At 37.6% G+C, this 72,089-nt stretch overlaps 2 protein-coding genes and 5 long non-coding RNA genes across 8 annotated transcripts; 6 read left to right on the forward strand and 1 right to left on the reverse strand.

Moving 5' to 3' along the window:
* The first annotated feature begins 3,178 nt into the window (after window positions 1-3,178).
* On the forward strand, window positions 3,179-4,774 carry LOC105938916 (ataxin-8). The gene is made up of 3 exons (XM_021307709.2): window positions 3,179-3,285; window positions 4,112-4,219; window positions 4,433-4,774. Exons 2-3 carry the CDS (start codon window positions 4,113-4,115, stop codon window positions 4,677-4,679), a joined length of 354 nt encoding a protein of 117 aa, XP_021163384.2. The 5' UTR covers window positions 3,179-3,285; window position 4,112; the 3' UTR covers window positions 4,680-4,774.
* Window positions 4,775-16,932: 12,158 nt separating this feature from the next.
* Window positions 16,933-18,535, forward strand: LOC105938915 (ataxin-8). The gene is made up of 3 exons (XM_012880857.3): window positions 16,933-17,139; window positions 17,440-17,550; window positions 18,086-18,535. The coding sequence occupies exons 2-3, from the start codon at window positions 17,441-17,443 to the stop codon at window positions 18,396-18,398; spliced, it is 423 nt and encodes a 140-aa protein (XP_012736311.2). The 5' UTR covers window positions 16,933-17,139; window position 17,440; the 3' UTR covers window positions 18,399-18,535.
* An 8,333-nt stretch (window positions 18,536-26,868) lies between these two features.
* On the forward strand, window positions 26,869-28,488 carry LOC118566115. Its single transcript, XR_004932810.1, has 4 exons — window positions 26,869-26,990; window positions 27,075-27,205; window positions 27,642-27,663; window positions 28,226-28,488. It is a non-coding gene; the product is annotated as an uncharacterized LOC118566115 (long non-coding RNA).
* Window positions 28,489-30,213: 1,725 nt separating this feature from the next.
* On the forward strand, window positions 30,214-31,787 carry LOC118566116. The gene is made up of 4 exons (XR_004932811.1): window positions 30,214-30,256; window positions 30,370-30,500; window positions 30,680-30,716; window positions 31,462-31,787. It is a non-coding gene; the product is annotated as an uncharacterized LOC118566116 (long non-coding RNA).
* A 15,382-nt stretch (window positions 31,788-47,169) lies between these two features.
* On the forward strand, window positions 47,170-48,194 carry LOC110366483. 2 transcript variants are annotated; one of them, XR_002426719.2, is made up of 4 exons: window positions 47,170-47,204; window positions 47,320-47,450; window positions 47,770-47,803; window positions 47,939-48,194. It is a non-coding gene; the product is annotated as an uncharacterized LOC110366483 (long non-coding RNA). The 2 variants fall into 2 exon arrangements; XR_002426718.2 differs by having other exon boundaries at window positions 47,173-47,212.
* A 5,666-nt stretch (window positions 48,195-53,860) lies between these two features.
* Window positions 53,861-54,713, reverse strand: LOC118566106. The gene is made up of 2 exons (XR_004932802.1): window positions 54,604-54,713; window positions 53,861-54,222 (listed from the first exon to the last, which is right to left on the reverse strand). It is a non-coding gene; the product is annotated as an uncharacterized LOC118566106 (long non-coding RNA).
* A 2,315-nt stretch (window positions 54,714-57,028) lies between these two features.
* On the forward strand, window positions 57,029-65,764 carry LOC110366484. Its single transcript, XR_002426720.2, has 3 exons — window positions 57,029-57,110; window positions 64,957-65,060; window positions 65,701-65,764. It is a non-coding gene; the product is annotated as an uncharacterized LOC110366484 (long non-coding RNA).
* Window positions 65,765-72,089: the final 6,325 nt, after the last annotated feature.

Consider the following 72,089-nt stretch of genomic DNA (forward strand, 5'->3'; position numbering starts at 1 on the left):
AGGCAGTTCAGGTATAAATAGCAGGTGTTATTTCTTTTACATGATATACAGCATAACAACACTAGATGGCACCTACAACTGCTATTTTTTTCTTTATATTTTTGCTTAGTTATAATAGCATAATTGGGGTTCCACATAATAATAGTGTTATTTATTTGACTGTTTCTACTTCTAGAATTTGGATAAAGACAAATAAAACAGAGGAACACTATTTAAATTGGTTTTATTGTACATAGATTTCCACACTGTCCATTAGTAAATTAGTACAAACCAGCCCACAAAATATTTCATCACTAGGAGGGTAATTTGGCACACCAAAGAAGTAAGAAATTATTCAATCTGGTGGTCGCAAAATGAATTTAATATAAGTTTAATCTGCTGTTCTTTAATAGTCATACTAGTATATACCATAAGTATATTAATATGTTCTCATTTGAATGATGAAATGGACAACCACTCAGGTTACAATTCAGTCTTGGTGTCTCCCATCTTACTCAAAGTACGGTATTGGGTCCGCCATGCCGCTTATGTATTAAGATTTATTGCACATTCAAACATTATAAACAACTCAATATTGTTAGGGAAATTATTAGTTAGAAGCTGTTATCTACACTTCAGATGTTGTAATAAATGTTTTTGGAATGTTAAGATAAATTACATGAAATGGGCTACAGAGTAACTACAGCCCAGTTGTACATTTGTTGAAATGAAGTTAATATTTTAAATGCTGTCAGTGTCAGTTACACTTGTAGTTCCAGTGCAGATGTAGAGACAACACATTTATTTGCAATCGCTTGAATGTATTATTTTTGCTGTGTTTTAGGATACAGAGACAGTGTTAGATAAAACAATAAGGGTGGGGTATACCTCTGCACATTTTTATATCTTGAAAAGAAAATACAGGATAAATATACAGACAACAATATTTTGTCGTCTGTATATTTTCACTATATTTGGTTAAATAGGCATGTATTTTCTTTCTGTCTCTGCTGCTGGTAAGTTCAAATGCAAACCTTTTCAAAGTGGAAAAAAGTCCCAATTTGTGTGTAGTGCTTATAAAATATGTATAAATGTAGCAAGAAATGCTGCTTTTCTCCTTAGACAGACGAAGCGCGCCCTGATGCTCAAGTCAATCATCAAAAAAATAGGAGCATGCAAATTGCGTAGGACCAATGACGTCAGACCAATGACACCTATGACCAATAGTGTCCCTACCAAAGTTGAAATCAAACCTACCATATTGGGAGGTATCCTGTACTAGAAAGGTTAGGGTCTTATACTGTATTTCCACCAAATTAATTTATGAAACTAGGCAGATATGTAATCTAACAGGCCCGAAAAAGGTCCAATGTGCCTTTGAATAGAAATCCGACATTAAATGTATATATTAAAAGTAACTCAACTAGTTTTAATATGTTGCCAGCTGAAATATAGATGTGGAACAACAACATATAAAACAATCAAGTACTTAGAGCCTCTCCAAAACAGGCAAATCAGTCATTCCAGCCTAAACACAAGAAACTCTGTACCACACTAGCATTAAATGTTCTTTATCAGAACATCAAAGATCCACCTTGACATTTCAGTACTACTTGTGAAACAACCAAAACTTTTTGTAAGTAGTTATAGAAGTTTACATTTTTCACATAAAAATATTTGCTTAAAGATTCTTAGCGTGGACTTTGAGCATATCTTATAATGTAAAACCCCAAACCTCAATGTACACCTCCTTATATATTCAACTATGAGGTTACAGTCGTCTTCTTTTGACCTCAGCATCACCTGAGGTGTTTGTGGAGCTCCACAGGGCATGGTGCTCGATGGTACTTTTCACATATATACAGTCAAACCCTATACTATTCATGCCCCAGTAGATTCGGGATTGAAATAATTACTTATTTTTCCAACATATTTCTTCTAAATTGAAGTGACATTGAGGTATTTGATTTTCCCAGCTGAAATTCCAACTTGAATCTGTGGAAGAAGCAAAGGATAGTTGCAAGGATGCCTTCCAACAACAAATATTTAGAGGTCATAACCTAAATTTAACTGTCAAAAATATGAGTGGAAGCATTCAAAAAACAGATGAGCATTGATACGAAAAGGTTTAAATGCAGAACTGCCAATAAAGATTTTCCCACTTATTATTAAGAGGGGTATAAACAATGTTCCACTTTATATTATAAATAAAATGTAAATAAACACATATGTTCTTTCCAAATAGCTCTCCTTTGACATCGTCGTATCATTTCTGAGATGTATTTTGAGAGAAATTTAAAAAAGGTAAAGAATTTATGTTAAACTCTTTTATAACATAACAATTACTGTCCACTTAAATTGTACGCTAAGTTACATTAAGTTTAAGTCCTAGTCCTACTTTTATATTACTTCAGCAAGCAGTTCATTGATCTTTGACTTGAGTCCTGAACTGGAAACACATAGATAGACTAGACTGAAACATATTGAGGAAATTATGAGGGAATAGTCTAAACATTAACAATAATGTAGCATTTTTTCTTGCAATATCATCGCCACACAAAATCAGTCGATCTCTGCAAAATGCTCACAGCACACAATCCGACTAAGTGAAGTCTGAGAGATGAATTAATTTTTTTTTGGTGTCATGCTATTTTTTGTTTAACGAAGTTGCAATAATTATTCTCATCTAAATTGAATATTCCCACAGCAACTACAGTGATCATTTCTTTGTCTTACGTTTTTTTTATAATCTGGAAGAAAAACAACTGAAGGTATTAGGTGCATTTCCTTTGTCTTCGGAAAATGTATTTTAATGCTTGGGTTTTTCAGCCTCTCGAAAACAAAAACCAAGAAATCATGCCTTGAACAATTATTGACTAAGCCTGATGTTAATCAGGACCATATTCATAAAAGTTCTTTAAATTGGACATTTCTGGACAATCTGAAGCATGGCAAAAGAAAAATCCTTTGATTCATGAGATCAAAACGGTCTCACCTTAAACAATTAAAAAACGACTCCTTGCTCCTTGTGGTGTTTCAATTGAGCTACCTAAACTAAACGGAAGCACAAGAAAATAAATCTCTGATTGGACAAAGCTATTTGCATGGATGAAATAGAAAAAAAATCTGGTCGACATGTAAAACCTGATCTCTGGTCTTTTTGCAAGCTGTTACACAATATTAGAATCAAGTTACTTCTGCAAATATATAAAGAGCTACCGGAACACTTCTCGTCACCCATTTCTGTAACTTGTGGTGCTAGCTCTATTCTGATCAACGGCCATCGGTCCCAGAAGCAGTGGAAAGGTAAGAACCAAATATTTTAAAACACTTGTGTGCAAATGAAAGAAGGATAATCTGTATATCTCTGAAATGTAAGTTTACATCTTACATTAGGAGCATCAATATATAATGAGGATTTTGAATGCTAGGAAGTTTTGAGGCATGTATTGTAAATAGGCCAGAATTAGGCTGGAATTTCTTCTTTTACATGCCATCAAAAGTTTTCAGACCATTTAGCATAAGAAGTTTGATTCTTTTTTTTCTTTTTTTCTGAATAAGCTGCAAAAACTAACAAATGTACAGACCAGCAGTCAATCCTTATGGAAGTAGCTCGCATGACGTTAGCCATTACCGGAGAATCCTTAAAAACTACGATGCATCTTTTGAAATTTAAGCCTAAATGCACAAAATTGTGACAAGAAATGTGTGCAGATCAATAATTCTGCATCAGTTCTTTCCTGTAGTGTTTAACTGGAATAAGATCATGTAAATTAAACAAATGACAAACAAAGAATGAATGAAACGTTTGAAGATGACATTTTATTTGTGTCGCCTGTCACTAAAGACTTGTTTGGGAGGACTGATTGCTGCAGTGATTCAAAGCAAGTCAGTGATTTGATGTAACTGCCTTGGTGTTCAATGACAAAAAACCTTTTTACAAATTTAAATAATGTGTTAAATATGCTTTTCATTGTTTAATTAGAATGTATATGATTTATTTTTATTTATTTTTGCCTTAAGTGCTTTGAGACGTTCGCTGCTGATTGGCACTAAAAATAAAACTGAATTATAAGTGATCGTAACTTGTAGAGATCTGTGTACATTAAAAACAACAATTTGATTTCCACAGGATGAGGTGTGTTGGGATTTTTCTGGTGTGTTCAATGGTGATCATGATGGCTCAACCTGGAGAGGGCTTTATTCACCATATCGTGTCTGGCATTAAAGCAATTCACAGGTAAGGAGAAGAGCAACACTTGCAATTCTTGCACAATTTAGACTAATTAAATGCAATTGTTGCGCAATTCAAAAATGTTTATCCGTGATTTAGCGGCAAAACATTTAAATAAATTGTTGGATCACTTCAGCTCTTTCACAACCAGTGATGCAAATGTTCATTATTTGCAGAAAGTGTTCTCGGTTTGTGCTGAATAAGCTGCTTCTCTTCCAGCCTCTTCAGTGGAGACGGCAAACGTGCAAAGCTTCAAGCGTATGAGCGGCAACTGGATCAGCAAAAGGACCAAAGGGACCAGCAGGAAGACCAGCAGCAACTGGATGAAAAGGAAGACCAGCAGGACGACCAACAAGATGACCAGCAGGACGACCAACAAGATGACCAGCAGGAAGACCAACAAGATGACCAGCAGGAAGACCAACAACAACTGGACCAGCAGGAGAATGACCAGCTGCTAGAATAACGTCTTTACTTCGCAGTGTAAAAATGCTATGTTGAAACTCAACAGGATACTTCTTTTCTTAAATTTAAAGCATAAACATGACCAAATCTGCATGGAAAAATAATTAATTTTTATATATATATATATATATATATAGAGAGAGAGAGAGAGAGAGAGAGAGAGAGAGAGAGTGAGTTTTTGGTCATTAATTTTGGTAGAATAAAGATCAATAAAGGAGCTTCATAGCACACGACTGTCTGGATTAATTTATTCCTTGAATGAATTCAGAGTTTAGGAGAAAATATCCTTGTTTTGACATCAACAGAAGGATACTGATAATGTCAGTGTTAAAGATATGCATAGAGATCATTAATAACGTAATATCTCTGGTTATAATTCAGACTAATTAAATGTATACAATTTGAGCCATTGCGTCCAAATAGTCAAGAATTTACTTAGCTGATCAAATCTACGTCATGCAGTGACAGCAAAAAAAAAAAAGGCCAGCCTTTAACAGACTTTTTGGCATATATTTTCAATTTACTGGCCTGAAGAAAAAAAAAACCCTGAAAATCTGCAACTCCAATTAATGAATCTCAGAAATGAGCAAGTACCTGCTGCTCAAATGTCACTCGCTGGCATATTATTTTTCAAAAGGCAGTTATCTGGCTTGAAGTTGCGCACAAACAATTCATGCAAGGCCTTGAATATGAAAGCCATGTGTAGCTGGTTGGATCACTGAATGTATTGTAACCAGAAAAAAAGAAAAAACATCCTGTTGTCTCGTCTTGGTGAGTGGCAGAATTTGTCTGAAGAGCGTAAAGGGTTGTAACATATGCTTGAAAGCAGAGATCATGAGTTCTATCCCATCTATCCAGCCATCCATCTACATATCTATAGATACTTCATTGTGAAAAGAAACTATAGCCCTTTAGGCATTTTTGATGGTACAAATTATCTAACTCTCATTTGTAAAGCTTGCATACGCATAAAACGGGGCCTAAATCTCGCACATGTCACTTTCCACATCAAAACTTGGTGATACAGATGGTAAAGTGGTGAACTGCAGCCACACTGCATCACGATTCCTCTCAGATGTTAAATCAGACTAAATTGACTTTGTCACAAGCATTCAAAACTGCAGTGTTATTCATGCTAGGGCTGGTGAGCCATAACCATACATAAAGGACCTTTCCAACTGATAAAAAAAAAAAAAAAGCCCGTAAGTCAAGTTGAATCAAGTCCGCACGACATCTCATCTGAGTTTTCTACCATCAGATTCCTGTCCCTGATGATCGCTAGGGTGATGCCTGCCATAGATTAACACATACTTTGTGACAAGGCGTGAGGGAATCACACTGATTGCTGTAAACATTTAAATGCTATGGGGAGGCACATAGATGTGCGATGGATGCAATGCTGCTGGAAGACCTTGCAAATAGGGGTAATTAGGAGGGAACGTAGTTTCAGGGGGATCAAAGATTTCCTGGCCCATGATGATGACCGGCTAAAATGCCGATTTAGACACTCCAGAGCATTCTGCTATAACTTATAGGGCACAGTGACTACTCCCCATGTTCTGGGTTCTAACGTCTCTCCAAACACCAGAGTGCAGAGGAGGCGAGATTTAATGCTGTGGAGCGTGCCATCGGCTAGCTAAAATGCTGGTTGTGGTTGTGATCATCTAATTCGCTTATAATGACCTTGTATTTATGAAGGGAGATTGCTAGCTGGTGTGTGTGTGCATGGTTTTATAAATTAGGATTTTATTTTGCTGTATGCCATTTTATTAGCCATACATAAACTTTTAGTATAGATCTGGATACTGTTTTATGATTAAGAACCCAGGTATTTACCAGGATACAAATATATTAAATGTAACCTTTATTGTGCAAAGCAACCATACGTAGATTTCACTATCTTACTAGTATTTTTTTTTAAATAAACAAGCTGACAGAAGAAAAGGCTTGTATATAAACTTGCCTTTTGGTCATAAATCAAACCATAATTTTGATAAACTCGCAAAAATAACTGTGTGACCTTTTCACATTTACATGCTTACTCGCTGTTGTCCTACTGCAACAACTGACAGAAGGGCCTCAGAAACCATTAGAACCCATGCAAAAATACTAATATTTGTCCTTTGCGCTGCTCTTTTTTATTGATCTACTATCCATCTGGTAGCTTTTGGGTTCGTGTTAGGACTGTTAACAGATCTAATTAGCACGTATTTTGGGGAACTAATGAAACGGCAGATAAGCTGTTAACCTCAATGAGGCCTGTTTTTGCACTTCCATTACAGTCTATATCCAATAAGCAACATAAGGACCACAACCTATTGCACACAGTCCAACAAAACCAAAACGTACATGGAAACATGGATAAAATGTACATGCTCTCTAAAACCTTTGTTAAATGGTTGAGATAAAAAAATTATCTGATGATCTGTGAGATTTTATAGATGACCAGCTTTGCAAAATCTGCAAATGTTGTGCAAGCATGATTTTCATCTATGTTGGCCGACATATAAAGAGGTAAATGACCACTGAAACTCAGATCTCTTCATACCCCCTGATCCTATTTAACCTCTGTTAAATAACCATTATGTTTAGGTTCACCTGGTGCCTCACCTGGTGCCACCTCAGACACACAAAAGACTAAAAACCAAGGAGGACTGAGTTCTGGGAAAAGCCGGCCTCCACAGCTGTGTTTAGTTGATTCTGCAATGCAATTAAAACTTTCTAGTAAAAATGGGCTTTTTACTATTCTCATTGTGTGTTTTTTGTGTTATTTGATCTTCCTTTTGTTGGAACTTAATTTTAATAGTTTTAAAATTTTATTGTTTTTTCTATATAGTGTTGTGTGGTGGTTTTGTCTGTGAATGGCTCTTAATAAATAAACCTAATTTATTTACCATCCAGGAGCTAAGTGATGCCGTGGGGCAAACAAACTGAGGTGCTGTAATGACATTCTAGCAAATTTCTCTTGCCTGCTGCATCAGTTTTTCAATTTCATCTCCTCGATGACCACAGATTAAGCTCCCTGTGGGAGGGTTGAAAATCTTCCTGTTCATCAACTGATGCAGCATCCCCTCGTTCCTAACATATTTCACACTCCATATCAGTTTGGACAACCAGCATATTTTTTTTTCTAAATGAGAACTGATGTGTTTTAAAAGTGTTCTTTTAATTTTCTGAGCAGAATGTTTGAACCAATCAGAGGTGGAAATCTGGTTGTATGCATTGTTATTTGGAGAACACTGCAGTCAGTTTCAGATTTGGTTTTTATTTGAAAGTTCCCAGGTCAAGTTCTGAGACTATGGCCACTATCTAATGTGTCTGATAAAATATATAATCTCTAAGTCAAATGCCTCCCTCTCATCAGTATTTTACCAGAGGGTTCAAACATTGAACCTAAGGAAGCGGAGACACTATCTAACGTGTCTTTGGCTCCCCACAACCACCATTGACCATTTTTTTATGGATGAACCTTACAAATACAAGTGCAATCCAGGTGCTTACAGATTCACTTCTATACAGAAAAACCCTATCATTACCCATCACTTTATACATCTTGTATCAAACAATACTACATATTTTTTAGTGATGTTATCAAAGCATTGGTTATTTGTACCTGTAATACTTAATCGGTTAGTTTTGTTGTTCTTTTTATATATATCTCTGCAGACTCCGAGGATGTTACATTGTTCTCTCTTGTTCCTCTACTCTTTTTTTGTCACCTTTTTTGTTCCTTTCTTTCTCTTTTACCTTTGCGTTGTTGTGCCCATTGAATGGGAAATAGTCCCAAAATAATATCTCATAAAGCCTTTTGCATATATAAATCAAGCGGAGCACTATGACAAAAGCAGTAAGGCTCCACTTGTGAAAGTAAATTTGTTGGGTTCTCTTTGGCATTAAGACAGTAATTCTTAACGCTACGCTGTCAGAAAGGACACGGAAAAAAAAGATCACTCTAAAGTTAAAACTCTTTGGAATTAATTTTTAGGCTAAGATAGGAGCTCTCTCTGAGAATCTTTGTGAATGCGGGTTTGGATCTTTTACAGCCATTTGTGCCATCTCGATCTCTTACGTCAGCTGACTTTCTGCTCTCATCAGTACTGAGAACCAGGGGTAAGCTCAGAAGGAACCGGGCCTTCTCTGTTGCCAATCTTAAACCCCTTCCTTCATGATGCTTTTATTTTGTTAGAGGAAAGAAAACTACCCATCTAAGAGCTTTTGGGTGAGTCTTCGGACTAATAATAGATCTAATTAGCACATATTTTGGGGAACTAATAAAACAGCAATAAGCTGTTAACCTCAATGAGATATGCTTTTGCACTTCCATTACACACTTTATGTCCGATACACAAGATAAGGCATACAACCCTGTGCACACAGTCCAACATAAAGCCAAAAAAGTCATAGAAAAACAGTTAAATCTAGTTCTTTTTCAGTCCTGAAACTGTTTTGATTATCCTTCAATGAAAAGTTGTTGCACAACACAAAATCATTCTTACTGTTATAATTGCAGCATGCTACAAAACCTGTGGTTTTTACATAAATACAGGTGAAAATGTATCTTCTTAGGAATTTTAATGCATTTTAACAAATCTGCAACATCAAATACACAGGAAGTAAAACTAATTTTGGGGGAAAAAAATTGAAATGGTTGAGATGATACATTTATTGATGTGCCTGTAGGCTCTTATTGCCCAGGTTTGCAACATTGCCAAGTACTGCGCAATGACGATGTTCCTCTCTTTTGGCCAGTATATAAAGAAGTGAACACCCTCTGGTACTCAGATCTCTCCATACCCTCTGGTCATTTAACCGCTGGTATACAACCACCATTCTACTTTGATACACTTTAAAGGTAAGAACTAAATAGTTTAGTTACAATTTTATTCAAATATTAATTGTAAATACCAAATGGGATGGTGTGACTAGATCACAGTAAGCCAATGTGTTGTATTAAAAGGCACCAGGGCTCCATTTTGTTGGCTTTTTGGGATGTTTTATTTCTCATCTAAGCAAGAAAACTAGAGAAAGCTTTTTAGATGAGAGGTCTGCTGCTTTAATGATCAAACATCCATAATCTGTGAATGAGCAATTGAGTTTAATCAGACAACAAGTGGTAAAATGGATGAATAAGTTTATATTAGATTTAACCCTTATTAACAATATAACATGAGTAAAGTTTACACCATTTTATGGGCCTCGACCTGCAATCAGAACGTTGTCCATTGTTGTCTTTTCTCTCCTAGGATGAAGTGCACGGGGGTCTTTCTTGTGTTGTCCATGGTTGTCCTGATGGCTCAACCCGGAGAGGGAATTTTCGGATTACTTTTCCATGGAATTACTCAAGCAGTTCATGGTATAACCAAGTAAGTATTGACATTTCTACTCTTGGTGTAGTTAAGAACATCTTGAAAAACGGAAATGTTCTCAAACTTTTATCAGCTTTTATTAAATTGGGCCTCCATCCTTGTTTTTCAAATTCATATATTGATAGTAACACCCTAAACCTTCTTTGTCTTGGTTAGGCTCGTACGTGGAAAAGAGAACCTTGCAGAGGAGAAAGTGGACCAGCAGCAGCTTGACAAGCACTTGTTTCAACACAAATTTGCACGGCAACGTGTCGATTAGAGGCAAATCTGAGGATGCTTTGATTCTTGTTTTGAAGCATATAAAAACATTTGCTTGATCAACCACATCTTAAAAGATTTTACTTCAACCCTTTGGTGATCTAACAATTTGTATGTATTGTTTCAGGTCACATGAGAGTCACTCAATAAATTCTAAATTCAACCAAAGTGTTTATCTTTTTTAAAAATATAATTAATAACAAAGATATGGATATCAGATGTATATGGCTCAACACATCGAGTGATGGTCCCTGTTTTCTTTTTCTTTCTTTTGCTCCAGTGTTACCTTTTTTTAACTACAAAAAACCCTGACATTTTCACCATCTCTCACACACAGAAGGATGACTATCTGTTAAAACTACTATGAAGCCCCTCCAGAGCAGTGTTTGCTAAGTACAAAGTGTGTAAAGCACCATATAATTGTTCAGGTAGCATTATATCTAAGAGGCTAGATCGGCTCTCTTACTGAATTAAAAATGTAAATACTTTATGTGTCATGGTTATTTTTTCTTGCACATATTTTTTTAAATGCTGCAAAGCAATCAAAATATAGCATTCCTATTACGCTTCATGTTATTTTTTTGTTTCTTCCAAAGACTTTGTGCTAATTCGGGCATTGAATGCTTCACAACTTTCAGCTCATTCTGGAAATGCCAGAACTTTTTACTTTTTTCTGTCTTGCGATTTTTCTTTTTTACGTGAAATTTATCCAAGCTGTGTTTTTTTTTAAACCTGACATCATACTCGGGTTTTCAGCCAGAATCCAGTGTCAGAGAGGTTTGACCAGAGTCGTTAAGAGGGACCAACTCAACTCCACCCGCTGCCTGTCTGTAGATTTCAGAGTCCATTTTAAAATGCTCTTATTTGTTTTTAAAAGTTGACATCGTCTTGTCTCGTCTTGCCTCTCTGAGCTGTTCCATCATTTTCTCCTGCTTGATGCCTCAGGTCAGCTGATCAGCTGCTCCATGAGGTTTAAAAGGACGCTCAGAAGGGACATAGCTTTGCTGCTCCTATATAATGTAATGCTCTTCTTTTAGTTATAAGACATGCCCCTTTACTGCCTACCTTTAAAACAATTTTGTACTCTTTTTTTATTTATTTTTTTCATTATTCTTTGGTTGTTTTGAAGTGCTTTACAAATAAAGTAGGCAAGTATCTTTTTGTAATGTTGAAAAATTATACAAATTAACTTTCACGCTCTGCAGGTAAGAACACACAACCATTGCTTTGCCAATTCCACAGTTTGTACCCCCATTTCATATCTGTTTCCCAGACCTTTATTTGTCAGGGCAAACACTTAGTGTTTGTGGTGAAACAAAGTATTTTGGGCCACATTATCACAAACAGGCTTTGTGGTGATGATGATATCAATCGGCAGAGTCGCAGTCTGTATGCACATGGCAACACTGGCGAGGAAATTTCACAGTTGCACAGACAGAGTACAAATCAAACTGTTCCAGACATGATGTACATCGCTTGATACTATGTGAACTCATTCCCTGCGCTGATGCGAAGTTTGACACACAGGTTTGTGTGTCGTCTAACTGACGGTAAGAACACCCTAATCGAGTCTCTGTGAGCCCCTGTGTCAGTACTGTGTGTTACCTGTCAGCTCTATGGAAGCATTGATACAATTGTCTTTTATAGTTTTTATTATTGTTGTGTGTTGTGGAATGTTTTTTGTTTACTTTTCTTTTATGGAGTATGAGTCCGACAAATCAGTCGATACCTACACATTGCCTGTCATAGTTTGGGTTTTGTTTAGGTTTAGTTTTGGACTTTTCTTTATTTAGCCTGTCACTCCTCTGTCACCAGCCACTAACCAATCAGTTCAGTCCACTTCCAGCCACCACCCTCCTCTAGATCAGCTCCACATGTTGCAGTTAATTAGTTTTCATCTCCGGTCACCTGTTCATCCCCTTATTTATGTCCGTCTCAGCCTGCTCTTCCTTGCCAGATCATTACAAACCTCCGGTGAGTCTTATCTTGCGTTTTCTGTCTGCCTGCCTGCCCATGATCCGATCCGTTTCTGTCTCCTGATTTTCTGAGCTTGCTTTGTCCCTGTCGAATCCGATGGCCTGCCGGTTAAACGGACCTGTTTCTGCAACCTGACTCTGCTCCCGGATTCTGCTTGACTTTGGATTGTTTTTTGACTACAGACTCTGATTATTCCTTTTGCCATTCTACCTGTCATTCCGGTTCCCACCCATTGCATGTCTTGGTAATAAACTGCCTTTAAACGTCATATACTCGTCTGACAGAATTCTGTGTCCTCCATTTCTGCTTCATGACATTACCATCTCTTTTCTATTTACCTGTAAACAACCCATTTAGTACGTTAAGCATGATAGAAGTTCTCTTTATCGTAGTGCTATAATTTTTAGGAAATACTGAGACAAATGGTTATATAAATGCTTGTTTCCATATTTTTCACAAATGTTTGGCAGCACTGCTTTTTGAGTATATGACTTGGGTCAAACCTGGAAAACTTCTCACTGTATTGTGCTGTAGTATGGGCCTGTTCCTCTTGACTGCAGTGTTGGTTGGTAGTGCCCTGAGGGTCAGTGTTCTTTGGGAAGATCAGCTTGTGCCCAAGGCTTAACTTCCTAGCTGCTGTTTTGAGATGTTGCCTTAATATTATCCATAATGCGGAAAGACTAAAACCAATGATCTGTGAATATTTTACTGTGGTTGAATCCCAAAAATGAATTAAACATTTCTTATTCGGGAATAAACACTGAACTTTAAAATCAAAACCTGTAGGATGTGTTTTGGAGGCGCATTATTTCACATACAGTTGCATGTCTGTCTTCCAAACTCAAAAGTGGTTCTTGATGGTTATTGACAGACCTCCATGGGTATCTAGTTTTATATGAAAGTACACAGAACTAAATAAAATAAAAAAAATTAGCACATTTTAATTGGAGTATAATATCAAGTTAGATTAACTTCTGGAATATTGACCTAACAGTAGCAGAAGTGGTTGTAAAAATCAGTGTCGGCTGTTTTAGTGTCAATAAAATTAACAATAGGTGCAGAAAAAACAGAAATGGTTTTGCACGTAAAGACCACACACATTTTTCCCCCTCCTCATTTTCGTTTGACTGCTTTTAGTAGTTTTGCATTTGACTGGGGTCAGTGTCATTACTGATAGCATGATGTGATGCCTGGACACTATAGTGGCTGCACAGCCAGTCCAACTCCACCAGAATCAATACGTATCAAAAGTGCAATGGGTCAGGGGTAGGCATCTGGCTGTATTTGTTGTCTGGACTTGCATGTTAGTTGCATGTTAGAAAATGTGACAAATTCACATGTAATGCCATATAGTTAACCCTTTTAGCAATGTTTCACAATATTATCAGCTCTGTTAAAGACACGCACAACTTTATGGGTGCAAACTATTGCAAGCGGTTGTATTTTGGCCGATTTCTATGCAAACTGAAAATGTGATATCTGTCATATTTATTACACTGTACCTATTTAGACATTATTTTTCCTTTTTGTTTTCCTCCTTCTATTTTATTTAGCCATTCATTTACTTAGTGTTTTTTAAGTAACTTGCAGCAAAGCTACAACTTTTCTGAAGCAGAATCCCAAGATTTTAAGCTTTACACTTGTGTTTTTCCTTGCAATAAAATGTTTTAATATTTCTGACCAACATCAGTGGTCAAGAATCACTGACTTTTTGTAGCTTCATGAATGTCCCATAATTAAACTATGAATAAAATGATGAAGAACCATCCATCCATTTTCTTACTCACTTATCCCTCATGGGGTTACAAGGGGTGCTGGTGCTTATTTCCAGGAGTTCAATAGGCGAGAGGCGGGGTACACCCTGGACAGGTCGCCAGTCTGTCGCAGAGCAACACAAATCTTAGGCACCAAACTTCAAACATACTTTTTTTTCATGGGGAAACCAATAACTGCTATTTCCATGTGTTTCTGAAGTCCTCTGCAAGTACTCCTTGGTCCTATGGGCAATTTTTTTGAATCTTCATTTGACTCCTCTGTCTGAGGGGAGGGGGAGGGGGCAGATATATGGATTATGGTCAAATTTTCTACTACTTCTGGATTATGGGTCCAAAAGGCTCACTAAAACCTTCACAAGTTCAGAAACACAGCTGTACAAATCATTAATACCCTCTGCAAAACTTTGTTGATGAGAAAGAGGAAGAACTTAATTATCATTAATTGTCCACGAAATGTCCCTTTAAAACTACTTGATTTTGTTTGCCTATTCTAAAATAAAATTTCTGGAAAATGCAAGAATTATTACTAATGTTTTAGCAATTTTATCTGGCAGTCAAACCTTCATTTATTTTAATAAAATGTACCTAATGTAAATATCTATGTTTCACACAAGTATTCCTCTTTGAGCTATGCTAATGAATATTAATCTAGTGAAATCAAACACTCATCATGACAGTTAAAATTCTGATTAAGCATACACACTAGATGTGTGTCATTCACAGGGACCTTGAATTATTAACTGCAATATATCTGTGATGATACGCGGCAGAAAGAGCAAAGCTAAAAGGATAAAAAAACAATAAACAATCCTACTTAGAAGTAAAAAAAAAAATGCCAGATACAGTCAGTCAGATCAACCACTAAGTCCTATAAACTGGCTTTATTAAACATTAGATCTTTGTTAGGAAAATGAATCAAGGACTTCTTTACCGACCATAACCTTGATGTTATGTTTTTAACATAAACATGCTTACATGAATTTAATGAAGCGCATATTCTGATAGATTTGATGCCTCCTAACTACAATTGTCTTTGTGAGAGCAGACAGTAAAGGAAAGGTGGAGTGGCAACTTTGTTTAATTATTCACTAAAGTGGAAAAAGGTGTTTCTGAATGTTTACAGGCCTCCTAAGTCCAAATGAAACCTTATTAATGATCTTAATGACCTCCTATCTGTGATATGTGTTGATTATGACAACCTTGAAGGGGGATGTGCAAAAGAAACGTGACACTCTTTGGTTTAACTCAACATGTTAAACAGCCAACACACAAAAACAGTGACATATTTTAGACCTGATCATCACTCAAAGTCTATACATTTCCAAAGTCAATTTTTGTGTCAGTAGGTACCTTTACATCAGAGACGACAAAAATCAGATGTGGGGTTCCCCAAGGGTCCATCCTGGGTCCCCTCCTCTTCAATATCTACATGCACCCTCTAGCTCAAATCATGAAAAACATCAGCTACCATAACTATGCAGATGACAAACAGCTCTACATCACCATGTCACCAGCTGACTATGAACCCATCCAAGAGCTGAGTAAATGTTTAGAAGAAATCAGTGCATGGATGTGCCAAAATTATGTATAATTTAATAAAAATAAAACTGAAGTAATAATTGTTGGATAAATAGAGGAGTGATCACAAGTTAACTCACAGCTTCAGCTGCTTCAACTAGTAACCACCGATCTGAAATCTGGGTGTAGTGATGGACTCAGACCTGAACCTCCAAAAGCATCTAAAGACAATTACAAGGTCGGCTTTCTATCACCTGAAAAACATTTCCAGGATTAAAGGACTAATGTCTCAGCAGGATCTAGAAAAAGTAATACATGTATTTATCTTTTGTAGAATTGATTACTGCAGGGTTTTTTTTACAGGTCTGCCTAAAAAAGTGGATCAGACAGCTGCAGCTGATCCAGAACGCTGCTGCCCGCGTCCTCACTAAGACTAAGAAAGTAGAGCACATAACCCCAGTTCTAAAGTCCTTCCCCAGGCCCCCTGTATCTCAGAGAATAGACTTTAGAATACTATTTTTAGTCTATAAATCCCTGAATGGCTTAGCACCTAAATACACCACAGACTTGTTATCAGTGCATCAACCTGCCAGACCACTCAGGTCTTGTGGCTCAATTCTACTCTGTATATCGAGAAACAGAACCAACCACAGAGATGCAACATTTAGTTTTTATGCTCCACTAATAAGGAAACAAACTCCCAGAGGACTGTAAAAATGCTGAAGACCTGAGTTGCTTTAAATCAAGATCAAAACCCAGTTTGTTTAGAGTTGCCTTTATCTGTTAATGTTGAAGTTTGTCTTTCAACTTCTCTTTCACTTTATCAGACCTGCTGCTGTTTCAATGCAATGTGCTTGCCTCTGCAATGTTTTCCCGTCTCTGCACTGCTTCCTTTCCTCTGTTTGCTTTTTGTTTTGTTCATGTACAGCACTTCCAACTGTCTTATTACTGAAAAGTGCTTTATAAATAAACTTGGCTTGCCTTGCCTGTTATTATGAGAGTCAAGTTTTTTATGGTTTTGGCCCACCTTGATTGTCAGTGACAAACGATGTTTACTTCTTAGAGTGTCTTATGCATTGAAGCCAACAAAGATCACGTCATTCTTGTCCATGTTTAACAACAGGAACTTTTATGCAACTCAGGATTTAGATCCTGAATCCTGGTGATTTGGGACAATTAAAAGATGTAAAGATGGGTGGCATCTGCAAAATAATATAAAAAGCCATGCTGTGCCTGCAAATGACATGCAGAAGTAACATGTAAAAATATCAAGGGTCAAAGAACGGACCAACAGGTCATCGTAATTCAAGATTTCTGTGATTTATCAATGGCCACACTAAAATACCTACCCTGTTGGTAAAAGTGAAACTGAGATGAAATACTCCGTGGACCAGATGCCAGTCATCATGGTTACCCGTTTTTGCAAAATCACAATGTGTTTCTCAATATTATAATTATCTTAGTGATGCAGATATATACAGGTTGCTGCATTCTACCAGGATGCAGATAACTATCATTTGAGAGTCTTCCAGCACAGTAAACAGCATTTTGATCTCTCAGCGAAAAGGTAAGAACTAAATATTATTTTTTTAGCCACATTCACCTGTGAACCTCAAGGAAATGTACCATTTAGAAAAAATGTGATGAACAAAAATGTTTGTTATCCATTTAATTCAGATTTCTCAAAGCCATAAGTAACTTTTACAAAATATATTCTGTCAAACATACACACACAAGCCAGAAAAATTGTTCATGGTATACCAGGCAGAGAGTGTAAGCTTAAACCTTATGTACAGAACACCAAAAAGTATATTTCATAGCCATGTTGTATAAATGATTAATGTCTGTTTTGTGTCTTTTATCACAGAATGAAGTCCACTGCAGTTTTCCTTGTCTTGTCCATGGTTGTCCTGCTGGCTCAACCTGGAGAATGCTTTTTTGGACACATTATAAAATCAATTGGTGGTTTTTTTCACGGGTAAAAACTTAAACTGACCTTGTCTCAGTTATTTGCAAATTTGCTGGCATAATGAGTCAATGTGTGAAAACATTTCGTTAATCATGAAGTCACAGAGTCGTTAATCACAAATACATCACAGACTTGTTATCAGTGTATCAACCCTCCAGACCACTAAGGTCTTCTGGCTCCAGTCTGCTCTTCATACCTAGAACACGAACCAAACACGGAGAAGTAGCATTTAGTTCCTATGCTCCACTGATCTGAAACAAACTTCCAGAAAACTGTAAAAGTGCGGAAAGCCTGAGTTCTTGTAAATCAAGATTAAAAACACATTTGTTTAAAACTGCCTTTGAATGCTCTAGTTAAACTGTTTTACTGTTTTAATGTTCTTGTTTGTTTCTACATTCTATCCCTACTTGCTTTTATTCCTATATTTTAATCATGTAAAGCACTTTGCATTGTCTCTGTACTGAATTGTGCTATATAAATAAATTTGCCCTGCCTTGCCTTACCTTGTTACATTGTGCTGTAAAAATGTTTTTTCTCCTGCCAGCCTCATTCATGGAGGAAAGAAACGTGCAGAAGAACAAGCAGACCAACAGCAGCTGAATGAGCAGCAATTGGACCAAAAACAACTGGACCAGCAACAACTGGATGAGCAGCAACTGGACGAGCAGCAACTGGACGAGCAGCAACTGGACGAGCAGCAACAGGACGAGCAGCAACAGGACGAGCAGCAACTGGACGAGCAGCAACAGGACGAGCAGCAACTGGACGAGCAGCAACAGGACCAGGAACAGCAAGACAAGCAGCAGATTGATAAACGTTCATTCAAATACCAGTCTGCACATCGTCGTTTTGATTAGACTCAAGAAGCCATTCTGGAGAAGCTTTTAATTCCTGCTTCTAAACGTATTTCAAGCATCAATCTTCTTGCCTGTGTTATTCTGTCAGTTCTGTATACATTGCCTGCTTCACAATAAAGCACACATCTTCAAAGCTGTGGGCATGTTCCATAAATGAAAATGCATTGTTGGAAAGGTTGCAGCATTTAATTTAAAATAGTGAGGCAACAACACAGGCTCATCCTGAAGCTCATAATTTGTAGAGGTCGCCAACTTTCTGCAGAGTGAATTGCTGCAGACCTTCAAATTTCATGGGACCTTCTGATTAGCTCAAGAGCGGAGCATAGAGGCCCTTGTGGGTTGGGTTTCCATTGCTGAGCAGATGTTTCTGGAAGAATGGTAAAAAAGTTACACATTTTAACCACACAGTGACAAAATTAAACCTGATAGTAGATTAATTCACCAAATATATGAATATATATGGTGAAGCGTACTTTACAATTCTCTGTGTTTCCCATGGTTGTCCTCTTTCAGAAAGTATTTGAGGATGTCACAGATGTAGACTTTGTTTTTTTTTCTCAGCTGTATTCTTCTAAAAGAAATGTACCATTGCAGACGTAATTTTTTGCTGAAGAAGCGCAGTGATGCTACCATCAATCAAAGATTAGGTTTCATTTGTTAAAGGGGCAAGTTTGTAAAATCTTATAATGTAGGATTTCAATTTCCAAGATGCAAAAAAAAAAAAAAGATTGAGTACTCTATTCTTTGTCAATTATTCTAAAGTTTATGTATATTTTGAATAAAGGATGAGCAAATGCAATTAAATGCTCTAGTCCACATGTGTCAAACTCAAGGCCCGCGGGCCAAATCCGGCCCGTTAAGGTAAATTATCTGGCCCTCGAGAGCCAGAAAAAAAGGCATATATATATTTTTAAAGTGTATAAAGTGGCTAAAACTGTGCCTCCTGTAAGTGTAACTCACCCCAATACCAACTTTAATTTGGATAGATAAACTGTATAAACTGGGCCTAAGGGTGCTACTTTTATGTTACTGTGCATTTTGTATACTACTATGTGAACTGGAATGAAATTATGAAATGAAAAGTATCGTCTATACACGTGCAACCGGCCCTTTTAATGACTTCATGATGCCAAAGTGGCCCCATATAGAAATTACCCCCGTATGTTCCTAGCAGAGCACTTCGCTCTCAGACTGCAGGTCTGCTGGTGGTTCCTAGAGTCTCTAAAAGTAGAATGGGAGGCAGATCCTTTAGCTATCAGGTTCCTCTCCTGTGGAACCAACTCCCAGTTTTGGTCCGTGAGGCAGACACCCTGTCTACTTTTAAGACTAATCTTAAAACTTTCCTTTTTGACAAAGCTTATAGTTAGAGTGGCTCATGTTACCCTGAGCTATCTCTATAGTTTTGCTGCTATAGGCTTAGGCTGCTGGAGGACATCAGGGCCTATTTCTCTCACTCTGCTCCGTTCTACTGTTGTCCAATTTGCATTGCTTGTCGTCATTTCATCGTTTAACTTTTTGTCCTCTCTCTTTTTTTCTTCATAGAAGGTACACCTGGTCTGGCGTTCTGTTAGCTGTGACATCATCCAGGGAAGACAGATCAATCCGCTATTACCATAAAACATAGAAAGTACTCCTTGATCAATGTGTGTATCTGTGTCTCTGCTCTGTCTTCTCTAACCCCCAGTGGGTCGAGGCAGATGAGCGTTCACACTGAGCCTGGTTCTGGTTCTGCTGGAGGTTATCCTCCCTGTTAAAGGGGAGTTTTCCTCTCCACTGTCACTTCATGCATGCTCAGTGTGAGGGATTGCTGCAAAGCCATCAACAATGCAGACCACTGTCCACTGTGGCTCTACACTTCTCCAGGAGTGAATGCTGCTTGTCAGGACTTTGATGCAATCAACTGGTTCCCTTATATAGGAAATTTTTGACAAATCTGTATAATCTGACCGAATCTGTATAATATGATTGAATTTGACTTTGTAAAGTGCCTTGAGATTACATGTTTCATGAATTGGTGCTATATAAATAAAATTTAATTGAATTGAACTTTTTTGATTACACCCCCAAAAAATTACTTTCATAGACTTTAAAAAAGCAGCTTTTGCTTAGAACTGAACATGTTGGTTATACATATATACACAGTACATAGTTTGAGGAATAAATGAAGGTCACAAGATCTTTGTTTCAACTTTGGAAAGGGAGACATACCAGAATTGCACCTACCTGTGATTAAAGTTAAGAGTCAATTCTCTAAATGGTCTAAAATCCAAAATAGAATATTCAATTATTCAGCTTTATTATGTGATAACACATAATAAATCTACAGCACATAACGACAGAATATTAAACATTCTTTAGTTTATGATTCACATATTAAACAATTAATTTGTTTTGCTTTTCAAACTGATATTTGTATTTTACCAATTTATCGTACAAGCAGTTAATGTTGATCCACCACTACACTTTCTTTGTGTAAATTTAACACTCTGAGGTTATTTTTTAAACATATTTAAGAAAACTAAGCTAAAACGTAAAATAGATTTTTTTAAAACTGCTATTATCTCAAAAAAGGGAAGAGTTTTTAGAACATCGCTTTCAAAATCTTGTAGTTTCATGTTCGCCTGCTGTGTGATCTGATTAAGACAACATTTGTGTAACTTTGAAATGAGAATGATTTTTTTTTTCCTCCCTCAATGTCAGGCTGATAAAATCGTATTGCCACACGTCAAGAACAAATGTTGACCAATATGTATACGTGTTATAAGGACATAAAGTTATTAAAAGTACATTTTCAGCAGAAAAAAGTGTTTTAATTTCTTTTGTTTTTTATGTTATTTTTTTAATTTTTATCTTGATTACACACTGCAGAAATAATTGCTTGAGGGACACTTTAAGGCAGGACAGTAACCAGATAAACATGTATGTCAAGCAATGTTTTACCAGATTTTATGATTTCTTTCTTGTGTAAAATATATGGAGTTCAGTCCATCCTTCCATCCATCCTACCCTTGCAGAGTCACAGGGAGACCAGTTTTAAAATTGATAAGAAAATTGTCTGGACGTATGTGTAGAAGTGACAATGTTATTGTCATGATTTAGGTTTTTGTTGATCTTATGGACTGTTTGGCTGATCTTTCTCCAATCCACACGCTACACTTTCCAGTCACCAGTCAGCTCACATTTATCAGTTTCACCTGCTGCTGCTAATTAAGCCAATTCAGTCCACCTGGTTCTCCACCTATTTATCCCTGCCTCATCCCTGCCAGAAGGTCTCTTCTCGTCTCACTGCTGCTGTGTGTTTTCCCCCGGTGTTTGTGTCTCTCAGACTGCTGATCCTGTGGACATGTTCTTGTCCTGCCCGCACTAGTTGGCTTCCCTGGTGCTTGTCTGTGCCGCCTGGTTCGGGTTGCTCCTGGGGATTCTGTGTCTCACTTTTCCCTCACTGGGGACTCTTTGGCTGCATCTGGTCAAGTCTACCTCTGCCTGCGTCGTCTGGTAAAATCTGCAAATTTCTGCCACAATCATGCCTGACTCTGCGGTCTCCAGCCATTCCTGCCTGTCTCTTCTGCCGCCATCCACATCTTTTACAATAAACTTTTTAAAAGCCAAACACTGTGTCCGGCTCAAATATCGGGTTCCCAGAGAACCAAGCATTAGAGTTGTTACTAAGCCGACAATGATGCAAGCGTGCATTTTAAAGGAAAAATCTTCGCTCTGCTTGAAGACACCTCAAAACACAAAAAAAACATCAAAAGACATCTTAATTAATAATTAACACAACCTTTGAGACCAAAATTTTGTCATCTGACTTGGTTTTGCAAATTGCAAAAACAAAATATTACAAAGTCTACAGTTTGCAGCATTTGAAATTATTAGCAGTAATTAACAAGGGATGCAATCACATCAAGATTTCACCATGTTAAACCACAACAATATGTAATGCCAAAGTGAAGACTTGCAAAGCACTAATTAGTAAGCAAGGGCATGTGACTGAGTGGTGAAAGAAGTCACCCTGTTATTTTGAGGCTTGAAAATAACAGGTTATATCTATCTATCTATCTATCTATCTATCTATCTATATTATAAATGGCTGTCTACCTGTGTATATATTGTGTGCAGCCGGTGTCTGTCTGAGCGGTCACAACAAAAATTTTGTGATTCTGATTCTTGATTCTTGACAGAAATGTCTTTGAGACTCGTAATTTGACGCAAGGAAATTGTTACTGAGATACGTTGTTTTTGTTGATGGAGTTGGCGAATGAAAATTGCCCCCCCCCCTGATGGACAACAGCACACCATTACAAACCATATAAAATACTTAGGAATAAAATGAAGCATTTTGGGTACTTAGTAGAAAACTAGAGCTGCGACAAATGAACAAAGATGACAAAATGTTATCCCGTTAGTTTACTAACAATGCTTAAGTTACCATCTGTTTTGGAGTTTGTGCCAAACTTTTTGGCAATAAGATCTACTTAGAGTTTTAAAAACGCCAGAAAACTGCAGTATATGAATAAGTTAAACATTAACTTCATTTCCTACACCAACTAATGATTCATTGAAACAATTTGTGTTTCAACAATTTGAGGATTAGAGCAGCAGGAAAACTGCTAAAAAGATTGCCAAAATCCATTTGTGTCTAATTCTGGACCATATCGATTTATCTTCAGTTCATATTCATTAAATGTAAATAATGTAAATATATTTAGTTTACAGGACTTGCATGAGGGACCCGCACATTCCGACGACGACTTTGATTTTAAACTTGGGAATTAATATTTTGATGTTCTCAAAAGCCCATTAATTGTACTGATACTGAGTTTACTTAATTGTGTGAGAGGTGCAATTCAAACAACTGAAAAACTAAAATGCTGCAAGTAAAGAGTTACACAAGTGGAACAACAGATATTGCAATAATGACTGGGCATGACCGGACATGAAAGTCTGTTGCAAGCAGTAATCTCTCAGAGCGCGATAACCAGGAAACCAGCATGAGTCCAGAAAACTGGGTACCAGAATCACATTTAGCCATCTCAAATTGTGTTCAAGCTGGTCTTATACTTTTTTTGTCCTGACATTTAATACATGCAGCTGTTGTAAAAAGGCAACTTTAAAAAAAATTACATATTATCCTGCCTTTTCATATCAAGACATTTGATAAGTCTTGTCAGAAAGTCTATAAGGTCTAGAAATTTACGTACATCAATGCTGAAATGTCAGACGTTTTTAGTCACAAAATCATGTATGTTGCAAACTTCCGGGCTTCTCACTTGTGATAACTAAATGTTTTCTTATTGATTGGAATCCACATGTATTCACTGGACAAAGATTTATTAGCTTTAATGTTTTACTTAACCATCGAAAGGTTCACTGTATTTTTTGGCCTAAAGACTGATTGCTCTAAAAGAGGAGAGGATCAGTGTGTTCTTGTGTTAGTAATAGCTCGACAGAAAAGTGTGCAGGCGTCATTGCTCTATATTTAATAAGTTCACCTGCATAAAAAGTGTTGTTGAGATTAATTCACCTGCAATGGTCATTTACAAGATCATCAAAGGCTTCATGCGCTTTCTCGGTAAACGTAAACATGCCTTCACCTCTTTAGTGGTAAACTGTGTGACTTTTTCTTCCACTTGCTTCTCAGCATGGTTTTCTAGAGTTATGGCTCATTTCCCCTGATAGACTGGGGAAGGTTTGTAGGCTGCCTTGCTCACCTTTTGGGAGGCCACTCCACTTTGGGACTATCATGAACTCAGCTTTCCTTGTGTAATTTAAAAGATAAAACCAGCACAGTTAAGAATATCAGCTGTTGAGATTGAGGCTTTGTGATGCCTATTCCAGAACATTGACTTTTCTTGTCCTTAAGCCACTTTGTAACTAATGTGGCTGTGTGTTTTGGGTCATTGTCCTTTTTGGAAGACCTACCGGTGTCTAAACTTTAAATTTCTGGCCAATGTCTTCAGATGATGTCTCAGTATCTACTCTCCTCATCCTCCAAATGTGCTGTTCATTAGGACCAAACACTTTGATATAAGATGTATTAAACCACATCACATATCACCAAATAAATATCTTAGTTCTCTGCCACAATTGTAAACCGTAATGTGCTGTTTTATGTTGCTTTTCAAACTACAGCTTCTTCCTCGTTTACTGGTCTTTCAGCCCATGATGGACAGAACTGATTTTACTGCAGATAACGACTCTCATTGCTTCTCTCTTTTGATTTGATGTATGTAGATGAAGAGAATTTGCACAGAAATCTGTTAAATGCCGGGACATGGAACCAGTCTCCTTCCTGAACACTGATGCTAAGTGTATTAGACATCCAATTGGTTTACAAATGAACACAGAGCCTTCAAGCATCAGCAAATCACAGACAGGGGGATTTCTTTTGACTTTCCCATGATTTCTGAAGTGCTGACTTCTAATAAATCCAGGTCATGTCTCTAATTACCTTGGATGTAATGAATTAACCTATAAGAAGCCACAAAACAATGACACCACCTGAACCTTCCAAAACTGTTTCAGCGTAGAGCAATATTGATATATGTAAACTTTGAGAAAAGTAAAAGAAAAAAATCATCTGTGTTTTTACAAATATCAATACTTTTGGTAATTGTAACTGATCAAAAACAGGAAACTTTTTGTCTAATTTTAATGAGATAAAAAGTTATACTGTATGTGTTTTTAAACATGTTATTATCTAGTTTATGTTGTTCTGCTACACTGATAACTGTGCTTATTAAACTATACGTCAAGGGTCACCAACATGGTGCCTGCGGGCACCAAGTAGCCCCCAGGACCACATGTGGTGCCCAAAAGCCTGTTTAAAAATAGCACAACCCTCCAGGGAGCTGCATTTAAAATGCTATTTTATTCAGTTTCTCCTCCCTTTTAATCATGCTTGTATTTACATAGATTTAAAGATGTCAAAAACATGTAAAACCTATTTATATTGCGTAAAGATAAGGTGAGCTTGAACTCTTGTAGTTCAAAGGTGAGTAGCCCTTCATGTGACGCGGTACCGATGAAGTAGCTCTCAGTTTCAAAAAGGTTGGTGACCCCTGCTGTACGTGTTCAAAGAACAGCAATAAAGTGTGTTTATAATGAAGTGTGTTTATGTACATTCATTTCTAATAATTAACCCTCCAAAAACTTCAAGCTGACGCACATCTCATCAGACATCCATATTCACTGCTTTCCAAAACAATGAATATTGTTTAAATCATTCCAAAAAAGTAAAAAAACAAAACAACTGGACTTTTTTTTCAAAGTTTGAAGACGTTTCGATTCCTATCCAGAAAGCTTTCTCAATTCAAATGTCTTGAGTGGTGTGGAGTTCCAAATTTTATATTTTTTCCCAACAAAGGCCTTGTTATGATTTAGATAACATGGAAAATAAACTGATACAGGTCCACCCCTTAGTAATGGGGAGTCGTTAGGGTCGTTATTGGCCTGGCTTACAAGAGCGATGTTTTGATCACCTATGTAGGTGAGGGTTGAGGTAATAATTGGAAGGAATCAACCCTATTGCTGTGTTGTAAGTTTTTGAGAGTAGAAACCTAAGTCCTTAAATTTAGAGCGTGGACCGGTTTTCATGAACCAGTTTCAGTTAAATTTGCAGGCCAACAATGACCTTAACGACTCCCCATTACTAAGGGGGTGGACCTGTTTCAGTTCAATTTGCATGTTATCTAAGCCATAACAAGACCTTTGTTCGGCAGTAATATAAAGTTTGGAACTTCACACTACTCCAAACATTCGAATTGAGAAAGCTTTCTGGATGGGAAGCGAAACGTCTTCAAACTTTGAAAAAAAAAGTCCAGTTGTTTTGTTTTTTAACATTTTTGGAATGACCATGACCTGGATGACTGAGAATCTTCACCAGCAATACTGTTTAAAGTTAACTGTAACACAACTAAAACATAATAAAATCAATGAGGCATCCTGAAGCACTTAATGCACAAACTGAACATAGAAAATTGTCACCCAGTGAGCAAGAAGGCAAAAGAACATCATGGAGGCTCCATGTGTGCGTCGTCATGCATCATTCTGACCGTTTCAAACCAAAACTGGCAGCTCCACACGGTTCTGACTAAGGCACAGCCTGTCAGGCGAAAAGCATTGCAGTTAAACGTTATCATTACCTGCTTGTTATTTGGAAAAATGTTCTTCTACTCCTCAGAACTCAACTACAGAATCCAGGGTTCACTGCGGGCCCCTCTGTGACGAGTGGTTTTGGTCAGAAAGCCATACCAGCATGCGGTGGATCTTTTAGGTTGAGTTTACCCAACAAGTTGCACAACATGACAGCATGCCAGCTTTGTCATGCCACACACAGATTATCTCCAAGCTTGCATCTTGGTTAACATGATTTTTTTTGTGTGTTGTGACACCTAATCCAACCCAAGTTTACAACCTGAAGGTAAAAGATATATTCACTTGTTTGTCAGTTTACGCAACCAGAACATTAAACCTCAGACCATCCCATGGAGACAGGCAAGTATTTAAAGAGAGAAATCCACACTAGCTTCATGTCTCAGCCTGTTCAGTTCTTTGGCAACAGTTGTTGGACTCTGTTTCAACCTTTAACAGGTAAAATCGTCAATTTTGTTTACTTCATTCAATTTATATTACTCATTTTTATACCTTACACTGACATTTACTTTGTTTTTGAAGGATGAAGCTTGTTGCGATCTTTCTTGTTGCGTCGCTGGTCGTCCTGATGGCCGAACCTGGAGATTGTTTTCTCAGGAAGTTATGGAAAGGCTTCAAGGCCGTATATAAAGGTGCAAAGCAAGGATATAACGGTTAGTAAAACTATTAAACAATTAGAAATCGATTATTGAAAGTAATTTTGGTCAAAAATAGACAAAAGGGCTTCAGGCCATACAAAATGGAAATCAGGATTTGGGTGAAAAGAAGCCATTTTCTTTGTTTTGTTAAGTCAGAGCCTTTCAACTTCATTACATTCACCTGGGCTGCAGGTGAATCGTTGGTGTGCTACTTTTAAGCATTTTTCAAGCAGTTTTATAATATCTGACAAAGTTTACAATACCTATGTAACAATGATGAGACTTGACTGCAATGTTTAATAACGATGGCAAATTGGAATCTTGTTTATTGATTTTTATTCTCTTTGATTTGAATGAGTTAACTTGTTTATCGTTTCTTTTGCCTTGAGACATATGCTATAAATTGATGCCATGTGAATAAACTAAATTGACTTTTTTCCTTCTTGCCCAGCATTCAAAAGTCAACAACAGAAGTAAGTTGTGCGTTACCCTCTGCATCACACTCAGGCAGTTCAAGAATTTATAGGGCTCTCATTCAGAATTAGATTTTTTTAAAGCTTGTAAGTTTTAAAACAAGCTAAATTGATTATAAAAACTACATAATAGGATAAATAATGGCTGCCTAGATTTTTCAACTGACAGTCGTATAAAGCTTGTGCTTAATCATGCATGTGGCCGTATTTGCTTTTTGTGCGTAAAACGACTACAAAACCCTGCATTATGCTCAAATATTTAAGAATAATCCCTGTTATGTATTAAAATAGAGCCTTTGTTGACATTAACGAATGTAATAAAGTTTTTAGTAAGTCTTGAGATGTTCTGTTTTTTAAAATGTGCTAACAGCTCTCTATTGCAATTGAGAACTCATATTTCAATGAGCCTACCTGTATAGATTAAAAGATTTAGCTATACTAAAATGTATATAATTATCTTTAAAATGTTTCCCCAAACTGTTATTTTAATTTCTGTCCAATAGTCCATTGAAAAGTTGAGAAAATGCCAAAGCGCTAATGTTGTATTTCCTTCTCTACCCAGCATTCAACAGGACATGCAGGACCAGCAAGCACCAGACAACCCTCCACCACCATATAAGAGTTGATTCAGTTCATCTAATGCTATATAAGCTTTAAGAATATGGCTTTTGCACGTACAAAAAGAAAAAAAAAGATTTAAACGGCTAGTTTGCTTTCTTCAAGAAGAACAAGGCACGCCATGCTTTGTGATAACTGTGAGACAGAAATTTGTTTATATAAAAGCAAAAATGATTTGATGCTGCAAAATGTCTACCTGAATAAACTTGTAATTTTATTATTAAATGCTCCGCTGTGATTAATAATTGCACTACTGTGATTACTTAATATGCTCTTCTGGTTGTTGGTAGGAATATATGATATTTAAAGGTGCCTTGCGTAAGTTCTAGAAGTTTTGCTGACGTTGAAATAATGCCAGTGTCATGCATGGGAGAAGAGAAAAAAAAGCAACATCTAGGACTTCATTGGTTTTTTGTTTTTTTTCGGTTGGCAGCGACTTTTCTGACCTCTGCTTCGCCGATTTACTCATTTTTAAAAAAAGCAACTTCTCGTCTTTTTTTTCTGTTTTATTGGTGACTTCACCGTGAAAGCACCATTTGGTCTCCAGTTACATGAGGAGACCTGATTTCCTTTCCACTTCTGTAGTCAGTATCACAGACACCACTGTATGCGTGATATACTTGATAACTTTGGTTTGACTCAACATATCAAACCAGTAACGCACAATCGAGGACACACTCTGGACCCGATTGTCAGCAAGGGTGTAAATATTTTCAACGTCTCTGTGATTGATGTCGCCCTGTTGGATAATTTCTCTGTTATCTTTGAAAGTACAAACTCCGTCGGCTCACTTAGCAAAACATATATTGTAACAAAGTGTTCTTTTACAGACAACACAGCTGAAACCTTTAATTAAATCTACTCCTCCACCTCATTTCAATGCTATAACACAAAAGATGAGTTAGTAGATAATTTCCATTCTAATATTTCAGACATTATCGATTCCATTGCTTCCATTAAAGTGAAGGCTGTCTCTGGTAGGAAGAAATCTCCATGGAGAAATGCCCCATTAGTGAGATGTGAAAAAAAAGCGTTGTCGTAGGGCTGAACGGCGTAAAACTCAACTTCATGTTTATGATTAAATCTACAAAGAGAGGCTGCAAAGCTATCACTCATCACTAAAACATGCAAGAGAAAGGTTCTATGGGGAAATCCTAAACAAAGACATTTGCAGAAATGCCAAAAAAAAAAGAAAAATCCTAACCAATCCAGACATAAGTGCAACAAGGTGACCACTTTCTGCCTATTTTGAGCCAGTGGCAATATAGTACCTCTTTTCAAAGCAAACTGAATTAATACCCCTGAAAATGTGTTCAGAAACTTCAATGCACTAAGAATTTTAGTGACAGACACAAACACATAATGGCAAACAATACTGAAGTGCAAAGAAATGTAGCTGCAATTTAGCTATTTTCCAAAGAAATAAACAAATCTGGTTCTGGAAATGCGAACAAGCCAGCTTAGTGCTCTATAAGATCTGAATCTGCAGCTGCAGTGAAAGTTCGTCCTTTAAAGCATAGATTCAGAAGAGCTGCACACAAATTTATAAAAACACTTTTCACCTTTATATTTAGAAAGAAATGAATTACATAATTGTCTTTCTGCCTCAACATTGTGCACAGCTGTGTGCTGATCAGCTAAAGTGCAGTCACGTCTGTGGTTGTAATGTGACAAAATGTGAACAAGTTCAAGGGGTGTGACACGTTTGCAAGCTACTTAATGTGATCATTCCCACGTTTGTTGCTTCTTATCTGATGAGATTACATATCTTCCCCATCAAACATGAAACATGGATCTTCTATGACCAATTTCTCAACGTTTGCAATAGGAGTATATGCAACATTAAAATTGAGAAACAAGCCTCAGTCCAACCCACCAAAAACAGCTTTTAAAGCTGAAAGAATCCACTTCGGAATTAGACTGGCATTAGTTTGGCCCGTTGAGAACATTTGACGCCGTCACAACCTGCTGAGAGGTAATAATGCAGTTTGGGATTTAACTTTTACAAAACAATTAGGATGGCTAAAACTCTCACTCTTAAGGTTTAACCCCTTCTGTTGGATTTAACTGATTGGTTTTGTTTTGCAGGATGAAGTGTGTTATGATCTTTCTCGTGCTGTCTCTGGTCCTCCTCATGGCCGAACCTGGGGAGGGATTCATTAGGTCTTTTTTTAGAGGGGCCAAGACCGCATTTAGAGGTGCCAGGGATAACCTGAGGGGTAAATAACTTTTAATTATACAGCCAGTGAAACTCTGACCGCCTTGTACACAGACTGAACAACTGAAGAGATGTAATCTTATTTATCAGCGTCCACAATTTAAAACACATTATATTGTGCCCTGACCTGACAAACTATAAAAATTGATTTTGAGTAACTTTGCCTGTCACTTTTTTTAGCATACAGACACCAGCGGAGATTGGAGAAAATAGCAAGGTAAGTTATTGTCACCGGCAGCGTTGTGCCAGTTATCCATAACAAGAACTCCCTCTAAATGCAGTTCAGCTTTGTTAAAATTGATCAATCCATGTTCACAGATCACTGCCTAAATATCCCTTATGAAAGCTCATCCAATCAACTAATTATTGCTCCTTTATCATATTTTTCTCCCTAAAATTAAGTTTAAACATATGTATGCATGTCATGAAGTTAATCGTCACCTAGCATTTGTGACCTAGCCTTTGGCAGATTACTACATCTGTTTAACTGTCTCCTGTTTTGCACACATATATTTGTCTGAAAAACTCAGAAGTTACTAAAATTTTCAGCTGTCTCTCAAAATTTTCCACAATGTCTGATTGGGAATGGATACATGAAAGTACAAAACAGGCAATGCAAGGCATTTTTATGTTTTTATTAGATTTTAATTTGCATTAATTTGCTTATTACAAGTGTGTGGATACTTGGAACATACAAATGTGTGTAAAGGTTTCATTTGAATGTAATAAATACATGTTTCCATTTAAATAGCAGTCTGATAGACTCTGTAGCTGCCTAACCCCTTTAGCCTTTCCTGGGCCCGCCAGGTTTGGCTGGTCAATCTAATAAGGGCTTTATGCAGTAAAATTGAACAGTTACTGTATAATATTTGAACTAAACTATAATAAATGCACCATTTTAGATTTCTTTGGATTATTTTGTTTTGTTTAATTTTGTTTTTTTATTTTTTCCCCTTGTCTAGATATGAACAAAACCAGGAAGAGCCAGACCATGAACCAGAACACCGTCGCTGATACTGCTCCTCTGAAGCCATGCCCAATGTCTGCATGCAACATTTTGCTTGAATCTAGAACCAGTTCAACCATTAATGCTTGGATCTATAAGGTTTTCCTATTTGGAAATATTTGTGGCTAGAGCATTTTTCTTTATTTCTTTGACCTTTAGAAAGAAAGAGCAATATATATATATATATATATATATATATATATATTGGATTTATGTATTTCTCACACCTTGCATGCTTCAATCTTCTGCCAATGAATAGTTCCAAAATGAGATGTTGCAGCAAAAAAAAAAAAACTTTTTGAATAAAGTTGTAATGCATATCATTTACCGCTTCTGTGTGGGTACATTTAGGCTGCTAGCTGCAGTTGACCTATTTATTTAAAGCTGCATTTCTGAACATCTGTGTATTCACGTGAATGTGGTTAGGGTTGTAACCCAGAAGTGGAGAAAACCGTTTCACCATAAACTAGCCATGGTCACGTGCCCCTCATAAATTATTGTTTTACAGAGGAGTCAAAAGAATTATTAGAGTTCTCCAAGAGTTAAAGACCACTCACAGAAAGCATCAGAAACCAGGAAGAAGCAAGTACAGTCTTTTACTTAAAAACAATAAGTACTGCACTCACCAGCATTGGTCTGTATGCACATGCTATGCACAAGACTCCACTGCTCAAGAAAAAGCTTGTTGAAGCAAATGTAACATTGACTACAGAAGGTCGGAAAAAGCCAGTGAAATAATGGGGAAATAATGGTTGGTCAGCTGAAGGCAAAGCTGAACTATTTGGATGGCTTGGCAACCAACAAGGAAGAATAGTTTTGCAGTTTTCATCCACAAAGCATGATTGCAAAGTTGAAGTCTTACAGTATATGATACTGGGAATCTTCATATTGAAGTAAGGATAAACTGAGAAATGTACAGGAAACTCTTGATGCCATCTGAAGATATAAATAAGTTTGGTTTTCATAGCCAGAGAATAGTCCTAAACACACAGCCAGAGAAACTCAACTGGTGTCAAACAAAGAAACACTCCAGCCAATCAGCTGACTTCTTTCCAGCAGAAAGTCAAGAAAATTAAATGAAGACTAGAGTGCAATGTAGGGACTTTTTAAACCATCAACATGTGAATACAGTTTATGTGGAAGAAGGGGTCAAACCCACACTTAAACAATCAATGTCACTAGTATCTGCACACAAAGGACATCTTGAAGTTGTCCCTACAAAGAAAGGCTTTTCCACAACATATTTACTAATGTCCAATAAGTATTTTCTACACTTATTCCCTTTTTCGATCAAATTTTTACTCATAAATTGATTGGCTGACTAATTTTCTTTGATATATTTGTATATGTGGATTTCTAGAGTCGTTGCCAACATCTGTCTGAATCTAATATTTGACACACGAGAAAAGTATAAAACTGAGAAAATCTTTTTCAATAGTTATTTCAAGAACTGTATTTTAGGTCCCATGCAATCCTGCTCCCCATCCAAGTGACATACTTGCCCAGTCAGATCTATTGTCGAGACGCATGCATAGGCAGAGCGAAATGAGGAAAGGCAAGAGTCTAGGACAGAGGAGAAAGGTGGACATACTGTGTGTTAAGGAGAGCAAATGGAAAGGTAGGAAGGCCAGAAGCTTAGAGCAACATTCAGAATCATCTACCATGGTGTGGATGTTAAAAGAAAAGGTGTAGTAGTAATTTTGAAGAGGTTTGTTGGGAATGTTCTGGTGGTAAAAACAGTGCCAGACTGAGGTCACAAGTGAGCTTTTGTGATGAGTAGAACAGCTTTCTGACAAGAAAAAGTACTAAAGATGCAATATTTGCTTTGAGGATGTTGATGGAAAAATAGAGAGAACATCAGAGGTAGCTGCATTGTGTTTTTGAAGATTTACAGAAAGCACATGACGGGGTGCAGAGAGAGGACCTGTGGTATTGTATGAGGACGTCTGGAGTAGCAGAGAAGCAAGTTAGAGGCGTGCAGGACACGAAAGCTGTAAGACAGTGGTGACATGTGCTGTAGTTCATCCATCACTATGTGGTTTGGCTTATCCACAAAACAGGACAGGTCCAGACTACAATAAATAGTTAGGTCTCCACAGATGGAAATCAGGACTGACCTTCCCTCCATCAAGGACCTGTACAGGTCTAGGGTCAGAAAAAGGGGCAGATAACATCTCTGCAGACCCCACTTATCAAACTCCTTAGCCTTATCGTCATGTTGGTGCTACAGTGTGTCGTTTACAAAAACCTGCTGCCACAGACACAGTTCCTTCCTCCCGGCAGTCTCTCTGATGAACCCTTAACAGGGTGCCCAGATTGATAATCTGCACCAATCCCATCGTCTTTTGCCAAAATGTATATGTTCACATTCGCAGGGGAAAAAAAAGTAGAACCAAAGTCAAATTCCTGGTTGTATGAAGCAACTTAGTGACTAAACGGATTCTCATTCTGATTGTAAAAGCTCTCTACAATGTTATCCCAGAACTGTCTGCTATCTTCTTTGGCCATTATGACGTTTTTTGTCAATGTTATCCAACAGCTGTATTCATACCAAGATATAAATTACACTCCAATGGATTCTATTTACCAAGGAGGACCCAGCAAATGGGGGACTTCTTCATGCAATCTGCTCAACTGGATTTTATATACGTTTAACAGATACAAGATACAAGAAGTGCAAGATACATGTTTCAGGATTTTATTCACAAAAAGTGTTTCTAAAAAATTTATTTTCTTTCCACTTTACAATTGTGCAGGTGTTTATTGTAAAAACCCAAATGGTTGTAAATAAACATATAGGGATTAATGGCTGTCAATACTGTTCCAAGGAAAATAGGGTTTTTTTTTTCAAAATAATTTTTCCTAATAACTGCAGTGTGTAGCTGAAACAATTACACACTGCAAACCTAAAATAGTTAAAATTTTCCAATCAAGATCACAAGAATCAACATTGAAATTTGTTTAAACTTGGATAAAGTAAAGGAAGGCAATGGAAACTGTTATTTACACGTCTGTGTAAATTCTCAGTTATCGTGGTCATCGCAACAGCAGGCGACTGGACATTCGCTCAGTTCTTTCTGAAAACTCAAATGCAAGCCACCAGAATTGACAACGGAAGTCCAGTTACCTCCAATTTAAGCCTGTTTGCTGTTATTTTCACAATGCTTCTTTAAATTTCAGCACAAAATCTTTTTTTTCACCTAGTGAGCAATAGATTCTTTTGTTTGACTTTAACAAGAACGGCTTTGTAGGATGGCTTTTCTTTTATCAATCAGTTCAACACATTAACATGGTTTCACTGTACCAAAATAAATTCTTTGCCAATTAGATGTTGGTATACTCAAGAAAAACCTTCACAACTTGGCAGTGCATGTAGGTCAGAACCATTTTTAATAACTGTTGTTCCCTTTCTAGGCAGAGATTGCAAAGTAATCCTCCACAAATGGAGAAAGTTAGATTCTGTATCATCACCTTCCTAATGTCTGACAAAACAAAACCTGAGTCACCAAAGAATGATTGCAAAAGGCGTAGCTTATATGCAACACTACGATTACGAAACAGGCTTCTATCGAAATCCATCAAATCGGAAAGTATTTAATGACACAAATCCACGGCAGCTTTGGATCTCTGTTAAAATCCAACAACCACAATTGCAAGCATTGTTCCGACCTGTCGAGAGGTAAAGCATATCTATTTTTATCACATACAAACCCATTATTATGGCTAAAAAAAGAGGCTGTTACTTGTTTTTGTTTTGCAGGATGAAGTTTGTGGCACTGTTTCTCGTTCTGTCTCTGGTCATCCTTATGGCCGAACCTGGGGATTGTTCATTTTGGGGAAGAATGAAAGCTGCGTTTAAAGGGGCCAAGGATAGTTGGAGAGGTAAATCATGTTTAATTATGCATTCAGTAACAATTTCAAAATGCAAAGGTTAGATCGGTATACAGAGTTAATAATTTAATTTAATAATTTAATTAGTCAAGCTACTACCCTGCAAGACTGTCAAAGTTTGTTGGATCTCTAATAAAAATACAATGGTATTGTAGTGTGTTTATGCAAAACCGTTGATCTAAATTATTATTATTGCACCGCTTTTTATTTATTTTTATTATTGCATATTATTATTTAATAATAATAATGGCAGCGCCCTGTGGGCACTGTGGGCACTGTGTGAGGCAGTGTCCTTGGCAGCAAGGCCTCAGTAAATTGTCTCGATGGTAAATTGTCACATTAACATGTTTAGCTTGTCTGGAAATTATTTACAAATAGTTTAATGCATAGAGCTGAAAACATAAATTGTGGAAAAAATGATGTCAGTCTGGTCATTTTTTTTTAACAGATATGAAGCTTACCTCAGCTTTCCAACATTTGTTTTCAAAACTCCAGGAAAACTGCAGTAGCCTTCTTTCGGGCTGCTGATTGGCAGTGTGCAGCAACATGCGGGGAAGAGTCCCATTGGTGCATTACTTTATGCTTCAGACGGCTGGAGAGAATCCTGACCACTTCAGCTTCTCATTACAAAAATCTTAACTGCAGGAGTAATTTCTCAGAAATTTTTAGTGGTTTAGAAACAAGACTTTTTGGTAACCAGCCCATGCCTAGCTCTGACCTACTAAATGCAACTTCTATAGGATTATTATTATTATTATTATTATTATTATTATTATTATTATTATTATTATTATTATTATTATTATTATTATTAGCTTGTGCTCTGCTGATCCTGACTTGGGATGCACCAGTCCTGTAACAGTTTCAAATTAGTTAAATACCCTGATGAACAATGATAGTAATTTTTTTAATAACTTTTGTTTCTGTGTTTAGCGTACGAAGACCAGCGGAGACAGGAAAAATTGGCAAGGTACGATATTAGCACTAGATGTTTATAGCCAGCTTTGAGTCAATAAGGTTATTTTGGGGCTTTTAGGCTGAATCTTATCTGGGGAACCCTACTTGGTAACAAAACCAAAAGGACATACTTCCGCTATTTACAAAGAAAGAAAAAGTCTAACTGTCCTTTTTATCCAATTCATCAGTGAGCATTTTTTGTATTGTGTTGACTTTTCTTTTTACTTATTTCCTTTTCTAGCTACCAGAAGGAAATGCAGAACCAGCAAAATCAACCAAATCAGCCGCCAAATTAGAAAGCAAATTGAGGCTAATATGGATCCTCTGACGATAGTCTGAGACTAAGGACGCGACATTTGCTTCAAACCCAAAGATCACTGGTGATGATAATCATGTGATGATGGACCTTTATGTTTATGCTTGAGCGTAAAATAAAACTCAGAAAATAAAATGAAAAAATCTTATCGCTATAATCTTAAAGCATCTGATTTCACCATACCCAAGCCGCAGCATAAGATCATGTTAATTTTATGTGAATAAACTTGCAATTCAAACAACACTGTCCTGTGACCATGTTTTAACTAATTAGTTGCAGGATTAAGCATCTATTTGTTTTTTTATTTCAACATGACTATTTCCCTCTTTAACTAACAGTGTGGCTGGATTTGAGCAAATTTCAATTGGAGCTTACCAGCAAACTTCCACTACGTTTATCGGTTACTAATTTTGTGGGTAGCATATTTCTGTTTGGTGTACAATTGACTTGTAAATTTTTACTTATATTTGAGTATCTGTGAAATTTAAATGGAAAGTTCAGTAAAGTAATTTTCACTTGACATTTCTGAAGTATGAAATTGTCAATCAAAAAAAATCTCAAGTCTGCTTTGTGTTAAAAATTATGTGAATGTATATGTGGTTTTGAAATAGTTCTTTTGTTTATTATTATTTCTCCAAAACAATTTTTCTACAAGCACAGACACAGATAAAACAAGAGAGTCGCCCGCAGATCAGTAATGCAGAAGGAAGACCAAAGAGTTTAACAAACTGGAGCAGAGCGGGTTTATTACACAGAAAGTAACAGACAGATAATCAAAAGCCAGCCAGAAATTACAGTTCAAGCAAACTCTGAACTCTGCAACTCAACCACTAGATGTCGCAGAGACCTTCAACAAATGGACTCCAAGATCAGACCGCCCAATACTCAGAGGAAACGCAACCAAAGCCAACCCAAAACACCAGACTCCACAACATCTACTCAGACTCTACAGGCTTATTAGAATCTAGCTTTATAATACTAAATGTTAAAGTTCATGCCATGACTTTTAGAAGAAGACACAAGTAAAATGCTCTGGAGTTGAAAGGGTTAAAATAGTAATATTTTTTATTATTTTTTTAACTCCAAAGCGAATACGATAGGATTGCGTGCATTTTCTATTGTATCTAACCAAACCCAGACTTCCTGAACAATGTGAATTCAAAGTTGAGATATGCAGAGCTAATGTGTAGCACAATGTTAGGAGAAAGCAGCATTTGAGCACAAACATCTGATACAGTTTATGCTGTCAGACATGGTGATGGTTGAGTGACGACTTGGGCTTGTTTTGCGACCCAAGGACCTGGTTACCATGCAGCGCCTCTGTATACAGAAGAGTTATAGAGCTGAATGCTTCAGGCATCTGTACGACAGCAAAGCTCGGGCCAAAACAAGTTGTGAAGCAGGGTAATAATCGAAATAGAGCATCTACAACAGAATTGCTGAAAATTAAGGAATCCATTTATCAATTATTAATTGACAAAGTACTGACCTAAACCGATGTCCTGTCAGAGTTGCATACTCTGTTAGAATAGCAAACCTGCGGTTGATTTATTTATTTTTTTAGCTCCATCTGTCAGTGTAGATATTTTATCAAACCAGCGTATGTGCCAGAAGCGGTATGCTGTTGCTGCTTGTTAGATAATACAATCTAGAAAGATTATTTGTGGCTATTTTGGTCCTACTGTGTTGAATCGCGATGCCAGGTTAAAGGCATACTATGCAACATTTTTTAGTTAATTAATGTGTTCCATACCGTTTTGGATGATTAAATGAGTCATTTCAGGTCGAACAAAGGTTTTCTCGGCCGCCCTGGGGGTCTGTGGGGGAAATACCGCACTTGCAATTGCAAGAGCTCTCGGCCCGCACACACAGGTTCAGAAGTCTCGTGCATCGCGAGAGTCGGTCTTGCTTTACGGCGAGAACTCCATGTGTTTTTGCCCTGCTATTCACTATATGCACGTGCGAAAGCAACAACAAAGAACCGCGTGTTAACGTCAAATAAACATGCAAGCATATCGAATTTTATTATTATTATTATTATTATTATTTTATTTTAAAAAAAATTTCTGAATGTTGGCGAGACGCTACCGCGACGGCTGCGGCGAGGCGGCCGCCGCGGTAGCGTCTCGCCAAGATAGCGCTGCGGGAAGCCTGATGTTCATATTTTCACTGTGTTAGTCATTGTTTGTACTGCCGTTTTTTTTACTTTTCGTTGCGTTCGCCTGTCTGCTGAGCTCAAAACAACCGCGCCTGGCTTGACGGAGAAACCAGAACAGATGAGCATCTTTATGACAGTGCGCTTTTACTTTCGCCCTCTGGGGGGAGCCTCGCTGGTAAGTCAACCCCGGTTGCATAGTATACCTTTAACGCCTTTGGTCAGCTTGGCCTCGCCTGCCCGATATCCTGCAACACAAACACTTCAACCAGCTATGTAATTATAATAATGTATCTGTAACGGAGTGTTGAGTCGAGAAAAGGGGTGTGGATGGAGGGGAGAAGGGGTGTGGCCGTCTGCGTTTGACCGGTTTTCTAAATATGGTTGTAGCCAATCAGAGTGAAGGCAACTGGGTAGAACTGCATATCATTACCACACCCAACTCATTTAATGAGGATGGACATTTGGCCTGACAAAACAACAGGCTGACATTATTTTTTTTTAGCAAATTCTTCAGAGAATTTACTTATGCAGCAACATTAACTACATACAAGGGTTTATACGCCGATGTCATAGCACCTTTAAACAATTTTACGGCTCCATTTATTAAAAAGAATTTGTAGAATGCTTCAGTGTACATTTATTACAAGGTACACAATTAAGTCGTGTGTATCTAATATAATATAATACACAGACCACTCGTAAGTATGCTGACAAGATGAATGGAATGTAATGCATGCACAACTATGCAGGTTGCATTTCAGCCCATGATGCGCATTAACCAAGGGTATGCTGTCAGAACACCGGATCAAATGAGAAGGAGGAGGGATGCACACAAATATCTAAGGGCAATTTGGAGAAACTAATTATCTTAACTATAGGATGAGGCTGACATACCTGTGCAGGTAGAACATGTAAAGTCAATGCAGAAAGACCCCAGGCCAGGATTTGAACCTGTGACCTTGTTGCTGCAAGGCACCAGGGTTACCAACTGCACCACTGTGCAGCTGTGTTTAACACCCACTCTTAAAACAACGTTTTTTACATTGGCGTTAAGTGAAAGTAACAATGACTTATGGAGCAATACAAATGTTCCAAAACCATGTGCTAAAAGTCCAACTCTGCCCTGTATCATCTACTGGTAGATCCAACATAAAGCAGAAAGGATTGTTGCCGAAACAAGAGAGACCCACTCTGTTTTCGGTGTGTGTGTGTGTGTGTGTGTGTGTGTGTGTGTGTGTGTGTGTAGGCTTGCTGTCTGTCTCCAGCGGTCATTGAGCAATAAGCGGGGTAGACCCTGGACAGGTCACCAGTCCATCGATGGGCAAAACAGACACACAGGACAGGCTTTTGGATTTGTTAAATAAATTTTAAATAAAGTCAATGAGGAACTTGCTGTCTTTCTATCTGCATGTTCTCTTGCGTCTTTCTCACTTTGGTCACTAGTGTTGCTCTGTTAATTCTGATAAAGGTCCTTACACACCCAACCAGCTTAAACACCAAGTCATGTTTTCACAACAATGTGCTTTCACAATGTTTTGTTGACAGTAAAATGCATTTTACTGCAGATTAAGTTCAACTCAAGCTCAATTTTCTCAAGCTTAGGTCAGTTTTACTGAGGAGCAAGGGTGCAATTGATAACTCTCCAACCAATGGACATGTGATCAACATAAGATAAAATAAAGCACATAAATAAAATACTTTAGTTCTAGTTGGGTTTAAATATGTGGGAACTTTTAACATTTCAATCACTGAATCTGACATTTAAGTTAATGTGAATAGATTGCATACATATAGCATTTTCAGCTCTAATGTCTTAAAATTACCCAATTCATAAAAAAGAAAACACATTTCAGCATGAAAAGGATCAAGCAGATTACGCACTTCAACATGAAAGGGGAAATTGAACTCAAAACCTTTGTCAGGTCAGGGCACAATATAATGTGTTTAAAATTGTGGACTCTGATAAATAAGATTACATCTCTTCAGTTGTTTAGTCTGTGTACCAGGCTAAGGGGTCAGAGGACAATTCTATCTTATTTGAAATGCATTCATCTTTGCTGTATATTTGTTTTCTTGTATTTAATGATTGCTATCTTCAATATTGCTGGATTTTTATTTTATTTAAAGGTCAAAAAATTAAAAACAAACATAGGATAAAAGAATTCTGAAACAGGACAGTGATTGGTTTAAATTTTGCTGTTGGGTTTTTGTCTTTAGGTGTTTCTGGTGTTGCTGATTGCACTTGTGTTTCTCCACAAGAAGAAAAATCCACCCAAAGAAGTGTTTAATCCGACTATATTTGTAGAAATGTAAGTGGCAGGAAAAGCTCCACCAGCAACAGGGATAACTGCAGCCTTGGAAAGATTCTTAAGGTAAATTTTTCCTCAAGAAGCCACCACAGATTCTTACACACAGGCTACAAACGTAGGATTCCTTGTGTCAATGCACACCAGAAACAGACGTCAGAAGCGTCCTACCTTGCCTAAGGAGATAAAAAACTAGACTGTTGCTCAGGGGTCGCCTTTTCAGATCAAAGTAAATTCTGCATTTCATTTGGAAATTAAGGACCCAGAGTCTGGAGGCCCAGTATCTACTTTGCTTGAAGTCCGGTGTGATTTCAAGTGCCGTCATCTGCTTGGTTTTCGGAAGACCACAGTCAAGACGGCCATCAACCCAGACATTTAGAGCACTTAATTTCAATTCCATTGATTTTTTTATGACCACGTTGCATTTTAGGGATCCAGTGATACATGTTTTGGAGACTTCTCCAGCTGAAACTAAAAAGAGAAAACCAACAACAAACAGGTTGATGGGGGTGAACAGAGGCATGGACCTTGAGGGCAGACTCTTTTAATGTACAGGAAATGTTTTTTTTTTAACATTGTGGTCAGTTTTAATCTGCATAATGGAGAATTTAAAAAATTTCATTACCACCTGATGCAAGAAGTTGGATCTCTACTCTTATGAGTGGAGTGCTTGTAAAATGGTTTGATCAGTATGGCTAGAAAAGCACTATATGAATTCAGTCCATTTACAATTACCAATTCAATTAAATTTTATTTATTTAGCGCCAACTCACAACATGTTATCTTAAGGCGCTTTACAAAGTCAAATTCAATCAAATCATGCAGACAGGAAACCCAGCAGGTTGCATCAAGTCTCTCCAAGCAGCATTCACTCCTCCTGAAAGAGCGTAGAGCCACAGTGGACAGTCGTCTGCATTGTTGATGGCTTTGCAGCAATTCCTCATACTGAGCATGCATGCCCATACTTCATGATTCCTACCGCTGACAGTCTTTATGGAGATACTGAAATAATCAGGACATAGTATTGTCCCCCATTGCCCAAGTTACCAATACTGGTTCAATGAACATGGTATCACTGGACTTGATTGGCCAGCAAACTGACCCAACCTGAACTCCATCAAAGATCTGTGGAGTTTTGTCAAGAAGAAAGTAAGAGACAAAAGAACCAACAATGCAGACGACCCAAAGGCTGCTGTCATAGTAACCTGCGCTTAAATTACACCTCAGCAGAACCACAGGCTGGTCACCTCAATGCCGCGCCTCATTGCCGCAGCAGTTCAGACAAAAGGAAGCCCAACCAAGTATCGATTGCATAAAATTTAACATTTTGTTCAGAAACCTGACATTTCTGCTTAAAATATCCTTCATGTGATATTCTAATTTCCCGAGTCACCTAGTTAGGGGTTTTCTTTATCTAGTAGCCATAATCATCAAAATGACAAGAAATAAAGGTTTGAAATGTTTCATCATAAATGTCACTTTCTTAAACAAGTGACAAACAATTTAAAACCTTTTCCCAGTATTATATATTTTTCAATGTTCCTGTGTAAATACTAACCAGAGGTAGATTGTAACTCACCACTGACACTGGATAGTAACAAGTGCTGACCTATAGGATTTTTTATCATAGAGATAAACCGAAAACTCCAGCTAAATGTCCAACAATGAATGAAAAGGTAAACTTGGTGGTAACGGTCTCATCTAATGAGATTCAGATTCTTCTATAAAGAGTTCTGTCACAATAAAAAACTACAAACCCCTAATTCAAGCCCCTGACTTTTTGACAAATCCTTGATTTAAACATAATTACAGCGAATGATCATAGTATGATCTGCTTAATTAGTGAATTAAACATCACTCTATACTAGCATCCTCACAGCATTTAACAGAGCTGTGGTTGGACTGTGTTGACCTACAGCAGCTCAGCTCGGTGCTCCGGCTGCAGTACGGTAGAATGAGGGCCCTGCACTTCACAGTGAGCGCAGCCGAGAGGAAGTTTGGTGTGCACCTATCCTCTCTCAAGTGTGTGTTTCAGAGCAGCTGCAAGACTCTCGAGTTTGTCAGAGACTCTTCACACACTCTCCGTGAACTTTGTGAGCTGTTGCCATCAGGCAAATGATGCCACAACATCAAAGCAGAATCAGCAGACCGCTACAGAGCTTTCTCACTTGAGCTGTTAAAATCCCCAACTGCATTTAGGACGATGAACTTTACATGCCTTTGTGCATTTCAGTGTTTTATGTCATGACAGTGGTTAGGTAACGTAGCCGCTGGACGGCAGTTCTCAGAAGAAAGTTTCAAGTTGAGAAGAAAGTTTAAGAAAAAAAATCTAACAAGGCAACACAGAGGAGGAGATTCTGATGTACAGTTTTAAAAAAGGACATGCTGCTGCAGATGGAGATGGTCTGCGTGGCCTTTAAGTACCCCTATGTGGATAGACAAAATCCACCATTTCTTTCATAATCTAAGTTCCTTTGACTGGTCACACATGAGCTATCCTGCATCCCATGATTACCAACAGTATCCACGCATTTGTTGCTTCTGCATACTCTTCCACATTTAACAGTAATTACTGTCATTTAAATGTATTTTTCTATTTTATTTAGTTCCTCAGAAGGTTTTCCTTGTTCAGTGTTTTTTTTTTACTTGTCACCAACCAGGCAAGTAAATTAAACGGACCTTTAAGTTTGAATCATGGATGGCAGAGAATTGTTGTGCAATCAGGACAAAAGGGAAGTTTCATTTATGGCACAGGCATTTCAAAAGAAAAAAAAAACGACAAAACTAAACACTGACTTGACTGATCAAATAAAATAACTTCTTTATCATAATTAGATTCACATAAAAAGGTCTTACTTAAGATTAGGTTTATTATCTGGAAGAATATTGCCATGGTTAGGCTGTTTCTCAATCCAGTAAAGAAAGTAATAGATATATTTATAAAATGCCAAATTAATTACTCACATTATTTTCTTTTTGGTTTTCCTAAGACGAGTTTAGATCTACAGTTGTTGCAAAATCCAGCTGTAAAAATGCTGACAGAGACCAAATAAAAAGAAAGAGCTTACATCAAACTGTGTTTAAAGGCTCTCCACTGGCTTCTTGCCCTATTTAAAATCAACTTTAAAGTGGTTTTATTGGCTTTTGGTTTTAGTCCAACCTTTTGGTGAAATGTTCCATTACTTCATAAAGCCCCAGACCCATCAGTTAGTTTATTGGTACCAGAAACTTAAACTAAAACTTATGGTAAGGAGTCTTTCTTTTACAATGGCCCCCATACTGGGAACCGCCTTCCCGAAGATCTCAGCGTAACAAAGTGTGTTGATGTTTTTAAAAATCAAATTTTTTTCTTTTACCTCTGGGATTTAAAGCTATACTTGGTAATCCTGTACAGAAACACTTTTATGTTATACTGAGTAAAATCGTCCTTCCATCCTGAAAGTAGTCAATACATTATGTATTCAGAAAAAGGAGTTTAAAAAAAATCCATCTCTGCGAAAACTCTGACCAATCCTGTCTTTCGGTCCAAAGGGTCGAACTTTGAACATGGCTGAGAGTCGCAAGAAGCGAACCACGTTCATGTTTATGAGAAAACAAAGAAGGCCTCAGTAGAAAGAAATAAGACCAGAGTGGATTTGGGAGATTTTTTTTTTTTCACGTGATCGGGGTCTTGCACATGTGCAGTTACTCAAAAAGGGACCTGGGGAAACTTCTGGAAAAATCGCTGACTCTACCTTTAATCGAACCTCAGTAGCAGCTTTATTTTCATCCTCATTTTTATTGGTATTTTTAGATTTTTAATGTTATGTTAATGTATTTTTACCTGGTGTAAATTTCATTATAAGCAAGATCCATTTGATTTTAGTGAGGTCTAAATGCTATCAATAGGTCATTATGTTGCATCGTAATCGTTTGACCTGGTGTCTAAAAGACAAAGCAGAAAAAAATACCAATAATCAGATTGCCTCAAAGACAATAAAAGGGTAATGAGGGATGATAAAAATCAGCCCATTGCGGTGGGGCCTCATCTAGACAATCATCTCATCAGGCAACAGTGTACAGGAAAACTTGGTGGACTAAAAACAGATGCTGTCATAATGAATGACTTGAAAGCTGTAAGCTAAAGTAGTGACAGCCGACCAAGCAAGCGCACTGCAAGGACCCTACAACAAAGTAGCCGGATGGCATTTAGCCATCATTAACTGTGTTATTCAAACTTGTATTTTAGCCTATTTTCGTGCTGACATTTAAGAATGTCAGCTGTGAAAAACCTGTCCGTTGGAAAGATTACCCATCCTTCAACTTAGCCAAGTTAGGAAAAATGATACAGATGATGTGTGACTTAGGGGTCTTTGTTAGTCAGGCTGGACCTCCTAAAAGTTCTGCCAAGTTCTCAGCTAACTGGGGATGTCAATCCACAGTGCAACCAGAAACTGTTCAGTGCAGACTTGTGCAAGCATGAGAATAGGGGAAATAAAAAATAGGTGTAAAACAGTCAAGAATGAAACGAGGTTAAAGAGGAAAGACATCCAGAGAGTATACTGTAAGCCAGTAGCACTATACAAACTTTAAATAACGTTGATCCTTTGCCAGCCCATTAAGTTACAGCACCTTGCAAAAGCAATCACTTCCCTTGGCATTTTTCATGTTTCGTTGCCTCACAACCTGGATTTAAAATTTATTGTTTACGAGATTGCTAAATTTCATTTATAGAACATGCCTACAACTGAAGATTTTTTTTTAAACTGTGAACCAAACAAATCTGGATGGGATGTGATGGGTTCGCTCCAGACATAGCATTTTCCTTGGTGGCCAAAAAAGTTAAATTCTAGTCTCATATGACCAGAGCACCACATATATGAGGATCACCCATGTGCCTTTTGGCAAACTCAAAATCTACTTTAATTTTAACACGTTTTTTTTTTTTTCTGACCACTATTCCATAAAGCCCAGCTTTATGGAGCCTAAAACGCATTGTGGCCCTATGGACAGATCCTCCAGTCTCTGCTCTGGAGCTTCTTCAGGGTTACCTTTGGTTTCAGAGCTGCCTCTCTGATAAATGCCCTCCTGGCCTGGTCTGGGGGGTTCACAGCTGCCCTGACTTGTTCTTCTCAACAACTTTGTCCCTGACTTGTTTGGAGAGCTCCTTGGACTTCATGGTGTGATGCCTCTTAGTGGTTGTGCAGTCTCTGGGGTCTTTCAGAAGAGGTCTGTTTGCACTCACAGCAGTCAGGTTTATTGGGAATGACATCCACAATTAAAATAAAACAGGGGCAACAGAGGCTCATGTATTTTGCCAGGAATAAAAGTTTAAAGGTGTATGATTTTGCTCAACTGAATCACAACTAGTTTTAGTCATTAGACCAACTTTTCAGTATGTTTTTAGAGTTCAGGAAATGGAGACTTCATAGTGCCTCATTTCAGTGTCCCTATCTAAATTAAGGTTAAAAACCTATTTGTTTAGAATTGCCTATAAATATCAATGTTTTCCCTCTGTCTCTGTAATCTGTCTCTGTTTAGTTCATGTACAGCACTTTGAATTGTATTATTACAGAAAAGTGCTTTATAAAAAAAACTTGCCTAGCCTATTTGGACCTGACAAAATCTTACATGTGGACTATCACCAAAAATCCATTTACTGGAGTTTATAAAAGCACTGACAAGGGATAAAAATGCAAATGAAATGTGTTTTAAAAGTTTAGGCCATAAACTGGATCCACATGACCCACAGACAAGGCAAAGCAAGTTTATTTGTGTAGCGCATTTCAGTAACAAGACAATTCAAAGTGCTTTTACATGATGAAAACATGAGGCCACAAGGCCACATGTTGCAACATGCTCTTCCTCTTAGAATAGTGAAGTACAAACTTTTATTTAACACCATCTCAAAAACAACCGAAACTTTTTTTTTTTTTACGTGCAAAGAATGTAACATGTTAGATATGAATTCAGAGGGATTTCAGCCCATCCCACTAAGGGACGCGTGTATAAAAGGAGACGCATCCCAGGAAACTTTAGATTTTGCTTTTGACAGTTATTCAACTTTGACATAATCATTGGTAAATATTAAGGTAGGAAGGTAAATATTATTTTGTTTCTTTTATGTCAGTTTAATCAACTATTTCTAGCAATTATTTTATATTTCGGGCATGATTTTTCTTTTATTTTTTTTATTTTTTTTTGCAGGATGAGGTGTGTGGCGATCTTCCTCATCTTGTCTTTGGTCGTCCTCATGGCCGAACCAGGAGATTGTTTTTTCAGATCTTTATGGAGAGGGGCGAAGGCCGTGTTTAGAGGTGCCAGACAAGGATATCGAGGTAAATTGAAATTAGTTAATGAATTTTGTGGTAACTTTGACAGAAATCAGTGATCCATAAAAAAAAAAAAAAAAAAAAAAAAAAAACACACACAAGTGCAGTACTTAAATCGAATTTAAAACAAACATGAATAAATGTTTTCTTGCCACGACTAACAATGATAGACTACACAGAAATCTTGTTAATGTTTTATTATTCATCAAAAGTAATGTGCTAATTCTTTGTTACAGGTGTGATACTCATGTAAAACATTAAGAAAAGAAAATATGAAACTCACAAATAGCTGCTGTTTATTTTCTATATTTTTTCCTCTATGTAGCATACAGAGACCAACGCAGAGAGGAGAAACTAAGGTATGTTCCTTTCATCAATAGATAAATTAAATATAGAACAGCAAGTTATATAATTAGGTTTAAGTCCATTTACTTTACGTATGTTAAAAAACCTGTGAATCTGCTTATGATCAAATTTTTTATATCCTGCTTTAGGTGTGGCTCAGAACAGCAAGAACAATTGCAGAATGAACGCTGAATCTCTTCTGGTGATATGAAGAACTCCGGCTACAGCTTATTGCTTGCTCAATTAAAAAAAAGGATATATAGAGATGTAATAATTGATAAGCCTAATGGAGAAGCTTGAAGCATGACATATGGGAATGATTTTCTGCATAACTCAAATAATTTTCAAGTACTGCAAAATGTGCTTGTCTTGAAAGCTTGTATGAATAAACTTGTAAGACAGCAAGAGTTGGTGGTTATATGTATATTACTGAATAATTTTAAACTAATTATTGGTATACAGTTTGGTTTCCTTTTGCCAACCCATAAGAAACTCTTATTGTGTGCTTTCCCTTAAAATGGCTGCAAATCCCCAAATACAGACTAGGGAAGTAATGAGAACACTCATACAATAGGTGGAAGATGTAGATAACGGTCAAGGGACCACATGAATTGAAGGATGTATACAAACTTTGATAGTTGTAAGATGGTTTTAATTAGTTCTTACACTAGTTTTCTCTCTACTCTGAATACTTTTTTCAATGTTGTATCTTGCAAACCTGAAGAAAGACACCAAAACAAAAAAAAAAAAATCTAAAAACTATGCAGTTAAAAACAAGCCTTCTGGTCTAGGCCACCTACTAGTGCAGATGCGGAATGCAGACTGGATTTGTACAAACGGGTCACTGAAAAATGCAAACTGGAATTTTTAGTCATAACACAGAAAGGATATTGTTATGACTGTCAGCTCTGTCCTGGGATGTCCCCCTGGACCCAGTTGAAGTGGTGGGAGACAGAAAAAATAAAAATAAAAATCACACTACTTTAAATGACAGACTGCTGGATCCCAAGATGCTCTAAGGAGCGCCTCTACAGGTCGTTCATTCCAGATGCTGCTAGACTTTATAATCTCGGCTCCTCACAACAGACTCAATAGCCGTTTGCATCGTGCTAATGGTTGCACGGGTTCTGATCTGAGCATGAATCATTTACACTGTGCCTCAAATGCTAAAGTCCACTTGCACACGCCTTAGTTAACCCGAGACGTTGCTGTACTATCATTCATATCGCATATTGTTCCATAAATAGGCTGGTGTTTTTCTACTGTTAACTTGAATATTTCATCTTTTTCATCAATAATTATGCAATATTACTCCAGCATTTACTTTTATTTTGGGCGTTTCTGATAAAGCTCATCCTGTTGCTTTGAAACCAACTTTAGATCAGATTAGCTTGATTTTCCACTACTATAAGCTGTGTAACTGTGTCTGTGCCACTGTCACGCCCAAATTTCCCCAGTGTGGGACAATGAAGGATTTTTTATTATCTCTTATCGTATCTTATTCTCAGTCTCATTGGCAGTTAATTTGCACTTTCCAGTAAAGAGAAAGGCTGCATTCAATCATTTTAGAGAGTAATCTGGGTCAAAGAATAACTACCAACCATCTAAAGCGCTGTTGTAAAAACACAATTTGTCATTAGCCTGGCTTCATTTGATTGTGATACTTGCAGAGCCAACCTAACATTATACAGGGCCTGAACCAGAGTTTGATTTGGGGACATTTAAAGTCCACCCCTCACAGATCAGCAATTATCTCCTTTAAATCATTCATATTTGAGCAATTGTAGAAAATATATCTAGTGTTGTGTTTATTTGATTGACTTCTATGACCATCCAAGACCATCTAGAGGCCTCCTGCTGATATCATGCTAACCAATGGCTTAGCTCATTTGTGCCCGAGGTCATCTCTTAGTTATATGGGAAACTTCTATTTGAGATGTTTACATCTTTTAATGCAAACAGGTTTTAAAATGTGTTTCAAGACAAAATGGACATTTGTATTCGATCAGTCAGTTTTTGCATAATAAAGTATAAAGAGAAACACTTGTGTAGCCATTTTCTATGAAAATGTAGATATAGGAATAAATAAAATAAACGCTATAATCATCGGAAGATCTAAGTTCAACTCTGGGAGAACGTTGAAGGTGTGCTTAATAAGACTCAACACAGAATTCAGGTGCAAAGAATGGTGTAATATATGAAAAGAAAATTTACAATATTTACAGTTGTACACAAGTACAAACAAGCCAGTTTTTCCCAAATGAACAAATACAGAAATGGTCACTAATTTCTCATATCCTGGATCTTCTGGAAAAGGCCAGGAGGGACCTGAATTGGGCCATTAAACAGATTATCAGTATACACAGGAGAAATGTTGGCAATATTATTAGCTTTACAATAGGTAAAAAAAAAAAAAAAACCACTAAAAAAATAAAAATGTCATTTGTTCAGATTCAAGTTCTGCATTATTAAGTTTACAATATAATAAGTCATAGGATATCTATGAAATAGAAATATTTTACACATTATTCAGAATACAAAATATGGGTTTAAGAGTTATATTTGTGTGGGTTCCAGCGCATATTGGGGTAGAAGGAAACGAGAAGGCAGATAAATTGGCAAAGAGGGCGACTCAAAAGCCCATTAATTTTACAGTTAAAATAAGCAAGTCTGAGAGGAAGAGTATTAAAGAAAAACGGATAGAAAATGGCAAAAAAAAAAAAAAGTGGGACAGAGGAAAATACAGGAAGATGGTTTTATAAAATTCGGAAGACAATAAGAGAAAGAAGAAATGGACAATGAAATAGAAAGGAGGAGAGGGCAATAACAAGGTTAAGATTTGGGCATACAGGACTTAATTATACACTTTAAAATTCAAACAAAAACATAATACTGGTAAATGTGATTATTGTGGAAAGTATGAAACAATAGAACATGTTATATTAGAATGTAATAAATATGAAAGAGAGAGAAGATATGAGGAAAGAGTTTGAATGTATTAAAGGAAAAGATAAATTAGATATTTTGAGGAAGCATTTGGGGAGTAAACATATACAAATAGTTATTCAACATTTAAAGAGAACTAAATTATTTTATAGAATTTGATTATAGAAGGTGTGAATTATATAAGAGTAGAATACTAAGATATATATAGATATATAGATAAAATGTATCAAGTTCCACAGTGGGACTCCATGCTACGTTGCATCCGCCTGGCACCTGGATTCATTGAAGAGACCTTGGACAAGCTGGAGAAGGAGCCAAAGAACAGCACCATACGCTACCAGCTCTATGAGTACCTGACCGCATACTGGGCATGTGTGAGTGGACACAGGCCAGGTGTGTTTATTAACATGCTGGACAATGAGGTGGATGCAGGAGCCCAGGAAAAGACGTCACAGGGGGTTCTCATTAGGGTGGCTGAGCATAAGACCTCGGCACAATTTGGAGAGGCTACCCTTGCAGTAGGAGGAGGAAGAAGAGAAGAAGGTAGCAGAGAGCAGCTTTGAGAGAAGAAAATGCCAGATAAAACTACCAGCATGTGCCCGCTTTGCAGGGCTTGTTTAAGTAATCTTGGGAAGCACCTGAAGGGGATTCATAAGGTATCCAACCTTAAAGAGAAAAATATACTGGCAAGACTGGGTTCCAGGAAAATCTCAATTAGGGAGTGTCCATGTCCTGTTCCTGGATGCAATTATCTGTCCAGGAAACACCTTGACCGTCACCTGGTTGGCTACCATAGTGAGCTAAGCAAAGAAAATAGAAACAAAATAACAGGCTAATGCAACATTACAACTGTGGAAGGTAGGCAATATAGTTGTTAGCCATGATTCTATAAACTACGGAAACCAATAGTGATGGGCCATCTGAAGCCAGGCTTCGAGGCGTGTACAGAGTAAAAAGAGGGCGTGTCAGACGAAGCCTCACTTCGGAGCTTGTGTCATATTGAGGAAAATCACGTGATCAACAACAAATGGGGCCTCGCATTACATCTGCCACGTCTTGCTTCATTTTGCGTATCATTTTTCAAGATAAAAGCACGATGAACCCTGTTGCTTTGTGGGTGAGGTCATCTGCCGACGAAGAAACCGTCGAAAACCTGAAAGAGTGAAAAGAAAAATCCTGTTCCTAAACAACAATTAAACGTAAAATCCAGAAATTTCTAAATTTTCTTTTGTTGGATCAGGAGATACATCAGAATCACACATCAAAAGCAGAGTAAAAGCCATGGGAAGAGGCAAACTGTGTAACTTAAAAGTAAGAACCAGAACTCTCAGGAAGAGATGATTTTAAACAAATTCTGTTTTTCAGGAAGCACGTTTCAAGCAAAGCATACAGAGTCTGCCCCAACAATCACTCAATTCCCAATACACTAATGTAAAACATATCTTCATTGTCTAATTAGCCCATGACATTAAAAAAAATAAAAAATAAATTGCATTTACTAATTTTTGGAAGTATGATACAACTAAGTGACAAGGCTGTTAGTTTAACCAGCAGATGTAACTAGTGAGTGATGAATGAAGCATCGAGTAAAGAACCTTTTTCCAAAGTAAAGTGTTGGAAAGCTTCATTTACCCATCACTAGAAACCAATAGAAAGTGCAGCTAGCGCCCGTGCTAAGCTAACACTATCAACACAGGGTATTTAGCATTAGCAGGCTACAACAAACAATTTAACACTCACCAGTTCCTTCTATAGTGAGTTTCACAAGGCTCAAAAAAATGCATCGACCATCAGTGGTAGAAGTATCTAAAAGTTGCAAGACATACCAGTGAGTGTCATAGCAGTTAAGATGGAAAATCATTACTTTAAATTGGCTAATTGCGTACCTGCTGCATCGCCATGCAGTCACCAGCCCCATAGATATCCATAATAAAGGCTAGATGTCTCGTCCGCGCTGCTGGCCAATGGGGGTCGACGTCCGCATGTGGCGGCCATCTTGCCACAGGCAGCTCGCTCATTCGTAACATTGTGTTTCAATGGCGCATGTACTTAAACAACCATAACTTCCTCAATTGTCTAACGATTCTCAAACAGTTTGGTTTGTTAAACAAAAGTCAGACATGTAGTTATGACACTGCACACTTATGAATAATTATAACCATGGAATTTAATATGAAAAGAACATTGAATAGAACATACAGGTGCAATAAATATACACATGCACAAGGTATTTATGTTAAATCAATATATGCTATTAAAACTCAGTGTACAGAATGGCAACATGATATATATACACATTATATATATATATATATATATATATATATATATATATATATATATATATATATATATATATATATATATATATATATTTACATACATACTTTTATAATATGAGATATTACTGTGCAACATGATATATACATATACATATATATATATATATACACATACACATATACATATATTTACATATATATATACACATATACATATATATACATATATATATATATATATATATATATATATATACACATATACATACACATATACATACACACATATATATATATATATATATACACATATACATATATATATATATATATATACACATATACATACACATATATATATATATATATATATATATATATATATATATATATATATATATATATATATATATATATATATATATATATATATATATATACTTTTATTTGGGTGTGATTAATTATTTCACAGTCCTAATTTATTTATATTTACATACATACTTTTATAATATGAATATTACTGTTATAATAAAATATGAAATGCTGACAAAAAAGGCTTATTGTGTGGCAACCTCTTGGTGTAGAAGCATAATCCAGGTTTCAAATTAAAGGTAACACTTTGAAGTTTCATGTAGACTATTCGGATTATATATCAGGAGTAATTACACAAAAGTTCCTATTTTTAAACCATTATAAAAGTGACATTTATTTGCTATAAAAATTGGTACAATAGTCCCCTTCACAAGTATATATAGATGTAGCATGTTGAAATCCCCACCTACACTACTGTGATGGTATACACATGGAAGACAGAGATTTAAAAAATGACCCAAAAAACATAGCTTGGCTAATGCCCTTTGAAAAGGACGGTTTTATTGAGCTTCTGTCGCATGTTGTTGCTCTGTAAGCTAAGGTTAGTTATTTTGGCAATGTGGTGCAGCCTTAACTTAAAAAAACAAGGACACAACCAACGTTAACAGCGTATGGTGGTGGCTGTCTTTGCCATAGACAGGTCTGACGAATGACCCACTCTGCTGCCCTGACTACCATCACTGTGCCTTCTGATGGAATCACCAGATTTTCATTGTTTTTTAACTTCAGCAGGTGGTAGCTCTGGTCCTTGATGGCAGATGCAGCATCTGTTACCAAGCTGGCACGGCAGACATCACAGGACAGCTTCTTCAGAGCCCGTCGCTCAACAAATCCTGAAATAAGAGTTGGTATATTAAAATAATTTATAATAACCATGGGGAAATTAGGGGAACATTTATTTTTTTTGGACCATTGTGAGATTGATTTCCCTCAAATTTACACCAAAGATTAATTGTCATACAATCGTTATTGGTGTCAGTAAAACCTATATAATTGACCAGTGGTCTCAGCCTTGATAACTTGCGCAAGTAGCCGTGATGCACAACTATGCTGCATGATTAAGTCATTTTTCAACAAGAAAATCTGCAATTTTGACAAGTTCAAGCGTCAAGAATTATAGCCACGTTCATAACGTTTGTAAGAAACCAAACTGTTTGTAAATCCGTCAAGAATTCAATGAGATAAGAGTATTTGTGTTCGTGCTGATCACTCACCTTACATTAGGTACCACAGAGCACGCCAGAAAGCTTGCCTGAGGCAAGATGGCCGCCGGTGATGACGTTTGAGACTCCGCCGTAAGACATCTAGCCTTTATTATGGATATCTATGACCAGCCCCACACAAAATACAACAGCAGTGAGCGGCCATACTTATTCAAATCTCACCGGAAGTATCGTGGGAAAATCTCGCGGCAAGTCTCGCGAGATTACAGACTGCCGGATGGAGGAAATTTAGAAATGGGAAAATGAAGAGGGAGAAGCCTTAAAACAGCTTGGTTACACCTGTCTGTATATATATTAAAAAAATGTCCAATAAAAAGAAAGGCCCACTGGCAAATAGAACAACCTAAAATAAATATATACTAACAAATAACTGCTGGAAGAATAACTTGTTTATATTAAAGCAAGCTTATTCTAAGATTTTTTTTTATGTATGCTCCTTTAAAGTAAACTGCTCTATCAAGACTGTGCACACTAATGGTTCTGTAATGAACTTGTTAATTTCCTCCCAAAGAAAAAAAAAAAAAAAACATGCACGGTTCTCATTATAATAAACAGCGGCTGTTCTCAAACAGATGATCCTTTTGATTAGTTTATAATCTAGTCTGCAGTAGATTTCCCCTCTGGCATTAAAGTCACCATTGTTTACACAGAACATTTAAAAGCAGCAGAGGTTGACTGAACAATGAAAGAATAATTAACCAAAATAAATTAAATAAGAAATTAAATAAGCAAAAGTTAGAACTTTTGGAGACAGACCACATTTTTAGCATTTACAGTGATAATGCAATGAAATAACACAACAAAAGGCTGAATTAAAACTCACTGAAGATGATTTTAACCCAAACTCGGTATCCCAGACGTGGAAAAGACACAGATTTTGCTCTGTACAAACTGAGGTGCTTGCTTATTTCTAGTCGGCCTCAAGAAACTCGATTTAGACTGAATTTCTAATTGATAGATCTAGCCTTTGTAAGCCTTTTACATATAAGAAAATGGGCAAAAAACAACAGTTTTACATACTACAAAAGCAACTATTCAGATAAAGTGGGGAGATTTTTTAAAGCCTTATGGTCTTCTATCAAAGTGTTTGACACGCCATATTTCGTCTATATTTTTTAGTTTGACTGTGGTCCATGAAATCACAGATCTATTGCTATTTTTTAAAAATATATCTTCATCATATTCCCCTTTCAGGTCAGCCTTAATGACTTTATATTTATGTCAGGTGGAACACAAGTAGTACATTAATCGGTATAGTTTATGTACAAATCACCTTCCATAGGTTGAAAAAACACTGAGTGCCTAACAAAATATTAACAGTAAAAACAAAATACAAAAATAAAATAAGCGGAAATTAAAAAAAAAAGAATGAAGAATTACATTGTAAAAACTGAGGTAATCACCATTGCCAACATAACCATAAGGTAACTGTGAAAGGACTCTGTGGGCTTTGAAACAGAACCAACGTCTCTGATTGGCCGACCTGAGAGTCCAGATTCCTGTGTGAGACTGAAACAGGTCTGAGATGTTATACGCCAATTTTATGAAGTGCACTCTGAAAATAACTGCTAACTGCTGTATAGGTGAGAAAATGATGGGAATCATTCATGCCCAATTTGGTCCTGTCAGGAGTCTTGTTACATAGTTTGCACTGGTTAATAAAAATTTAGACTTTATGGTTAAGACTGGTTAAAAAAAAAAGAAGTCTGCTGCAATAATTTAAACAAAACAAAGACATGGATGATAAACTATAATTCATATTATTTCCCCTGATTCAGGTATTTCACTTAAGAAATATTTCTCAAGTGAAAGAAACAGTTTGAGCCATCCGTTTAAAATAGTTGGTTGTTGTGTGGAGACATGGGTTGATCAAACATGACCAAGTTCCTCACAGACTGGACAGCTGTATCTTTATTGAGTAGGAGTGGTGGACTGATGATAAGGGAGACAGGCTGCAAAGGTCGCCGGTTGGAAACTCAGTGTATCTGTATTTCTGGGTCCCTGAGCAAGACTCCTGACTACAGTGAGCCCCCGCCCCCCCGTGTGACCCTTAGTGTGGCAGCCACAGCTCCCCAAGGGATGTGTTAAATACAGAGACATATTTCTCTGTGCAACGATGAAGGGAAATACATATATTTAAATGGCCGGTTTGTTGTCTAATTTGTCAAGAAATGGCATCAGGAGCATGAAAAAAATTACCAGAGCATGAACGGCGAGCTGATTTACTTTTAGGGGTAACTGGCTAAAGCAGGGGTGTCCAGCTCCAGTCCTCGAGAGCTGGTGTCCTGCAACCTTTAGATGTGTCCCTGGTCTGACACACCTGAGTCAAATAATCAGGTAATTAGCAGGACTCTGAAGAACCTGACTGCATACTGAGGGGCTAATTGTGCTATTTGATTCAGGTGTGTGGGACCAGGGAAACCTCTAAAAGTTTCAAGACTCCGGCCCTCGAGGACCGGAGTTGGCCACCCCTGGGCTAAAGGAATGGCTTTTTTGAGGTAAGCAGCTTCCAGATTCTTTTCAGGGAAGTGGTGGCCTAGTGGTTGGAAAGCTGGGCACTCCCGGTTCTGGGTCCAAATCTCACAAATTCATAGGAATGACAAATAAATATAATTATTTAAAACTGAAACATTTCCTTGTAGATCAGAGGCAACTACAGGAAGAAAAATATCGACTGTTATTGACAAGGCAAAGATGCAACGCATCATATTGATCTGTTAATTTGGGTTTTAAATGAATTTCATCATATAGAAGATGCCAACCTTCGACTCCAGCGAGGGAGAGGTGGCCTGAGATAGGTTCATAAAAAGTCTCTTCCTTTCACTTCAAGACAAGCTTTAGGGCGCAAGGACTAACCCTGAAAATGACACCTCCAACCTCCCCGTAAAATTAAACAAACACACGCCGGCCGAGCAAAGCAGAGTTTGCTATGAGCAGATGCGGCTTTGCTTAAAACATATCGATCGGAAATGAGATGTGGTCAGAGGAGGTATGAGGGTCAGCTGTGTCATTGGCAGTGGTTGTTTACCTAGAGGCGATTGCTGGCCTCACACAAGCCCTTCCCAGACAGACACGAGTGGTAAATAATAGAAGAGCTATGACCGAGGGCAGACACACAAACACCGCTCAGCATCAAGGTTAAAGATGGGTGTGGGTGTAATGGGAGAGCTCTCTATCAATGTGCCATTAATACATAAGGAGGGTTCAACAAACCAGGGAGGCAGAGGGGAAAGAGGCAGTCTGTGTGGACCCTGACATCTGCATGTCTAATGCATGAGAGGTCTGTACGTCTCAATGACAGCTTGATCGATATGAATCCAGCTGCAGCAGAGAGTCGTGTGAACGAGCCCGAACTTACTCACGTTACAGACTCACACCATTAATTTACAGCTGACCAAATGGTTTAGGATCAGGTGTAATAATCATATCCACACTCTACTCCACAGACAGAGGGGCAATTTTGCTGCTTCTCAATCTATTTTTTTTTTTTTAGCCCTTCAGAAAGAGAAACGCAAAGCGCTTAAAACAACTTCTGGCTTTAAAAGGACATATATAATCAGTTTGAGTCAATAAGTAAATTTTTAAAAACATTTTCACAGATAAAAACATTATTGCTTCACAGAGTAATAAGCCAAAGTGTACATAAAAAGTTAGAACCAAAGCAATAAAAAAAAGTCTTTAAAATTAAAAAAAGAAAGTAATTGAATGGATAACATACTGTTTTATGGCTAAAAATACAGCAGTACAAGAAAGAAAAAGAAACTTGTATATAAGTTGGCCCTTATATATGGTCCTGTGCGAATACACAGGACCATATATAAGGGCCAAGTTTCCCATCCAAATCCTTACAGATATGTAACTCATGATAGTTGTTTTATATCAATGTTTAACAAAAATGTAAAAAAAAACAAAAGTCATGAAACAAAAGTAAGCACAAAGTACCTGAGTTAACAGGCACAAAATATATTATATTAAACAACACTGTATATTCTTCAGTGATGGTATCAAAGTGTTGGTTGTTTGTACCTGATATATTTTCTCTGTTTTTTGCTGTTTTTTTATATATATCTGCAAGTGTAGAAGCAGACTCCAAGGATGTTATCTCTGTTTTTCCTCTGCCCTACTTTTGTCACCTTTTCTCAAAATAACCACAAACGTATTAGTTTTAGGTATAGCTAATGATCCCCTGATTTTTCCTTGTTGACCGGACTTCTCCTTTAACATTTGCCTCACCTTCCTCTCTTCTCTGCTTTTCTTTCACTTTTACCTTTATGTTAATGTGTCCATTGAATTTGAAAGAATCCCAAAATAATATCCAATAAAGCATTTTTTCCTTTTTTTGCATTCATATCAAGTGGAGCAATGTAGCGAAAGCCGAAATGCTCCACTTGTGAAAGTAAATCTGTTGGGCTTTCTTTGGCATTAAGACAGCAACTCTCAGTGCTGGGCTGTCAGAAAGGACACGAAAAATAAAAGGGGAAAAAAAAAAGGGGAACGTTTCTTCGGGTAAGCTGCTATAATTTCCCTTTGGGATAAATAAAGTATTTTTGAATTGAATTTGAATAACAGAGGGGATGAGCTTTTGTAGCTCTACTGTGTGCCATCCAGGAAAAGATGGAAATTACTTTGTTGGATTTGCTGCAAATGAGCATGTTTAAAAAAATTCAAGTGCTGAATATAACAAAATGCAGATTCTTAACAATTCTAGTAGGACCTCTTATAGGACCATCATCAAATTTATCCAACAGCATATATAAAACTGGGAAAGCATACAAAACAGCGTTTAACAGGGTATGTGCCTAAGAGATCAAATTGTACCATCCCGACATGGACGTGTTTGTGTGCAGGGCTGTGTGAAGGTGTTAAATGCATAGATCAATAAGGTGGATGTCACCAATATCCCCAGCAGTGGTTGAATGTGGATACAAGTCCCCAGAGCAATTGTTGTCTGTTCTTGTGTTTCTCTGTGTGTATTCCCTTCAGCCTTTGTTCTTCTCTTGGTTTGCATTTATCTCATTGTGACTCCCCAAACAGAGAAAATACTTGAAGTAGAAAGCTGACAAAGATTCAGAGTTTAAAACATTTAAAGCATAAACACAAATAGATGATAAGAGGGGAAACCCCAGTTCATGTCTACAGAAAAGGCTTTCCCTGGTAGTCTAATGTTGCTGTATTGTTGCCTGTGTGCTTCCATTAGAAGACCGTCTGTGTCTTTTTTTTTTTTTTTTTTCTTTTGATAGTTGGTCAATCAGAAGCTTAACCTATGAATTACCTTTGGTGTTCTATATTTCACTACATGCTGGTGAAGATTCATCATCCAGGTCATGGTCATTCCAAAAAAGTTAAAAAACAAAACTGGACTTTTTTTTTAAAAGTTTGAAGACGTTTTTAAGCCAGGCCAATAACGACCCTAACGACTCCCCACTGCAGAGGCGTGGACCAGTTTCAGTTTAATTTGGAGGCCAACAATGACCTTAACGACTCCCCATTACTAAGGGGGTGGACCTGTTATGTTCAATTTGCACGTTATCTAAGCCATAACAAGGCCTTTGCTGGGCAGTGCTATAAAGCTTGCAATTCCACACGACTCCAGACATTTTGAATTGAGAAAACTTTTTTGGATAGGAAGCAAAATGTCTTCAAACTTCGAAAAAAAAGTCCAGTTGTTTTGTTTTTTTAACTTTTTTGGAATCTCACTATATGCTTTATGGTACAAGTTATTAGACATATTTAAAATAAGGATGAGCAAGGATGGCCATTTAAGACTTCATTCTAGTTGAAACGTGCTGCTTACTGGACATGATAAATAATAAATGCTAGTTGGAGTTTTTCACACTAGTATTGTAAAGAATATCTGTTATTTTCTTTGGCTTTAGGTTGCAAACTATGTGCTTCTTAAAAAAAGTGTAAAAAAATGTATTTATTCTCTTTTATGAAAAAGTTTGAGGATTATCTTGAGTTAAAAAAGGAAAATAGGTGGTTTATTTGTAGTAAAATTGAGCAAATGATGTTGCGTGCATCAGACTATAGACGAATCTTAGTTTCCAAAGGGACTACATCATTATTGACGAACAAAAGATTTACAAAAAATAAGACTAGGAAATAAGTAATCATTAAATGGCTTCTAAAAAAGTGAAAACCTACATATTCACATGAAGATTGGTAAAAAGAAATGTTTTCTAGTGAATAAGCTGGGGGAATGAAAAACACATCATGGGGCGTTGACATCTCAGGTGGCCTTTTCAAAAAGCTGCCTGTAAAGGTAGCGGCTCTGAACTGGTAACACAGCAACTGGTGGAAACAGCAGCACAGCTTGCTCTGGTGTGCCAAGCTACAGGCTTCATTAAACAACAGCTCTGTGCATGAAGGACAGCGTTATCTGTGCAAGCAGAGGTCAGGCGCTATCTTGAAATTAGTATGCCATTTGGGTATCTCAGTGCATCTTATTTTAGATTTGATTTAGGAATCTAGAGGTTTTAGAGTGAAGCTCCTAGAAGCTGATTTTTTTTTCTGCTTTGAGCCCCACAGAGGCTTTTATTGTTCATCTACCTAAAAATAGGGAGCTATACATTTCAGTCTATCCATTAGTGTAATTAGAGCTACTCCCCAGCCAAACAAATGACATTTTCTTGCTGTATGTTATTTCCTGATTTAGCTGCAAAAATGCCTCTAGCTAAGTATTGATAAGAAATCCTTCACCGAAGACGAGATAATTAACGGTTTGTCAGCCTTTCACCATTGGAAAAATGACATCTGTGGTTCTTTGTTTGGTTTATTTTAATATTTGCTGCTCCATGTGCTCACTGATGTCAGGTTCCACGTCAAGAACATGAAAAGAAAATTTGTGCACACGTATTTAAGTGCATTTTACCCCACAACAAATAATAATTAAATATGGGTGAGATAATTATTGCGATGTCTTTCACTAAACACTCCTAATACTTTAAACGTCCGGAAGTTACACACCCCCTGGTCCTTTTTATGTCTTGTCCAAAAAGACCAAGGTGGCAAGGAGGATTAAAATTAATAGGCTTTTGTTACACCTACTGAGGTCATAACCCTACAACAGCCTAGTTGTACAACGATTTGGTGTCTTCATGGCATGAGCATGTGATGTAGACATGACGGATAGCCTGTTAATACATTAACACAATTAAGATGCCATTAAGATGTATTGACAAAGAGTCTTGCATTTCAAAAGCTTGGGTGCACACCACTCTAAAATGTTTTAGTTTTTCTCCAATTACTAAAACACTAGAAGGATCTTTGTTCCTTAGCAGGCGACTGGATGCGTGGGTTGTCTTCACTGGTGCAGGTCATGCTGGCTATCAAACACTGTTAATCTTTTTTTTTTTACACTTTGCACACTTTATGACCTATGCTCCTGGACTCTGTTTGGCTGAGATGAAGACGTGGGGTCTTCAAATCATTCACAATTTGCTTTGCAGAAAGAAGTACAAGGTACCCAGCCAGGCAGGCCAAGCCAGGGAACCACTGCCCCGGCATCCCAAGGCACGCACCAACCTATGGGAGCAAAGTCACCAATCACCAGGCAGGAGACCCACCCTAGAGTCCCCCAAAATGCCAGACAGAACTTGTAAGGACCAAGATAGGGAGGGCACATTACGTTCCCCACTTCTGAGCTAGCCCTAAGAGGTTAAGGACGAGGGATGCCAACCAGAGCCCAGAATAGTCCCCATGGCCTGCCCAAACACATCCCCAGAAGTCATAGGCCACCAGAGCCTACTACTCTTGGGTATTTGGACATTGCCCAAATACCCTCACACAAACAGCACATTACTAAAGGAGGTAATCCCCTGCTGGGACCTCCATCATGATGTCAGACCATCCCCACACCTCCAGTCACCACTAAAACAGCACACGTGCTCGGGCAAAAGCAGGAGGAATATGCTGAGCTCCCTGAGCCAACCACTGCAAAGTGCTCCCCCCTTGCCCAAAAGACCCGTTGTCCCACACATCAAAAACCCTACTGATGAGTGGTGTTGCTTAGATTAGGAAACAGGGGATGGGTGCCAAGGCACCAGCATGAATCCCCCCTGGGGGCTAGTTCCTCAGCTGGTTCCTTCTTCCTCTCTGCACCCAGAGCAATGCAGCACCAACCAAGGCCATGGACACCCAAAAGAACCACAGAGACACCAGGAGAGAACTGTCACAGAGCAGCCACACCCATGTGGGAGCAATCTGAAAGAGTCCCAGCTAGTAAAGCAAAGTGAGCCCATTGCCAGCAGCCCAGAACTAGAGGCACCATGCAGGACTCAGCAGGTGTGTCCAGCCTCACAATCCCCACTGTCACTCGGATATAACCCAAATCCCAACCAACACAAAACCCTATTCTCTCCCACCTATGCCCCCACACCTTAAGTCCACCAAGCTCCAGCCACCATGGCCTCTTGCCCACCCACTGGGCCTGTGACACCAGGGGAGGAAACCCCACCCAGTGCACAGGCAACAAAGTCACCTGAAGCTAGAGCAGACCCCAAGCTGCTCGGAGACCCAGCTCTGAACCCGCCCACATCAGCTAACCACATGGGCAGGCCAGATCAAAACAGTCCAAGCATAGATTAGGTTCTGCAGTCACCTCCAATGCTACCTCACTTACTGACCATGAATCATGTTTGGGAAGATGCCAATGGTTTTATTTTCAATAGAATCAATTTTATATATAAAGCACCCCAGAGGCATTACTGCTGAGAGCTGAAGGCCAACATCTCACAGATTATTTATCAGACAAATCTCCAGAACCCTTTTGTGTTCATTTAATTTAGGAAGAGTAAGTCTTTTTTCTAATTTTTTGGTGCCAGTGACCTTTGACAATCAGCTGACAGAAAGTTGGCATGTAGCAAAACTCCTCAGGCCGTGACTCGAATATGAGTCAGCTGTGTCAAGGACCGAGGTCTCCAAACATGGGTTACATGCTCTGCCTTGCTGCAACTTCCACGTCCAACTTTATCTAAAAATATTCAAATTTGAGTTTGCCAGAAATAGACTAGTCCTATATTTGAGACATTGGAACCTCAAGTCTTCCCTTTCCTTGGTCAATATATCCTTTCAGTTGGACTCTCCTACCAGTAAGTCATTGGTTCCACAACAGCAATGGTTGGTGGCTGCTGGTGATGAAGGTTTCTTATAGGTAATTAGGTTGAGACCGCATTTTTAAAATCCTTAAAGGGGCCTAGTAACGTAACGTATTTTGTCTATAAAATGAAAAACAATAACACACATATTCATCTTCAAATGAAATGACACACACCAAGAGTTTGTCCTGATAGTGCTTTCATAGTCCTTTTTGAGCCTGAAAAAAAAAAACTGCACCGGGCACAATCAGCAGACATTGTTGTGCTTTCTGTCAGCAATACCGCATGACTATCAGCAAGCACTATGGCGACAACTAATGCAGCTATTATACGAGCCAGTGGACCATCCTGCAATGTCTCGCAGCGAAGTAACAGCTCAGCGTGGTCGAAGACTAACCTACTTGGTTAGGGTTACTGAACCCCTTTCATTTTGCACCACTACTGGGCCTTACTGACTCCATCACAGGCTTATATATGTAGACACCTCATCAAGCATTGAAGAGCATGTCGACATCACTGCCATTATGGTAATTGTGTTCTTGCATTGCGTAGAATTTTACCAACTGATACACAATACAAACCAGATCTGTCATTACCTTTCACAATTAAGAATTAACATGCACTTGTAATTGTATTTAGCCATTATAACTTCATAATGTCGTATGTCTGTGGGCATCCTTGCTTTTCCTTGTTTGCTCTTTGCACTCGTGCGCAATATCATACTCCACATCACATGATGTTGTCATGGTAAGTATACACAAAAGCACTTCATTTACAACACATTGAGCAGAAACAAAGTGTAAAACACAAAAATAAAATATAATAAGCCAACAGGACATGACATTTTCATTAGAAAGCCTTTGTGTACAACCATAGTGAGCTACTGGCATAGCAATTCGTAAAGTCATAGTATGTGTCTAGGCCCCTTTAAGTTCATTACCGTCTTGTTTGAGAATGGTTCAGGTGTCAGATCTGTAGAGAGGGAATGTCTTTTGTATCGTGATTCGTCGGTTTCTATGTTAGGGAAGTTAGGCTGGTTGGGGGGTCCTTTTTGCAGTTAGAGACTCAAACATAGTTAAAATCTAGCTTTAAAACAGCTTTAGTTTTGCGGTCTTTCTTTTTTTTTTTTTTTAAACATCCACCATACACACTTCTTTGAAAGCTAAAAAGAAGGCTGCACGTGCCAATGTTAGTTAAGTATTTATTTACAGACCCCGGTGGAGCTGAACTGTGAATAATTCATCTACAGGAGTCTGTTGACAAGCTGGGCTGATGTAGGAGAAAGGAAATCAATGCAGCTATGATGGGCAGCAGACTCCCGCATATCTGCTTTTGACCTGAGCTCTGCTATAGGTGAGTGTGTGTGAAGTCACAGAGATTACAGCACAGCCCTATGTAAAGTGATCAGCTCTTGATCTGCTGACCGGAGTGAAACAGTGGTCGTTGAGGACAGATTGGCCTCGGGGAAATGTCATGTTCACATTCCTCATGTTCTACACTGCAGACAGTAACTTGAGCACATGAGTGAACCTTTAGTTACAGGCGACAGGATGATCAAGTTTATAAACCGCTTATCTGAAAAGCAAATGGATCTGATAAGGTGACTAAGTCTGCACAGCTGAGGAAACAGACTACATCCTGAAGGGTTACTGCATCTGGAAATATAGATTTACAAATTATTGACTGAAATACAGTTTTTATGTTTAGCTAGAAGTTGTTGAATAACAATTTCTTCTGACTGTGGGGTTGCATAGAAAAGAATCACATTATGGGATGCAGATAAAACTATTGGCAGTGAGTGGCTTAGTGAGTTAAAGTCTTCTTACTACCCATATCAAGAACCCACATAGTTGTAACTGTGTTCAGAAAGTTAACCAACAGGGGTGATCCAAGCATGAGATCTTCAGACAGCTAGTGCTTCACACAAAATAAGTACAAACCACCATTCTTTATATCTGTGTGTATTTATTAACTAAAACCGTTCACTTCACAGGTAACATGGTTGAGCCAATACATTCTCCACCTACACCAAAACTATACTACTGAAATGCTACAGTAATAACTAAGAGTAAAATGCCAAACTCAATAAATTAATAACTAATGAGCAGACTGAGTAATGATTCATGAATTAACAGAAACAGTATCTAGTATAATTCGGATATGAAACACCTAAAACTACAAAACTCATGGAAAAGGGGCAAAACGACCCAGAGGCCAACATCACACCAAGGACATGGGATTAACAAATAATCTGTTACTGTTTCTCAGTAACTCTAACCCTGCATGGAAGAACAAATTGCATATCTTCAGTAAGTTTCTAATTTTTTTTAAAAACCTTTGAAACTAAATAAAGCAATATTTGTCCCGTAGAGAGTCTTTTGTGCCTCCCTGTTAATTTTTGTTTTTTTTAACATTCTATAGTTGAAATTTGATGGTTTCATGTCTTAATGTTGACATCCCACCTAAATTATATGTTTTAATGATAAAAAAAAATCCATGCACTGCAAATTTACAAATTTGAATATATGGGACAGAAATTATGAAAATAAAATCAGTTGTTATGGCCTTTTAACAACATTGATCAGAATTAATGTTACTGTCGATACTGATTCACATTGAAGCCCCCAAACGACAAAGGTGGAGCACTAGATTAAAGGACCCCCGAGGGTTAAGCATCTCAAACAACAAAGCATCTCGTGGTTCCGAAGTATACAGTCAAAAGACATAAATAGCTGAAATCAGTTATGTTTCTGTGAAGTAGCTTTTAGTGTGGATGTGTGCAGCAAATTGAACAAAAGCAAGGAGAGAAAGAAAGCAGAGGAAACATTATGCCTGCAGCCTCTGTGCTCCAGCATTAGCACCATGAAAGCCATCATTATCCCTCCAAAAATGTATGAGATGAGTGAGGTCTTTTAAACAAAACGTCCTTTGTAAAAAAAAAAAAAAAAAAAAAAAAAAAAGTTTTACATCACACCAGAGTCAGTCAAGCTTTATGCAGCATACGCCACACAGACGACAGGGGTGACGCTAAAGGTCAATACTCTGTCCTTTGTTGTGCAATTACACACTGTTTTAAAGTTATTTAATGTTTAATAAATAACTCTCTGTCCGTAAAGGATTGTCCGGTGAATATCAGCCCAAGAGCTGATATCAGGACCATAGTTCAAAGGGATGATTCAAGCACTGGTGTTCTTTTAACAGCAAACTCTGCACTCATATAGAATAAAAGAGTGACAACTTTTCTTCAGGTTCAAGAATTTATTAACAGAAATAAAATGAAAATCCAGAGAACATCACTATAGAATGCTGTTTATCTGAATTAGCACTGTATTTCAATCAACAAATCCTCTCTACGAGGCTAGTGAAACTTGACTAAAACTACTAAGCAAAATGAAGATAAAAAGAAGTTAAGGAACTATTTACACACAAAAGAAACAAAGGACAAAATAAAGTAGTTGATCATCAGCAGCAGCATCATCAGAATTATTCAGTGAATCCTGGTTCACTGCAGATCTGAGTTAAATAGCCAAAGTTCATCTTAAAGAATGTAAATTCAGGTCAAATTAGCTTAACTAATTCAGAACAACATTTGGTATGTGTTTCAAGCCATCCACAATGCAAATCCTGAGTTAAGCAAAACTTTATTTGATGTAATAACATTTTAAGAAATTATTTTATCAGTAAACATCAGTAAACTTCTACAATGCTCGATTTTTATACCTCCGTCCTGCAACGTCTCGCAGTGAAATGACAGCTGGGTTATATCTGGGTGACAGCTGGTCGAAGACTTACCTGATCTACTTGGTTAGGGTTACTGAACCCCTTTCTTTTTGCACCTACACTGGGCCTTACTGACTCCATCACAGGCGTATATATGTAGACACCTTATCGAGCGATTCCTCTGAGACATTCATTCGTTCAGACTTTAATCATAGATCAACTTTATCATAAGAATTCAAGACCGCAGTGCTATTCGTACTTACGCTGATGACACATAACTATGCAAAAGGACATTTCAAATCAATAAAAAATGTCCACAAGCAAACTTAAATCTTAAATAAAAGTCCACACAACATTTTCTCCGGGTTTTCCACCATCACATTCCTCTCCCCGATGATCACCAGGGTGAGGTGTGCTGTAGATTACAAGATTGTGACAAGGTGTGCGGCAATCACGTTATATGCTGTAAATGGTCAAATACATTCATGCGTAAAGCTAATCGCTAGATGCAGTGGCACTGTTGGAAGACCTTGGAGGACTAGGAAACCCTGGTGGTTTCACGGATCCAATGTTTCTTGGCCAATGATGATGATAGGCCAATATGCCACTTTAGACTCATTGCGTTTTGCTAAAACCTACAGGGGAAAGTGGCTGTAGCTCCCTCTCAGGGGCTGAAAGGCAACTCTCCAACCCCCCGAGCTCGGAGAAGGCGCGCGCACCACTCATTCCCAAGCAGCACTCAGCGTCCATCGGCTACCTAAAATGCTTTTTGCAGTGTTTAGTTTTATTTATTTATTTGTTTGGGAGGGTGTCTTTATCACCTCTCACTCCTCTTGGGCTCCCTCCTTCCTCTGAATGTCGATCTGAGCGCACAGCCTCAGAGGAATTTCAACACAGGATACGGCTTTCATCTGACTTCTGAAAACAGCTATCATGTTTAATTTTTAACAAGTTCTTTAATGGGCAACATCTTTGCATTTACCTCTGATTTTCTCATTTAATAAACTCTTTGAAGATTTTCCAGAGTCTCTTTGGTTTTTCTCCATAGCTGACACGTCACCATGTTTAAAAAACAAACGATCAGCTGACCCGTTTTTAGCACACGTTAACTTTCAGGGAGTGCTTTGCATTGACCATTTATGGTTGAATCTGGGCGTGTCTGAACAGGAGGCGGAACCAGGTACGCAAACGTTCAGGTGCAGCTGTGAAACTGTAAAGGAAAATTTCGTGCTTCTTTGCGTGTGCATGGTTTTATAAATCTGAATATTTTTCGCCGTACACAATTTTGTTTTTCTCAGCGTACGTACACTTTTAGAGTGGATTACACGCAATGTATAAATGAGACCCATGATTGTGCAGGTTTGCTGGTGGTGCCGAGAGATTGTGGGAGTGAAATGGTAGGCAGATCTTTTAGTTCTTAGGGTACCCTGCTGCAGAACCAGCTACAGTTTTTGTCTGCAAGGCAGACAGCCTGCCTTTTATTAAAGGACCAGGCTTAAAACTTTCCTTTTTGGTAAAGCTCATGGTGACGTCGCTATCTTATCCTGAGTTATCTCTGTAGTAATGCTGCTTCAGGGTTAAGCTGCTGGATGTCAATCACCTTTCATCTCTTTACTTGTTTCTACTACTATCCATTACAGCATTACCTGCAGTTACTGTTGCTAATAGCTTTATATTTTTTCCCTTTATAGAAGTTGCACCAGGCCAGGCGTCTCCAGTGTCGCCTTCCTGGAAGGGCTCAGCTGCTGCCAGTAACATGTTTACCTTTGAGATTAGAAACCTGGCCGTGTCTTTGAGTGTGTTTAACCATGTCTCTCTTTTTAGATGAAGAAATTGAACAAGCTATTGCACCAAATAAGTATATGCAATGTTTTTGCTGCTATCTGAGGGCTCATGTGTTTAGCTGTTAGTCTCTCCTAAAGGAAGCCACTAAAAGAGCTACTGCTGCCTTTAACTGTTGCCTGCAAGCAAAACGTGTACCCAGGTCATGGAAGCTAGCCTCCCACACCCGACAGAAGGTTTCTTCCTGTTAATAAGGAAGTCTTACTTCTACCTTTCCTCACATGGATTCCTCAGTATGAGGGAATGCTGCCAGTTTACTACGACCGGCTGAGTTTCCTTAGAAAAACATTTTACCAGACCTGACTTTTAGTCTGTCATATGAAGGGATTGGAATGAATATTTCATTTATGAATTAGATCTGTTCATCTTGTGTCAACTGCCTTAGATGAGATTGATTCTGACTTGGCGCTACATAAATAAACAGAAACAGATTGAATTATATAGTGCCTTTCACAAGTATTCACAACCTTTGGACTTTTTCATATTTTGTCCCGTTACCATTATTTTCTCTGCATTTTAATTTGGTTTTTACATTAGATTTTATGTGTCAGACCAGCAAAATGTAGTGCACATTGATAAAAGCTTTCCAAAATGTGTAAACATAAACTTGGAGGTGTGTTTTTCAAACTGATTTAGCCACAAGTTTACCTAAACTTTACAAAGGAACATCTTTACTGACTATCTGTAAAACCTTTTTCTGTAAATGTTTTAACTGACTGAACTTGTAATGGGGTTAGATGTAGGAAACAAAACAAAACAAAAAAAAACTTTTGAAAATGTGGCGTTGGAGAGCTACCTAAGAGAAAGTTGGAAAGCAGCATGTGTGCATGAGGTGAAATGGGCTTTTTCAATTAGATTCAGAAAGATGCAGACTGGGGTAGATAGAGGAACTAAAGAAGATGGAGATAATCCATCAAACAGACAGTTTTCACAGCAAGGACAAAAGGAGAGAAAAAAAGATCTAAGGAATGGGAACATCCCCATACATGGCTCAACAGACAGCTACAAGCAGATCTTCATATTTTGAATCTGTCACACAAAAGAGAACGGGAAACTCCTGACTTTGGCATTAATCCTTTCACAATGCTGTAAAAAAATCCACTATGTGTACATTTTTTGGCCTTCCTGATTAATTTTCATAATTGATGGGGATTTCTGCTTACGAGGAATATATCATTTAGGTTTGATTTTTAAAAGATAAAAACAATATACTATTCAGTACTTACTGGATGGTATATTGTTTACAAAATGTTTACCATAGAGATACGGCGCAATCTGTAAGCACTGGCAACCTTAAAATAAATCATCAGAAATTGCGTCCTTTAGTTCAATTAAAGGGGGGTGAAAAATAGTTGTTTTAACAAAATCAGCTTTCTGACCCTTTTTGGTAAATTTTACATTTGTTATAAAGTAAACATACTTTAAGATATATTTACTTTTTTTTTGATAAGAATGTTACAGACATTTTTAACTGTAAAGAATTACTATATCTATGAGCTACAAATATGACACGGCACAGTGGCCAATGCTTATAGTCGCTCTTCAAAATGAGGAAAAACAGCAGAACATTGCATTCAAGTAAGCAAGTTGTGTGTTAATCCTCATAAGTCAGGAAATGGGAACATGAGCAACTGAAGCTTTCCCGTATCCACAGTAGGAATAATAATTTAAACGTTTAAAACAGCTGTGAGAAACAAAGCTGGACGAGGACCATTCACAAAGAATGAGAAGAATGGTAAGGGGGTGAAAAAAAAAAACTCTACAGCTCAGCGAACTGCAGGAAAGAGTGGAACCTTGGGATGAACAACTCTCTATAACAATGAATGGATGTCCACATGCCAACCAGTTGTTTGGGAGGCATGCCCAGAAAGACTCATTTTTATTCTTGGTTCACAAATTTAAATCTATTGACTTTGCTAAATGTGTGATGGGACTTTAAGCAGAGCTGTGTGATGGGGTCAGAGGATAGTAGAACTGAGATAACACACATTACAAGACGAAAAGCACCTCATGTCCATTGTTAGGTACGGTGGTGGATCTTTCCTTACTTTGGGGTTTTAAAAATTTATAAACAGGCTCAAAGTAAAGTTTGTAATTTTCTACAAAAAAACGTGTGTGATGTTATCTTACTGTAATAAACAATGGTCTAATTTTAGGTGTTTCTTTGCCAGGCAGCTCAAAAAGTAGGAAGTATGCGGTGTACCAATCAAGCTGAGAAGTGACATTAAAATTGCCACACAGAAAAAAAAGCTTTCTTAGAAAGTGTGCTTTTCAGTCACTTGTGTTAAATCAATAGCACCAACTCCAGTTTTCTGGGATTAAGCAGCAAGACCTTTATTACTAAGGGTGACATCATCTTCAGCGGAGAAATTAAAGCCAACATCCTCTGTATTGAAGTAATTTTTGCTTGTAGTCAAAGCAACAAAACCATCTGTTGGTTTATTGGTACATTAAAACCTGTGGTAATTAGTGCTCCATGGTTTAAGCATGGAGAGTTTTGTTTTTGTTTTTTGCCGAACTCTACACAAAAATAAACAGATGGTCTTATGATTAAACTGAGTCAACAAGTTGTGCTTTATCTTGTAAAACTTTCCATAACAGAGCTGAAAGCACAGTTCTGGCAGATACAAGATAAAGATTTTTATTAAGGCTTTACTAATCTTGTTGTACGCAGATTAAATGATTTAATGAGTTACACGTGCAAGGCAATGTTTTGCAAGCTGTTCTTACTGTTCACCTCATGAAAGGTCAAGGAAAAGGAGCTAGGACATATAATTATAATTAAACGTGCAGCCTCTAAAAAACAGAATGCACATATTT

The sequence above is a fragment of the Fundulus heteroclitus genome, chromosome 15 (assembly GCF_011125445.2).
Source record: "Fundulus heteroclitus isolate FHET01 chromosome 15, MU-UCD_Fhet_4.1, whole genome shotgun sequence".
Taxonomy (NCBI): Eukaryota; Metazoa; Chordata; class Actinopteri; order Cyprinodontiformes; family Fundulidae; genus Fundulus; species Fundulus heteroclitus.

Excerpts from the sequence above, each read along its gene's own strand:
- LOC105938916 (XM_021307709.2), top strand. The coding sequence starts at position 4,113 with ATGAGGTGTGTTGGGATTTTTCTGGTGTGTTCAATGGTGATCATGATG. Across the intron at positions 4,220-4,432 it reads GGCATTAAAGCAATTCACAG|CCTCTTCAGTGGAGACGGCA; the intron begins GTAAGGAGAAGA and ends CTTCTCTTCCAG.
- LOC105938915 (XM_012880857.3), top strand. The coding sequence starts at position 17,441 with ATGAAGTCCACTGCAGTTTTCCTTGTCTTGTCCATGGTTGTCCTGCTG. Across the intron at positions 17,551-18,085 it reads ATTGGTGGTTTTTTTCACGG|CCTCATTCATGGAGGAAAGA; the intron begins GTAAAAACTTAA and ends TTCTCCTGCCAG.